Genomic DNA, 72,089 nt, shown 5'->3' with positions numbered 1-72,089 from the left:
GCGACTCTTTTATTCAGAGCTCATTATTTCTTCAGATATTAGATTTTGAAATCTTGTTAAGATTTTCTAGATTACATCGATATCGTGAAAATCTTTCTTTTAAGGCTGATTGCCTTCCGAACAAAGAGAGGTATAGTCGAGAACCGATTGTTATATTATGAGACTGAAAACTCAGTGCTAAGATGGTGCAATCGGAGCATCGTGATGAGTAAGTTATTTTAAAAAGGGAATACCATGTTTAGTTATTATCATAAGGATCTTTAAAATGGTTATAGAAGAACGATAATAGAGATACCAACGTGATTAGTGGGGTACGCTTCTATGAAACATTATCGGGATAGGTACTAATGAATTCAGGAAAGACCAAACATTTATAAATTTGAGGAATAGGATTTTCAAAAAGTGAAGGTAAGATTAGTAACAACCCCGTGTTAGCAATACTCGATGATAAAAACAGGATTTTATGTGAAGTGTAATGATACGTCTACGCAGTTTAAGGACCGGGACATAAGGCGTCCTAATAATGATCTAGAATAATCACGATAAGGTTCACACTATAAGGGGCAGAGGGTTTAACTTATGAGGAAAATTTGGATTTTTTTTACCTACACTGGACACAACGTAGAAGTTTTAGTCAAATTGATCAAGGACCATGATTGAGAAATCTATTATCATCAAGGAAAGGCCAATGTGGTGGCCGACACTTTAAGTAGGAAAAGATATATTGAGGATGACAAATTCTGGAACAACTGATGAGAAAGATCGCATGAATAAATTTTAAACTTGATACAATGTGAAGAGAACCCTTTATTACATAACAGGAAGACTTAAAGATGCTTAAAAATGTAAGAGGATATTAGTCAAGATCGAATATGAAAGGGATGTTATTGAGTAGGCCAGTAAGTACTTGACGTGGTTGAAAATGAAAACCAAATGCGAGGATTAAAATTTTGGCGATTGTGACTTGTAAATGACCCATATGGGAGTAAGAGTTTATTATAATAAATTATGGAGGAGGATTATCAAGAATAAAGTAAGACGTCGTGCTATTTTAGGATTTTAAGTAATAGGTTAAATAAGAACGCTTATTTTATTATGCAAATGATAAATCTACACTCTATAGAATTGTTATGAACATGGAAGAGATAATTGGTGAAAGAGAGACCCCATAATATTGTGCCATGCAGGGACCCAAGAATTAATTTCACAACTGGATTATTTCCCAAGATATTTTGCGAGAAAGGACGAACAGAGGCATGACTTAAAGTTCTTAAATCGACAAGTAGGATGGGAGGACTATCCAGACTATTGAAGATACGTCTATCGGCTTGCCTTTTATTTGGAACGGTTAGGAGAATCGCCTATCATTGACATAAAATACGTCTAATGCGCTAGCGAGAATAATGAATACTTCCCGGAAGGTATCGCAGTACTATAAATATTATATGAAGAATGATTAAAAAAATCTGACCGATAGCAGAAGCTGAGCGTTCCACGATTCTAAAGCGTATCAATCAATTATGTATGAAATGATGCTTCCTTCAAGATGGCAACATGACTCGACGTGCCTTACGTTACTACGGGAAGAAATGTTAAATCTGACGCTAAACGTGTAATAGGATACGAGCGAGAAAATGCAACGAGAACTTCTTACATAAAATAATAGACAGAGATGATGCGCCGAATTGAGCAAACGTGAAGGAACGGAACTCTAGCACTAGTAAGAGTGATGGAGGGAAAACAAATAAGTTGAAGGACCATTCCAAACACTTGAAGATGCGCTAATCGTCCATATTATAGATTTTTAAGGAAAATGAAGTGACCAGTTGACGTTAATCAAATTATCGATAATAACGAGATATCATGCGGGTATTGGAATGGCTACAAAGCATTATACTGAAGAAAGAATCATTTTCCCTTAGGTTGGGAAGAAATTGGTAAGCGGAGGATACCGGATCATAGTTGAGTCAATAGACCGAAGAAATTCTTAGAACTTATCAGAACCCGACTAGTGGCAGCCCAAGATGAGCAATAAAGATATGCGGACCAGAACTATAAAAATAGAAAGTACGAAGTAACAAACCAAGTATTGTTGAAAGTGCCTCCCGAGGAGGGAGTGATGAGATTCTAAAGGGAAAGAAATGTTGAACCCAAAGTTTATTGGACTAGTTAAAATCTTTAAATGACTAAGAAAGTTGGCTTATAAATTAGCGTTATCGTCTAACGGTCACCAAGTTTATAACGAGTACCACGAATCGAGGTTATGAAATTTAACCGTCAATGCCAAACATATGATTGAAAATGAGCTAATAAACTTGCAACCAGACTTAGCATATGTGGAGTAACGTGGAGAGGTCATAGGTCTACAAGAACGAGTACCCTGAAAATAATTGACGGACGAGTGGAAATTTTATGAAGAGATCAAATACTGTGAAGTCAACGTGAGAACTCGAGGTTGTCATGTGAGAAACATATCCCCCCTAATTCTAAACTGATTCCGGGACGGAATCCTTTTAAAGGGGGAAGACTGTAAGAACCCAAATTTTTGACATCGGTAAAAGACCTTTATGAATAGTAACCTTGCGGTTTAATAAAAACTTTTGCGACCACACCATATACGAGTTTTTAATTTAAGATTCCGAGTTGATATTGTGATTATACGTACCAAATGAGTGTATCTAAACGCTATTAGTATTCGAAGAAAACAAACTTTGAAAAACGACCGTATCTATGAACTATCAAGGATTACGAGAATTTTTACAATATAATTACAAATTTAAAATCCTACAAATTCAAATCCAAGTACGATACTTCAAAACATAAAGAACGTATAAGAAATGATTTACACCGTGAACCGTTTACGAGAATTTATTACGAAAATAAATAAGCGACCGAGCGAATGCGTAAACGAATAAATAAACGTATCAAACCAAGCTAACTATACAATCTAACTAGAGTAAGAAACTAACCATGGTCAAGTAACCAAATTGTAACCTAGCTAGATAGGAAATGATAACCTAAAGGCTAGTAATAGTAAACCTAAAGTCTAAACTAAGTAGAATACCTTGCAAACCTAGGATGCTAGCCAAGGTATTCATGGATTTAGTAGTACTAGGATATATACTAAATCATGTCCCACAAATCTTCCAAGAGAAGCATTTCCAAGAAGCAACAAAACTCTCTCTCTCTCTCTCTCTCTCTCTCTCTTCAAAACACAATGCTGATTTCAAGAACACCATAGAAAGAAAAATTCATATATCATGTTCTACTCATTCAAAAATCACCAAATTTTCATACCATGTAAAAGGTACGTTCAAAATTTCATGGCCAATGGATTAGTATAGCATATTCAAATCCTTGCTCAAAATTGGTGGTGAATAGTAACTCCGCAAATCTCTTTTTATTTTCTTGATTTTCATGGCATGATTTAGGATCCTTAAGCATAACCAATCCCTCCCAAGGTTCAACCATAAATAAGATAACCTCCCAAGCTACCAAGAAAGGTATAAACCTTCATCCAAACTTTATTTAAGTTTTAAGTTTCAAGACAAGTAAGGATCTTGGATATAAGTATGGTTTTGATGATTGATTTGATATTATCTTGATGTTTAGTTAGTTAGTATTAAGATTGATGATTGTTGCCTCAAGAACATGATGTTCTTGATATGAGTTATGTTGATATGATTATTTGATGATTGTTGATGGTAGTATAATGATTTAAGACGTAAACGAATCTCGGATCGTAATCATAACCTCGTTAAAACGATAAAATTCAACTTAAGTTTTTTGCAGAAATTCCCAAATGTATAAACTGTAGTTTCTTGAAAAGTAAGACTTGATTATGATATACAATGTTATGAGGATCGTTTAGGCGCTTGAATCGCTTGATTTCGATTTACGGATCAAAAGCGATTTGAAACGAACTTTGTAAATAGAAATGATCGACTTAAGAATATTTAAAAATCATGAAATTTCAAAAGAGAGTAATAAATACTCCCTCTGTCCCATTCATTTCTATACACTTTTCTTTTTTGGATGTCCCATTCAATTCTCAAACTTACCAAAAATAGTAAAAAATTTATAATATAAAAATCAACTATACCCACTACTTTCTCCCACTACACTCACTTTATTCATTAAATATTGAATGGTCCCACCACTTTAACCAACTTTATATATTTTTTTCATTAAATTACATTTTTTCTTTCTCTCTCATCCCACGATCTTAACAAAAGTAGCATTATTTTATTATGTTTTTTTGTCCTCCGTGCCCAAACCATTTGTATACAAATGGCTGGGGCGGAGGAAGTAGATTTTATTAACTGCCATAAAAATATTCAAGTAAAAATATTGATTTTTTAATTTTATAAAAATATCGGAGTCGAGGTCGCGTGAAGTACGAACATAAAAAATAACCCCCTGTTAGAAACTGCTTCTTCAGGATTTTAACCCTCTGCCCAGAAAACCATTTTCAAATAATATGTTCTAAATTTTGTCTAGATCGCGCACCCGAAAATGGTGCATCAATTGAGTTAACGGTTTGAGAGAAATCAACGTTTTAGTGAAAGCGGTATGAATAGTAAAACTCCGTAGTTGACCGAACTTTTGAAATGCTTTTCACCTAATTAAATTCATTTTATCAAAATGAAACTTTTATGATAAATATTAAAAGCACTCAAGAAGCTCCTCGAGATGGTTTCGTATTAAACTATTAATTTTACGATTTATTAAAAATGATAGAGTGCGAGTCGCGTAATAGTAACATTCGGTAAAGTCAACTCTAGAAGACCACTTTGACCGTCCATTTCGACCAAGGATTGATACTTATTTCGAGTCGGTCGAATATTGAAAAATATGAAGTATTGTACTTATTAGAAATATAAGTCGGTGATGGGATTAGGAGTACTGATTAAGATTATGATATTTGTTGATTAGAAAACCCGGAACGAGAGGAAGTCGGAAAACGTATCTTGGACTCCAGGCAAGTTTTCAAACCCTACCTTTTAAAACTGTTGTGTTGTGTTTGTTTTTAAATAAATGCTATATATACATGATGTTGTATTATGACATTTACTAATTGTGATATATAATATCATACGATATGTTAATGATTTTGGTATATGAATATTACCGAATTTCAATCGATAACGCTAGAGAGTAACGTTATATATATGATGAGTATATTTTAGACCGGGGATCGGTCAGTATAATTTGATGAAAACCCTGAAGTATTTCGGAGGTGTTTTATTTAATAATATTAACGCTATAGTAGAGCTCGATGTATAAGTTGTAAGACCGAGAGTCAGTCAGTTTTTATAAAGTATAAACCCGGGAATCACCCCGAAGATGTTTTTGACGATTAAAAGTCAGTACTTATTTTATTCCAAGGGACTCGATGTCCACTTTCGAGGTATTAAATACCTCAAATTTATTTAATACGATTTCCAAAGATCGTATTCCCTCAACTATATTTAATCACTCGAATAATGAATATTATTTTAGATATTCATTTTAAATATGAGAAGTATTCTTCAACAATTATTTATTTCAAACTCGATTATTTATTTCTATTAAAGATTACTTTAATTATTTAAAATAAATTAGTTGAGGAATATTATTTCAAATATTATTTTAAAATATAATTATTTGAGGTTTAATTATTTAATAAGTGTTATTTAACTATTAAATATTTATTAAATGATGTAATATGATTTAAAAATAGTAAGACTTGATTTTAAATATTTTTTAAGTTTCAGAAAATCATTCAACTTATTTCGGATCGTCGAAAATATTATCTCGACGTATTTTAAATATTTTGAATATAGTTTCTAAAGAAACTCCTCATTTATTTATCTGTTGACAACGGTCAACTCACATTATCTTAGTACTTCCTCCGAAAATTCTCGGAAGTACATATATCTACTAGCAACATGAGTTATGCCTATCAATAAGCTAAACGCTTGGGGAACTCGAGGAGTATGAGTTCTTGGGATATGATAGGATTTCTTAAAGGACAAGGGAGGGGTAGATTTCTAGTACTTCGTGTATTGGGGAGACTGCCAATACCGTGGGAGACAGTACTATGTGTACCTAAGGACATGCGAAGTGTGTGTATACCCAAAATGGGACAGATAGCCCGTATGCGGCCAGAGTGATAACAAGGAGTTTAGAAGTCATCCTCCTACTAGTAGAAAAGGTTACTAATTTCCGTCTTACGATTGATCATCGTAAGCGGTGGCTCCGGTGAATGTCTTATTCTTCCAATTGGAATTTAGATGTAATCTTGTAACCCAAGCCTATGTGTTGGGTTTAACATTAAGGTATATACATACTAATAAGTCAATCAAAGAATTGTTTTGAAAAGAGGTGTGTATCACCAAGAAAAACTACTTTGAATAAATACATATCCTTATACAGATTATTATAATTTCCTTAACAGTCTTTTCATACTGTTGATTATTATGGCTGAGCATTATTGCTCACTCTTGCTTTCTTTTAAATGTCACAACACAACAGATAACCAGTATGCCGGTGTGGGACTTAGTCGCTTGCAGTCATGGGGAAAATCCCTGGTAGCTTTGTCTCAGGTGGGCCAGAGTATTAGATAGGTATAAGCTATTAGTCGTAATTATTGTAACTTCATGTAGAGGTTAAGAATAATTATTTGAGATCCTATAAAGTACATTTGAGTTGTAATAACAGATGATACTAGTTGTATGTCATTTCTAAGGTTATAACTTGTGAGTGTGTGAGATTGGGGGTCTGTTATATGGAATTATTGGACTATTGAGTTAATGCAGGTTATACATGATTGAAGGATTGTGTGACGACCCAAATTCCTGACCCCGGATTTGGGGGCGTTACATTCCATCTCAGCCTTTATCCCAACATGCCTTATATCTCTTTCTCTCAACCTTTCAGACATCATAGCCTTCCACATCCTTGTGCTAGAATTCTTATCTTCCATCAAACTTAATACTCTCTTCAATTATGTGGTTGAAAATGTTTCCATTAATTCCCTATTCAGCACAATGAAGGAGCCATCCAAGTAGTGACTTCTCCCATAGAGACAACCCAAACTTTGACTATCTCCACGGCTAGTTGTTGGTGATAGTCATTATCTGTTATGCTCCCAGTTGTAGGTAGAAAATCAGCTTGATTGAAGCAGTTCCAGATAGTACCAACATTAACCTGAATTTTCTTTGGTTTTCTTTCAACAATTTTGAAGTGAGTCTTGATTGGAGGCTTGAATGAAGGTAGATTTAAGATTTTCTTTAAAGAGACATGGCTGGTTGTGATTGGTATTTTGAGTAAGGAATTTGCAGTTTGTTGGTAAAGGAATTTGGGCTTTGAGGTTGGAGTTTGTTGAGTATTTGATTGGCTAGGTTTGAGGGTTTGAGATATAGTTTGTGATATTTGGATTCCTCCGACATCTTATTGAGTTTCTACCCCTTATCCATCTTTTCTTCTCCTCTTACTATCATCCTGATAGGTCCATAATATTGTATATTATTAATACCTGTTTCATGTTCATTTTCATAATTTTATTAATAAATAAATTATTTTATTTTATTTTGTAGGAAATTGGATAAATCAGAATTTCAGTTGGAAAAGGTGCAAATAAGGAAGGAGGTGGACTATTATAGACGTCAAATGAATTGGAAGATAGATAGAATACCTATTGGAGAAGAAGAAGGAAATACTTTTAGAATCTTACTTGTATTCCAAGACCCAAACCCTCATATTTTCCCTATATATATGGTGTCATGGATAAAAACTTATGGTGTATTAACTGCTGTATTTATTACTAAGGTTCGGGAGCCCAAGGCCTTTAATGGCTGCTCTCGTGTTTCGTAGCTTAACTCTGCCTTTACGAGATGCCTACGTATCTCTGTGAATTAGAGAACCAAGTCAAAAAACGTAGTTCTGAGAGAAGGGGTGAGACCCCTTATATAGATGTTGGGAGTCCTTGAATTGGACTAGGGTTAGGAGACTTGCTGAATAAGTCTCAGACTTTGGATAGACTTTGAAGTCCTAGAATCAAGGAATCAGACTCCTTCTTGGTGTAGGTGCCCTCAAGGCTATCTTTAATTGAGTTATATCACTGAGTGGACTCATTTAATGAGCTGTTAATCTTCCCTATTTATTAGTTATAAAATTAGTAAATAATCAGGGTTTTGGGCCTCGTTAATTGGGCTTCGTTATTGGACCATATCAGGTCTAATTAATTCAATATTAATTATATTTCTAGGTTAATTTTAGGCCCATATCATTTACCCCCCAACTTTTGTGAAACCTTACAAAGATTTCGCAGAAGTTAAAGTTTATACTTTTTCTGGTTATTCTTTTTATCGTAAAGTATGGAGCGACCTACACGTTTACAACGATTTGCCTTACTCGAGGCTTCAAAATATATTTTTAGGATTTTTTTTTACAATTTTCCATATATGTTTTCGTACCTACTCCTATTTTTAGGAATTTTCTGGTATTTTCACTTATTTTTTCGGGACTTTTTCGTATCTTTAAATAATTTTTGCAAATTTTCCTAATAATTTAGGAATACTTATGTACTCACAAATACTTTTCCTAAATTTTTAGGAATTTTTCCCTACCTTGGGTATTTTTCTTGACTTTTCCTAATATGTTAGGAATTTTTTCGCACCTTCTGGTATTTTTCTAATTCTTCCTAATATTTTAGGATTTTTTTCCGTACTTCCGGGTATTTTCTGTAATTTTTTCTAATATTTTAGAAATTATTTTATACCAATGGGTATTTTTTTCCTAAATTTTTAGGAATTATTTTATACCAACATGTATTTTTTTCTAATATTTTAGAAATTATTTTTTACCAACGGGTATTTTTTCCTAAAATTTAGGAATTATTTTATACCAACGTGTATTTTCTCCTAAAATTTTAGAAATTATTTTTTTTACCAACAGGTATTTTTTCCTAAAATTTTAGGAATTATTTTATACCAACGGGTATTTTTTCCTATAATTTTAGAAATTATTTTTTACAAACGGGTATTTTTTCCTAATATTTTAGAAAATTTTCATACCAACGGGTATTTTTTCTAATATTATAGAAAATTTTCATACCAATAGGTATTTCTTTTTCTAATATTCATAAATTTTTTAATCATATTTTTATTTTTGCCAATTTTTTGATTAATAAAATAATTAAAAAATGGGCTCTGGGCACCACCATCCTAGGGCTGGGGTACCCCCGCCTAAGAGGTCCTTTTGTATCCACGTTTAGAAAGGTAGCATGGTTGGCCTTGTTGTTGTTTTGTATTTTTTTGTATTTTTTTTCTTCATCAATTTTTTTATCTTTTTCTTCATCAATTTTTTTTGTCTTTTTGTTTATCATTTTTTTATCCTTTTTTATCACCTCCTTTTTTCTTTTTCTTTTTTTATAAAATTATGAACTCTTGTCATAATTGTGTCACTGGACATACTTATTTGGTGCAACCGTGCATAATATAGCTAATTGGATAAAAAATAATATTAAAAATTATTTTCTATTATTTTCAATTAATTCTATTTTTAAATTCCTTAATTTTTAAGGAATTTATATATCAAATTACGAATTTACTCGTAACTTTTTGTTGTCATCAGACATTAATTTATGCATTTTTCTATTAAATAATATTCCTTTATTTTGAAAATTTTGTCTTCCTTTTTTTAATAATCTAATAATTATTTCCTCCCTTTTTCTTTTTCAATTTTCTGAATAAAATATTCATAAAATAATTTGATTGTGCAACTCCATCCTAGGCGTGGGTTACTCCCGCCTAGGAAACAACCTTTTTTTAAGCCTATGAATAATATCTCACTAGCGTAGTTGTAGCCCGATCCATCAATCCTAGACATGGATTACCCCCGCCTAGGATGCAAGGTGGCAAGCACGCCCAAAATTTTTGTTTCCCTGTCATTGAAAGAAGGTCTTCGTGGCTGAATCCTTCCTAGGCGTGGGTTACCCCCTCCTAGGAGGTATGTTGAAAAACACGTATAGAAACCTTGCTTCCTGAGCGTTACTCGAATGCTTTCTTGGCTAAAGCCTTCCTAGGCGTGGGTTACTGTTAGGGCGAAAACACGCGCTAATAACACACGCAAGTATACACGTTCACAAGTAATATAGAATACTTTCTAGTTCGTTCCCACAGAGACTCAGACTAATTATGTTCAATTAAACTCACTCACCAATGTATGATTATTTCTCAATGTTAAGACAATAACACTTAGATTTGATTAACTAATTATTAACTACAATTAACTACGAGAATTAAGCACTTAATTAACACTTGAATTAACAATATTAAAATACTCATGAGATCACAACTTCATTACTACTTCCTTCAATAGCTATTGTTATTACCCTTAGCATGCAACAATGATGATATTAATCGAATAACACGAAACTGATAAAAGCCAACGTTCATTGTACTAATACCATTCTACCAAGCATCCACAATTAAGATAGAAGTTGAATAGGCATCAATTATGTTGAGTCCCTATATGTCTACAGAAATTGACAACATAACGATTTAAGCACAAGTTATTCCTTTTGATTACACAGGGCAAGTAAAACGGTTAGAGTTACCCACTAATCATGTAAACTCTTACATGAACCTATGCTAGCATGGCAAGTTCTAAATCTCAAGATCCACCGTCGCTTCACAAGAGATTAACACCCTATCTTATATGTTCGCGACACACATAAGACGAATACGCACAACCAATACTAGATATCATACAATCATCACACACTAAGGTATTAAACAACTAACTAAAGAATTCCATAGTAAATCCGTTACGACCCCATGATCACGATTAGCCCATGATAGCACTCATCGTCATCATGGGTTCATATGAAAACATGATAATAACACACAAGAATAATAACTAAAACTACTTATATTAAACCAGAACACATCACAAGAGTAAATAGGTTCAAAGTAAAGAAAACTAGCATCCAACGTTACAACGAAATAAAGAATCACAAGAAAATATGCTTCCTCTTCCTTGCGGTGTGCTAAAACGGTCTTCTTCCTTATCTCCTCGCTCTTCGATTAATACTACGATCCAACCTTTGTGAAATGTCTCTGAAATCTACTTATATAGGAGTCCCATAAAGCCCAGCTAACTCAGAAGTTGGAAGTCAAACATAAATAGGAGTCTAAAATATTAATTCTGAAAATCCGACCCTGCGCGGCCGCTCAGCATTCCTGAGCGGGCGCTCAGCTTCCTGAGCGGTCGCTCAGCAGAGATGAGCGGGCGCTCTCCCATTTCTTCGCCACAATCTGCTCTTATCTTCCCACTTGCAATGCTAAACACATGTCAAGGCTTATTATTGATGAAATCTCTTCCGAAATGTAATTAATACCCTGAAATGCACAAACACTAGAAAAACGCATTAAATACACAAAATACTTGATTTCAAGACACCAATTCAAGCTATTATAAGACGTTCTAAGTGGTATAAAATGCCGCTTATCACATCCCCAAACTTAAATTGATGCTTGTCCTCGAGCGTCACAGACTCAAAAACAAAACAAAAACATGCATGAATGTAATCTATATGAAATGCAGCGATCCCCCTTACTACGATCAAACCAACCAACTTACGACATCTCAACAAATGCAATTAGGCGAATAAAGATCAATCAAATCATGCAAACTAACATACAGCCAGAAATGTGGTGTGTGCAGATGCTTAACAGATATGCTTCGAAACTAGATCAATTATCATAACTCAACTATCCTCAAGGCAATCGCATGATTATAAGAAGAATAAAAATTCTAGGCACAAAGTGACTTATAACACTGCAAGAATCCTGGAGCTTATTACGGAATCATGCTTTTTATTTATAACAACAAATGCTTATTTGACCGTGCAATGAGTGAGGTCCACAAAGACTTATGCAATGGCATCCATGTAGCGAGCGTTAGGTTAGCGGATCCCAGACTATAAAAGCCTTAGGTCACTAGGCACAAAGTCCCCTAAGAACTTAATAACTCGAATACCAAAGAGCCCACTCGTGATCAATTATGCATTAACTCTTTATTTTTTTTTCTTTTTTCTATTTTTTCTCTTTTTTTATATTTTTTCTCAAAATTTCTGAGCAAGTGCGTTTCGCTCCATCTTGCTCAACCCTATACGACTCGCATAAAAATACGAGCCGGCTACTAGCCATTTGACGCCTAGCCACAATTAGCAATGAATTCCATTTTTCACTCCATTTTTTTTCTTTTCATGCCTTTTATCACTAAGAACCTATTATAAAATTCTAAGCATTATCAATAGATTAACCTCGAAAACCATCAAATCATAACAACAATCTAGTCCTTAAGCATTCTCTAAGACTTAGTGAAATTACAAGTGTTTCTAGCATGCATATCAACTTACACGACTCAACATCACTTTAACGCTATCACTACACTCGCAACAACATCACAAATTAATTGGTAAATCGGCGCAAAAGGGATCATGGTATATGCATGAGCTACATGACATGATAAATAAAGCTATAAATAAAAAAAAATATATGACAAAAAATATGCAATTAAATGAACTAAACTATCATGAATATGCAACTATATGACACACACACAAAATATTCCTTAACTACTACCCCCAAACTTAAAATCTTCACTGTCCCCAGTGAAGGTAGTAGAAAGGAACACATGGTATACCTACTCGGAGAGATCATCATCATCATCACCCTCAGAGGGTGGTGTATCAGGAGGTGGATATGTAGAGTCCTCACCAAAAACTGGCCACTGGATGTCAGCTCCAAGGCCTCGAAAAGCAGTCCCAAGTGCAAGGGTGAGCTCCTGAGCAAACTTGCTCTATGTCTCATACATAGCGTCCATCCTCCTCGACAGCCTCCTATACTGGGCATCAGCCATCCCAGCACCCTCCTGATCTCTAGAAGAACCAGCCTCATCTCGCTTTGCCCTCACCATGGTAGCTCCTCGTGATGGACGCCCTCCTGGAAGACGATAACCCAGCCCATGCTCCATGGGCTCACCACCGGTCCACTCCTGCATCGTATGCAGAGTCCCGGAGTCAATAGGAGCGGCCGACAACTGCAATTGCTCATGAGACGACCACTGAACTCCCACTGTTCGGAAAAGCTTTATAACCGTGGATGCATAAGGGATGTTCATGTGCTTAGCTCCCCTCAAAAACTTCAAAATTCCTTGGTAGATGAACTCACCAAGGTCCACATAGTACTCCTCATTCAAAATTCCCCATAAAAACTGTGCTCTCTCAACTGTGACGTCATGTGCATGTGAAGTAGGCAGAATATTAGCGCAAATAAAAGCATTCCATGCACGGGCATACCTGTTCATCGCAATTGCCAAAAAATGGCGATACTCGTTAGTCCCAGTCTTGAAGGTCTAAATTGTGCCCGACCTACAGAGAGTAGCACAAATCAAATCCAAGTCAAAATCCTCAACAGTCTTCTCATTCCAGTTCTCCTCCGTGGGCTTCCTCTGTCGCTGCCCAATCACATGGCTGAAAGAGATATATCCTAAGTCCAATCACGTATAAGGATTTAGGAATAACTTTTATGTAATCTGTTTTGATTTCATTGATATTAATAAAAGACTTGTTTTGTTTTTATTACGGGCTCTATCTATTTAAGTGTTTAAATAAGATATACCATAGTTTATAGTAAAGCTTTTTATGGATTATGATGAGATCATAATAGTGAGACCTAAAAGATGATAACTCTAAACTTAAATAGTTCCTGGTCATAGGATTACTAACTGGTAATTAATAATCCGCAAAGATTGGTACATACTATGCTTGCTCCCTTCAGGAGGATGTCTGTTCTCATAGGCATTTGTGTGGTGACACTATAGCTAGTATGTAGGTGCTTATTAGGGAATAAGTTCACTGAACATGACTCGATAAGTTGAACAACTAATAGAGATTACTCACGTTTCAATAGTTATTCACTGAGTGATAGTTGTACAAGTGTCCTTAGACTTGAGATCGTTAAAGGTATCTTATATATAATGAACTGTGCTTTGGTTTAGTCCTTAGTCTCAAGGACATCCATTAGGTCTATTCTAGGCATAGGGATTTGTGTATAGAGATAGTTAACGTCAATAGAGGATCTACCCCTTCCAGTATAGGAAGAGAATATCCTATGTTATTCTTAGTATGCGAATTCTGGAATCTCTGGCCAGAGTGTATGAAATTAGAAAGGAGTTTCTAATTTGCATTAATATGAACTTTGCATTATGAATAAGAAATCATATGATTAAATTTGATAGGCTTGACACGAGATCCATGCCTTGTATTTATTCGGGATATTATAAGGGTAGAAGGAATTCATTGTACGGTAACTAGTCACTGACAGGTTCTTGATATTCTAAGCAGTGAATTCATATTATCCAGATAGTCGCGATATGTTGAGAAGCATCACTCACGATGTAGAATAAATATAATTAATCAGTTAATTATATTTAGTGAATTTTAGTATTCATGTAAATAATTAATAAAAGTTTATTATTATTTATTTCTACTACCGGCATAATATTGAACCTACAGGGTCACACCATAAAAGAATATTTTCTTTGATGAAATAATGAGAGAGAGAATTATTTTCTAAATAGTTAAGAAAAGAAATAATGATTAAAATAGTTTTAATAATTATTAAAGCATTTTATGAAGATAAAATGTGGGGGTTAATATATATAAAGATATATTATAAAACCCTAGGAGAGCCCTATAAATAGAAAGAGATGGCTCATTCTATTCACATAATTTTTGGTTTTGTGAAAACCCTAGCCTCCATCTTCTTCCTCTCTCTCTCTCTCTCCCAAAAACTCCATTTTATAAAAGCTCGGTTTTATAAAAGGTTCATCGAAGAGGATCGTTCTTGGTGGATACCGGTAGAGTGCTTCACACACTGAGGAGCAACTGCTAGCACTCCAATTTTATAAAGCTTCGATTCACGATGTATGATTTCGATTCCTCAGTTTTTTTCCCTTTTATACGTTTTTCTATATGTGCGGTATATGGTTTTTACGGTATAATTGTTATTTCACGCTTCCGCTCATCCGTAAATTCCATCATTGGCATCAGAGCTAGGTTCTGCATATAGAGATTCATATAAAAAATTTTAGATTTTTTTATGCATGTATGGATTTATTATGATTTTTGCAAGTTTATTTGGATTTAATTATGAATTAATTCGAAATAATTTTTGCATGAGATTTTGACTACTGATCTGGGTTCTACAAGTGTTGTAGATCATCTAGATATTTTTTTCATAATTTTGTGATGTGTAGATTATTTGTTATGAATTTTTTAAAATTGTTTTAATTAAAATTCATGAAATAATTATGCATGTGAATAATTATAATTAAAATTTGCACAAGGAACCATGGCTGATTTGATAATTTTCTGCTACTGCCTGATTTAAGAAATCATATTATTTTGATTTTTATTAATTTATTAATTAAATATTAATTAATTTATTAATAATAAAATTAAAATAATAAATTAATAAAGAGTTATTAATAAGGGAGTAAAGAAAAAAGGGGGTTACTTCTTTTTTTTTGTAACAGCAGTAAGTTAGCAAAACGGCAGGAACAGGGGCTGACAATCGCGAAAAGAAAAAAACAAGTGCAAAGGTCGGCTGCTGCAGGCGCGTGCGGTGCACGCGGGGTGGGGGGTGTGTTGCGCATTTCGTGAATGTGTTACACACTGTTACGCATTTACGGAATGCGTTACACACGTAAATGGCTCAACAGTGTTGTAACGCATTACGTAAATGCGTTATAGACCTTGTAACACATTACTGTAATGCATTACAGCCCATCTGTCTTTTTAAAATTTGATTTTTGGGAGTTTCGTAACTCCGTTTTGGGCGTGCAATATATCGTTGGATTTATTTTTCCGAGACGGATCTAATAGAGTGGTCAAATATTTTTTATATAAAAGTTTTGAACTGTTTATATTCCCGAAAGTATTTTAAAGCATGTTTTAATTGTTTTAATTACTTTTAAATGCTATAATAAATCCATACATCATTATGTCAATGTGTGACATGATATTACTTGCATGCTTACTTGTTTATTTATTTTTATATATGAGATATATGCCTGTGTTTACCATGCGATGATAGATTTAGGTGAACTTAAATCAATATAAGGCGTGCTCTAGAAAATCTAGAATATGAATCGTTTCTTGCCTTGACAATAATATTATGAATACAATCATGAGATTCTTGTGTTTATGAAACACGTTTAAATTTTGAATTTTCAATTTTGAGAGAAAGGATGATTCTGTCAATAACAGATTTCTATCTGTAAGAAAGGGTTATTAAGTGACGCCTCTTGACAATGCTCCACCCGATCTGGGAATCATCTGATTATCGATTATTGATTTGAAATATTTAATTTAAAAGGAAGAATCTCTTTATAATATGATTATGATTGTAACATAATATAATCCCTCTAAAATTAAATAATATCAAGTAGTAATTGGCCAATGACACAACAGGCTTGTGTCGGTCATAGCCTTCCAACATGATAGAAAGTGGTTCTTATTTTTAAATCATTGTCATTTCGTGCTACAGCTGAGGGCTTTGATTTCGAAATAAGAAATACTTGTCTATTACATAGAGATGTGTACATTGAATTAGAATCTAAAGGTCGTTACGTGCTACAGCCGTGGGCCGTTGAAGACTGATTCAATTGTACGAAATGTTGGGTTAGACTTGACTTAGAATATTGAGTTTGTCGTGCTACAGCCGTGACTCAATTATTCAAGAGGCTAAAATTATATTAGGGAATAACATAAGATGTAATTGACAAGAGTTGTCTGCCTATTGAACATCACATGACGTTTCGTGCTACAGCCGAGGTTGTGTAATGGAATGTAGGATCCCTATTCCCACTAGCATTATGAAAGCCTAATTTTCACTTAGGGGGTGTATAAATTAGATAAACTAGTGGGAGCCACTTATGAATAAAGACCCGATTCATATAGTGTTTAGAAATAAAATTGAATATTTGCTAAGTGTTGTTATATGTTCATCATTTACAGATTTACTATATATGTTATGTCTTATGCACTATCACTCCGGAGTATACTAGATGCTCACAAGTTGACTGGTCCTAATTTTGCTGACTGGCTTCGAAACTTGAGAATTGTTCTCAGGGTGGAGAAGCTAGAATATGTGCTTGACTCACCTAAGCCTACTGAACCTGCTAACGATGCACATAATGATGAACATGTTGTGTATCGTAAGTGGATAGATGATGCAAATATTGCTCAATGCATCATGCTAGCTTCCATGAACATTGAGCTACAGAAGCAGCATGAGCATATGGATGCTCACACTATCCTTATGCATCTACAAGAGTTGTATGATGTGGCAGGGAGGACAGCTTGATATGAGATATTGAAGGAGCTGTTCGGTTGTAGGATGTCTGAGGGATCATCTGTGAATGACCATGTACTTAAGATGATCAATTTGATTGAACGTCTTGGACAACTTGGTTTTTCCATGGATGGGGAGCTGAGCCAAGACTTGGTCTTGCAATCACTTCCGAGTTCGTTCTCACAGCTTGTTGTGAACTTTCACATGAATAAGTTGGATGTCAGCCTGCCTGAACTCCACAACATGTTGAAGACTGCGGAATCGAATTTTCCCCCTAAGAAGAGTTCTGTTCTTCTAATTGGTGAAGGTTCCAATCCTAAGAAAAGGAAGAGGAACCCTTCCAAGAAGAAGAAAGTAGGTGAAGAAAAGCCGGTTCCACCAAAAGCTGAAGACCCCAAGAGCAAAGTTGTTTGCTTTCACTGTAACAAGGTGGGGCACTGGAAGAGGAACTGCAAGGTTTACCTTGCAGAGTTAAAGAAGAAGAAGGGGAGTGAGACTACCGCTTCTGATTCAGGTATGTTCATGATAGAAATGAATATGTCATTAAGTCAAATTTCTACTTGGGTATTAGATACCGCCTATGGTTCTTACATCTGCAATTCGTTGCAGGGACTAAGGAGAAGTAGGACTCTTGAGGAAGAGGAGGTGATTCTACTGATGGGAAATGGAGCAAGAGTTGCTGCTGAAGATGTAGGATCATTTCATTTACATATGCCTACGGGGAAGACTATTGTTTGAAATAATTGTTATTTTGTTTCCTCGATTGTAAGGAATATTGTTTCTATTCCTATGTTGGATTTGGAGGGTTTTTCATTTTATTATTAAGAATAATGAATGTTCTATCCTTAGAGATAATATTCTTTATTGACGTGGTATTTTAAATAATGGTCTGTATGTATGTGACATAATTTACTTCAGATTGAACAAACTAATAAAAGAAAAGGGATGATGAAAATGTCACTTTCTTTTGGCACTGCAGACTTGGTCATATTAGTGAAAATAGACTGCGGACATTGCATAAGGAAGGGTTACTTGACCCCTTTTGATTTTGAATCATATCCTACATGCGAGTCTTGTCTATTGGGTAAAATGACCAAATCTCCATTTAGTGGACATGGAGAGATGGCTGCAGATTTGCTAGGATTGGTACACACAGATGTATGTGGACCAATGTCTACACAAGCCATGGGTGGGTTTTCATACTTCATTACTTTCATAGTTGATAGATCTAGATTCAGATATGTGTTTGATGAAACACAAGTCTGATGCCTTTGAAAAGTTCAAAGAGTATAAGTATGAAGTGGAGAAACAAACCAAAAATGGTATTATAACTCTTCGATCAGATCGAGGTGGTGACTACTTGAATGGAGAGTTTCTGGATTATCTCAAAGAAAAGGGTATAGTCTCCCAGTGGACTCCTCCAGATTGGTATCTGAAAGGAGAAATCGAACTTTGTTAGACATGGTTCGGTCCATGATGAGCTATGCGAATCTTCCAGTATTCTTATGGGGTTATGCATTGGAAACCTCAGCATATTTACTGAATAAGGTGCCTTCCAAATCTGTTCCTCAAACTCTATATGAGATATGGAAAAAAAGGAAACCGAGTCTTAAACACGTTCAGATTTGGGGATGTCCAGCTTATGTCAAGAAAGTTGACCCAAATAAGCTGGAATCTTGATCCGTAAAATGTAATTTTGTGGGATATCCTAAAGAGATATTGGGGTATTACTTTTACACCGATCATCGGATGTTTGTCTTCAGACATGCTACCTTCCTGGAAAAGAAGTTTATCCTTGAAGGAAACAGTGGGAGCAAAATTGAACTTGATGAAGTTCAAGAAGCACAAACTACTACGGATCAAGTGGAAACACCTGTTCAGACTGAACAACCTTCTGTGGAACAGCCCGTTTGTAGGTCAGAGAGAGTGTCTCGCCAACCTGAGAGGTATTATGGCCTTGTCATTGAGCATGACAATGAGTTGTCAATCATTGATGATGACAACCCTGTGACCTATAATGAGGCTATGAGTAGTGTTGACTCAGAGAAATGGCAAAGTGCCATGAAATCCGAAATGGAATCTATGTATACGGTATACAAAAGAAAGATTAGAGCAGATGGCCAGGTGGAGACCTTTAAAGCCAGGCTTGTGGCAAAAGGATTCAAACAAAGGCAATGGATTGACTTTGATGAAACCTTTTACCTGTAGCCCTTTAAAATCAGTTCGAATTTTGCTTGCGATTGCTGCTTACTACGACTATGAGATCTGGCAAATGGCCATATGGTTTTCTTTCCAAGGGAAATGAAAACCTAGTGTGTAAGCTGCTGCGAACCATATGTGGTTTAAAGCAAGCTTCTCGTAGATGGAACATCCATTTTGATGAGACAATCAAAGAGTTTGGTTTTATCAAAAACGTAGATGAACCATGTGTCTACAAAAGGGTTAGTGGGAGCGCGGTAACATTTCTTGTATTGTATTGAAAGAGAGTTGACACACATAACAACATAGCAGACCCACTCACAAAGCCACTTTCTGATAGTCACTTTGATCGTCATAAAGACAAGATGGGTATTAGATACCAGAGTGATTGGCTTTAGTACAAATGGGAGATTGAAAGAGATATGTCCTAAGTCCAATCACGTATGGGGATTTAGGAATAACTTTTATGTAATCTGTTTTGATTTCATTAATATTAATAAAAGACTTGTTTTTTTTATCGTAGGTAACCCGCAGCCGCTACCCTTCGGGTGCGCACTGGGTAAACCCTACGGGCTCACGCAATAGCCTGCAAACCACGTGAACCAAGGTAAACCGCATTTAAGCGACATGCTCTGACTCAGGAGGCATAATCATAAATTCTCCTCCCGTGGGATTCGAACCTGTGACCAAGAGGATAGTTTTCCTCTCTTTAACCAACTGAGCCAACCCTTGCGGGCGACTTATTTTGTTTTTATTACGGGCTCTATCTATTTAAGTGTTTAAATAAGATATACCATAGTTTAGAGTAAAGCTTTTTATGGATTATGATGAGATCATAATAGTGAGACCTAAAAGATGATAACTCTAAACTTAAATAGTTCCTGGTCATAGGATTACTAACTGGTAATTAATGATCCACAAAGATTGGTACATACTATGCTTGCTCCCTTCAGGAGGATGTCTGTTCTCATAGGCATTTGTGTGGTGACACTATAGCTAGTATGTAGGTGTTTATTAGGGAATAAGTTCACTGAACATGACTCGATAAGTTGAACAACTAATGGAGATTACTCACGTGTCAATAGTTATTCACTGAGTGATAGTTGTACAAGTGTCCTTAGACTTGAGATCGTTAAAGGTATCTTATATATAATGAACTGTGCTTTGGTTTAGTCCTTAGTCTTAAGGACATCCATTAGGTCTATTCTGGGCATAGGGATTTGTGTATAGAGATAGTTAACGTCAATAGAGGATCTACCCCTTCCAGTATAGGAAGAGAATATCCTATGTTATTCTTAGTATGCGAGTTCTGGAATCTCTGGCCAGAGTGTATGAAATTAGAAAGGAGTTTCTAATTTGCATTAATATGAACTTTGCATTATGAATAAGAAATCATATGATTAAATTTGATAGGCTTGACACGAGATCCATGCCTTGTATTTATTCGGGATATTATAAGGGTAGAAGGAATTCATTGTACGTTAACTAGTCACTGACAGGTTTTTGATATTCTAAGCAGTGAATTCATATTATCCGGATAGTCGCGATATATTGAGAAGCATCACTCACAATGTAGAATAAATATAATTAATCAGTTAATTATATTTAGTGAATTTTAGTATTCATGTAAATAATTAATAAAAGTTTATTATCATTTATTTCTACTACCGGCATAATATTGAACCTACAGGGTCACACCATAAAAGAATATTTTCTTTGATGAAATAATGAGAGAGAGAATTATTTTCTAAATAGTTAAGAAAAGAAATAATGATTAAAATAGTTTTAATTATTATTAAAGCATTTTATGAAGATAAAATGTGGGGGTTAATATATATAAAGATATATTATAAAACCCTAGGAGAGCCCTATAAATAGAATGAGATGGCTCATTCTATTCACATAATTTTTGGTTTTGTGAAAACCCTAGCTTCCATCTTCTTCCTCTCTCTCTCTCTCCCAAAAACTCCATTTTATAAAAGCTCGGTTTTATAAAAGGTTCATCGAAGAGGATCGTTCTTGGTGGATAGCGGTAGAGTGCTCCTCACACTGAGGAGCAACTGCTAGCACTCAAATTTTATAAAGCTTCGATTCACGAGGTATGATTTCGATTCCTCAGTTTTTTTCCCTTTTATACGTTTTTCTATATGTGCGATATATGGTTTTTACGGTATAATTGTTATTTCACGCTTCCGCTATCCGTAAATTCCATCAATGGCGAATCGCCGCAGGGTGATAATCCACCGTCATCTCCCGGACCACAGAATACCCATTCTTCTCAGCCTTCGCATTCGCATAGAACTCGCGAACCATGCTCATCAGAACTGCTTCAGGAGACTCGCAGAAAGCAATCCAACCCTTCTCAGCAATCATAGGCAACAACTCACCATCCCTCCCCGATGGTAAGAACCCCCTCTCCTTCAAAATCGGCTTACCCAGAAGCCTAGTATACTCCTCCTCAGCCCTATCATTCAAACGAGGCCTCGCAGCAGTACCCCTCGAAGAATCAGCAGTAGGGACAATGCTGCTTCTATCGATAGTCCTGGATCTCTTGGGTGCCATCGAAACTGAGTAAAATTGTTTAAGATTTGTGTTTTTGGATTTGGGAGAGAGTTTAAGGTTTGAAAGTGTATGGGGAGTATATGGAATAGGTGTATGTATATATAGGGTAGGGATTAGGGTAAAATTTGATTAGGAGTGGGTTTGAGGGTTAAAAACATGGGATAATGGGGAAATAGGTCGTGGGTAATGGGCTGTATTTTGTTTTTTTTTTCAAATTTTTTTGGATTTTTGTTGGACTTAAAAATTTTTTCTCCCAATCGACCCCTGAGCGGTCGCTCAGCAAAGCTGAGCGGGCGCTCAGTGGTCTTCTGGATTTTTTTTCCTTGCCCTGTTTTTTTGATTTTTTTATGGTTTTGGATAGGTTACTAACTTCTAAGGGTTCCTGTAATAACAAATCATGGGTTGCCTCCCAAGAAGCGCTTCTTTTTCGTCATTAGCTTGACATAGCGTACCTTACTCAAGTTGTAAATAAAACGGCACTAACCACTTCCCGGTTTGCCGTGTCCCCATAGTAGTGCTTCAAACGCTGACCATTAACCTTGAATGCTTGGTCCGAATCATCCTCAAAAATCTCCACCGCTCCATGTGGAAACATAGTTTTGACAATAAAAGATCCAGACCACCTTGATTTCAACTTCCCAGGAAAAAGTCGGAGATGAGAGTTGAATAAAAAAACTTGCTACCCCGGCACAAATAACTTAGGATGAAGCTTCCTGTCCTGCCACCTTTTCACTTTTTCCTTGTACATTTTGTTGTTCTCGTACGCTTGGAGTCGAAATTCATCAAGTTCATTAAGCTGAAGCATTCGCTTCTTTCCAGCTGTATCTAGATCCAGGTTCAACTTCTTCAACGCCCAATAGGCCTTATGCTCAAGCTCCGCAGGTAAATGACATCCCTTACCATACACAAGTTGAAACGGGGACATCCCAAGTGGAGTCTTATATGTTGTTCTGTAAGCCCAAACAGCTTCATCGAGCTTTAAAGACCAATCCTTCCTTGACGGATAAACAACCTTCTCTAAAATGCGCTTGATCTCTCTGTTAGACACTTCCGCTTGACCATTCGTTTGCGGATGATAGGCAGTAGCAACACGATGATTCACATTGTAGCGCTGCATCATAGAAGTATACTTACGGTTGCAAAAATGCGACCCTTCATCACTTATGATTACTCGTGGCATTCCAAACCTTGTGAAAACCTGCTTATGAAGAAAATTCAACACTGCCTTTGCATCATTCGTCGGTAGAGCTTTGACTTCTACCCATTTTGAGATATAATCGACTGCCAGCAAGATGTACTGATTATTGCAGGATGAGACAAAAGGCCCCATGAAATCGATTCTCCAAACATCAAAGACCTCGACTTCAAGCATCACATTTAACGGCATCTCATCCTTTCTCGTAAGATTTCCCACTCTTTGGCAATGATCACACCTTAAAACGAACTGGTGAGCATCCTTAAACAAAGTAGGCCAGAAAAAACCTGCTTGCAAAATACGAGCTGCCGTCTTCTCACCACCATAGTTTCCACCATAAACTGTGGAGTGGCAGTCTCATAATATCCCCTCCGTCTCACATAATGGGATACATCTCCTGATGATCTGGTCAGCTCCCTGTCTAAAAAAATATGGTTCATCCCACATATACCACTTCACCTCATGCAGAAACTTCTTCTTTTGAGTTGTGGTCAAATTAGGAGGCATTATATTGCTGACAAGATAATTCACAATATCTGTGAACCATGGCTCTTGCTCCTGAACTGCGAACAACTGCTCATCCGGAAAAGATTCGTTGATCAATGTCTTATCATGTGAAGTAGACTCGGGATTCTCCAATCTAGAGAGATGGTCAGCTACTTGATTTTTAGTGCCTTTCCGATCCTTGATCTCTAACTCAAATTCCTGTAGCAAGAGCACCCAACGAATGAGTCTCAGCTTCGAATCCTTCTTGGAAAGCAATTAGCGAATGGCCGCATGATCAGTGAACACTGTCACCTTTGTCCCAAGCAAATAAGATCGAAATTTTTCGAAACCAAAAACTATAGCCAAGAGCTCTTTGTAAGTAATGGTGTAGTTCATTTGGGCCCCATTTAAGGTCTTGCTAGCATAGTAGACCACATGAAAGAGATTATTCTTGCACCACCCAAGAACTGCGCCCACCACATAATCACTTGCATCACACATCATCTCAAAAGGCTCTGTCCAATCAGGTGCTGTAATAACTGGTGTAGTTATCAAACTCTTCTTAAGAGTCTCGAATGCCGTTAAGGAATCATCATCAAATTTAAAAGGCACATCCTTCTCAAGCAAGTTGCACAACGGCTTAGATATCTTCGAAAAGTCCTTGATGAAACACCGATAAAAACCCGCATGACCAAGAAAACTACGGATTCCTTTCATAGAATTAGGTGGTGGAAGATTTTCAATGACTCCCACCTTGGCTTTGTCCACCTCAAGACCCTTGCTAGAGACCTTATGCCCAAGAATAATGCCTTCACGCACCATAAAATGACATTTTTCCCAATTGAGCACCAAATTAGTTTCCACACACCTTTTGAGTACTGCACGAAGATTATTCAAACATTCATCATACGAATGTCCAAAGAAGGAAAAGTCATCCATGAACACCTCGACATTATTTCCAATCATGTTAGAGAATATAGCCATCATACATCTCTGAAAAGTGGCCGGTGCGCCACATAACCCAAACGAAACTCTGCGAAAAGCAAACGTGCCAAATGGACAAGTGAAGGTAGTCTTTTCTTAATCCTCTGGTGCAATACAAATCTGATTATACCCCGAATAACCATCCAGAAGATAATAATACTCATGACCGGCCAACTTTTCAACCATCTGATCAATAAACGGAAGAGGGAAGTGATCATTCCTCGTGGCCTTGTTCAACTTTCTGTAATCCAAGCATACTCTCCATCCTGTGACTGTTCTCGTGGGGATGAGCTCATTTTTCTCATTTGCTACCACAGTGATACCTCCTTTCTTAGGTACACATTACACGAGGCTCACCCAAGAACTGTCAGAAATAGGATAAATGATCTCTGCATCCAGCCACTTCAGAATTTCTTTCGTCACCACTTCTTTCATGATAGGATTAAGTCTACGCTGTTGCTCAACAGTCGGCTTACTACCCTCTTCTAGCAGAATCTTATGCATGCAGTATGAAGGGCTGCTCCCTTTGATGTCTGCTATAGTCCATCCGATAGCCGATTTGAATTCTCTCAAGATCCTTAAGAGCTTGTCAAACTCCCTACCTGAAAGGTCAGATGCAATAATAACAGGTAAAGTAGATGCATCACCTAAAAAAGCATACCTCAAGTGTTCAGATAATGGTTTAAGCTCCAAAGTAGGTGCTTCCTCAATAGATGGTTTGAGCTTTCCTTCAACATTTTTAAGGTCAGAAGTACCAAGAGATTCAAATGGCATGTCTAGCTTTCGCCTCCAGGGAGAAGCATTTAGATATTGTAGTTGCTCATTGCCATCCTCATCATCACTGTCAAAATCCCCCACTAAGGCCTTCTCTAATGCATCAGATATTAGTAGATGATCAAGTTCTGAAGTAACCGCATAATCAATCAAATCCACTTTTAAGCACTCCTCATCTTCTGTAGGGAATTTCATTGCTTTGAATACATTGAATGTCACATCCTGATCCTGCACCCGCATTGTAAGTTCACCTTTCTGCACATCTATCAAGGTACGGCCTGTAGCCAAGCAAGGTCTTCCCAAGATTATGGAAATCTTCTTATCTTCCTCAAAATCCAGAATAACAAAGTCTGCAGGAAAGAAGAGCTTATCCACCTTTACTAGCACATCCTCCACTATGCCTCATGGGTAAGTAATAGAACGATTAGCCAATTGTAGGGACATGTAGGTGGGCTTTGGATCAGGAAAATTCAACTTTTTAAAGATCGATAATGGCATCAGATTGATGCTTGCTCCCAAATCATAAAGGCACTTGTCAAAAGACAACTTGCTAATGGCGCAAGGAATGGTGAAGCTACCTGGATCTTTAAGTTTTGGAGATAACTTTTGTTACAGGACAACACTGCATTCTTCCGTTAGAGCAACGGTCTCAAGGTCATCCAGTTTCACCTTCCTTGAAAGAATACTCTTCATAAATTTCGCATAACTAGGCATTTGCTCCAGAGCCTCAACGAAAGGTATATTGATATGAAGTTTCTTGAACACCTCCAGAAACTTACCGAACTGCTTATCCAACTTTTGTTGTTGCAATCTCTTAGGGAAAGGTGGTGGAGAATAGAGCTGTTTCTCCCCTGTATTACCCTCAGGCAGAGTGTGTTCAACAGTAGTCTTCCTTGGTTCCGCCGCTTTCTCCTTTTGCTTAGCTTCTTCATCACCAGCTTCAGCTTCTCCTTCTTTTGCTTTTTCAGCATCAGCAACTTTTCCAGACCTTAAGGTAATAGCCTTGACTTGCTCCTTAGCTTCCTTCCTGCCTGGCACTTCAGTATCACTGGGAAGTGTGCCAGGTTGATGATTTAGCACTGCATTGGCTATTTGATCGATTTGATTTTCCAAGGTCTTGATAGAAACCTCCTGACTTTTGCACAACAGCTTAAGTTCCTCAAAATCAGCACTAGAGGGTGGAGCTGCACCTCCTTGTTGAGGATATGATTGCCTTTGAGTATAATGTTGTGGTTGCTGGAATCCAGGTGGATTGAACTGTTTACTTACGCCTTGCTGATATGGTTGCTGAATAGCATTCTGATTATTAATCCAGCTGAAATTTGGATGATTTCTGTTGTTAGGATGATAAGTAGCTGGTACAGGCTGCTGTTATCACTGATAATTGTTCACATACTGAACAGATTCATTAACAAGAGATGTTAGGTCACACACACTGTAGAGGGGGTGAATACAGTGTATAATACAATCAAATCGAACTTTAATATCTTGAGTAACAGAAAACAAACTTTATTGAAACAATAAACTCTGTTACAGTATGGAACTGTTACCTCTCAGTGATGAACAAATATCACGAGAGCTGCTAGGGTTACAATGAATAATCTTCTCGAATATGATAACACTTATAGTGTAAACCCTATGTCTGTGTTTATATACTACACAGTTACAAGATAATCGCTAATTGATATGGAATATAATTCTGCTTCCTAAAATATATCAATTAGATATCTTTTCTTCCAAGTATTCCATTTTTCACGGAACTCCTTCTTCATGCATATCTCTTCTTATGTTTATCTCGATCTTCTTTCCTTTAATCAACTACTTTCCTTATCTGATCATCCTTCAACACTTAAGTTCTGATATCCAACTTCTGATGATTATCTCCTGATAATATAAGTACTGATATCCTTAAGTCCTGACTTCCAGTATAAGTACTGATTCCCAGTTAAGTACTAATTTGTCCTGTTAAGTAAGATCTGAAAACTTAACATAAATCATATTAGCCATGACATTATCAAATATATCTAACAATCTCCCCCAACTTGTAAATTAGCATAATATACAAGTTTAACAGATATTTGATGATGTCAAAAACATTAAGTACAAATGCATGAGAATTAGACTAGATAACTACAACTTACAGTCCTTAAAGCTTTACCAATATTTAACTTCTGATAACAACTTCAGTCTGTACAAATATCAGAATTTAAGCAGTTGTAGATCTTTGACTTGGATTCATCTTCTGATCTCTCTGATGTCAGAAGTTGTTCTGAGATAGTTCTTCAACAAACATCTCTCAGCATATCTAAGTTCATCAATCATTCTCCTTTTGGCATCTTTAAGCTCTGCAGTATCTTCACCAATTTGAAAGATTACAGCCCTGAGATCATTAATCTTTGCTTTTCTTATATCCTGATCCAGTCTGATCAAATAAGCTTATCAGACTCAAGATTGAATTCCACAGCCCTGTACCCTAGAAAGGTAGTTATAATTTGAGCAGAATTGGGCTTCATTCCAACTATATCACCCTTGTGATCTCTGTACTTTGGAACATATGTGCTGTCAGACTTAACAGAATAAAGCCTTTTCTGTCTCTGAATCTGATCCTTCAAATAGTTTGCAGCAGTTCCTGTCAATCTGTCATCCACTTGAAGTAAGAATAGTACATGCTCCAATTCTTCAAAATACTTCAATATAATGGCATTTTGCCTTATATGATAAGCCCTACCATCTGTCATGAAATACAACAAGATGTATTCTTTCAAGTAGGTATGGTAAACCATTTGTACAGATTCCAGTTGATTCAATCTCTCAGGAGTTGCTCTAATACCTGGTTCACTCAAGGAAGTTGGATCATTGGTAGTGTTATGTATTCTTCTTTCATCAGCACTTCCCAATCCAGTTTTATCTCTTGCTTCCTTTCCAGTAACTACTCTAGCTTCAAAACCACTTGCAGTAGTCTTCAAAGGTTGAGTCTGTTTTGATTTAGTGAATCCTGGTAGGAGTGTCTTTGGTCTATCTTCTGATATCAAGTTAACTTGAGCTATGTCAGAGGTTACTTGCTTCTTTTGAATATCAGAACTTACAGTTTCTTGACTCTGAACAACTTGAGCCATGTCAGAGGTTGTTTTAAGAACTTTTCTTGAAGTCAGAGCAAGATCATCCTTTTCATCAGTAATTTCTTCATCCTCAGGAGGCACATAAACCTTGATAGGTTCACCAACCTTTTCTTTACCCTTGGATCTTGGATCTGTCTGCGGTTGTGATTTAGCCAATGTTGCTTCAGTATGTGTCCTTTCTTTGATCACAATGCCTTTGAGTTTTGGAAGTGGCTTTTTACCAGAAGCTTCAGCTTTAGATGTGACTTTCTCTGATTTAAGTCTGGCTTCTTCTTCCATTAAACTCTCCAAGTCCATTCCTGGATTTTCCTGAAGAAATAATTGTCTTGACATTTCCTCATCAAGATCTAAAAGTTCATCAGAACTTATCCTTTTACCAGTAGCAGAACTTATTCTTTTCCCAGTATCAGAACTTGTCCTGTGACTTGTGATTTCAGCTTTTCTTGATGTGAATCCTCTACCTTGACTATGACCTCTACCCGTTCCAGAGTTTCCTTGATCATCCTTTTCATCATCCTTCCCTTTCAGTGTCTTGTCAGTCTTGCATTTGGACTTAATTACTTTCTCCCCCTTTTTGGCATCAGCAGGTAGTAGAAGAGAGACAAACAATTTCACTGAGGCTTGGATTTCATTAAGTTGTGATTGCTAAGAAGCTTGATTTTTCAGAATCTCATCAATCTGAGCTTGTTGATTATCTTGAGTCTTCTCAATATAAGCAATCCTGTCAAAGGTAGTTTGAAAGAACTTTTTTTTATCAGTCTTGTGAACTTGTTCTTGCTTCATTAGTTCTTCCCTTAAGAGATGTAACTTTGCATGAGTATTTGAATGAAGACCTTGTAAATGTTTAGTACTCAATGCAGTGACTCTAAGCTGTGTTTTGAAATCATCAGTATTTAACATCTCATCAGCTTTTGTCAATTGCTCAGCCAGATTCTATGCAGTTGGAACACAGGTGGCTGAGTTCCATTCCTTAGTCCACTCCTGTCCTGCAGGAGTTTCACTCCAAGGCACTGGTGCTTCTCTGGTAACAAACTTCTTAACAAGTTCAGACTTAAGAATAGTCTGTTGAGGAACATGTCCTGAAAGACCTGCTTCATCAGCATCTGCAATTGGAGCAACATCACCAGTATCTCCAGCATTTGCAGCATCAGAACTTACAGAATCAGTACCCTCTGATAAAACAACAGTGTGAATAGAAATGGAGGCTTCAGCATCCTCTAATTGCTGATCTGGTTCTAAGTTCTGATCAACAGCCATATCCTGATGCTCACCTAAAGTCTGATCATCAGCATCTAGATGCAGAGAAGGTGTAGCAGATAACTCTGGAGTTTGAGCAGCATCAGTAACAGGTGTTGTTGAAGGATTAGTTGCTGTTGGAGCTTCTAAGAGAATTACTTCAGGCACAACCAAGTTTTGAACATCAATATCAGCACTTATGCCTGGATTAACAGGAGATACAGATGGTGTGATGACCTTTTTAGAAACAGCTTCCTTAGATGGAGTTGATGGAGAAGAAGGAACTTTAGCAAATTCCTTTTCTTGTGAGATCAGAGATTCCTGATCCCCTTCCTTAGCTGCTTCCTCTTCATCATCTGAAACTGGCCTATTTGCCCTCTGTTTCTTGTATCTCTTTGTAGATTTGGATTCCTTGGGAGTTTCAGGAACAGTCATTCTTCTAAGCCTCTTGAGAAGCCTAGATCCCCCAATTCCAGAATCCTTCTGAGAAGTCACTTTCTAAGCTTCTTTAATAACAGGTTCTGAAGAAGGAACCTGTTCCTCAGTATCAGATTTATCTCTCAAAGTAATCTTCCTTTTCTTCTGAAGTGTTTTAGGAACAGTCTTTGTCCTCTTTGGTTTGGAAGATGAAGGCTTCACAGTAGGTGCTGATGATGAGGGTTGAACTGTCTGTGAAGTGGAGAGATAGGATTTGATATATTGTCTGAGGTTTGGTTGAGTAGAATAAGTGGTAGGTGCTGATGGTTGTTGTGATTTTTGGGAGGTTGTTGTTGGTTGGACATCAGAATAAACAGATCTATAAGTATCAGGATCAACATTTACTAAGATCTGTTTTACAGACTGAGAAATCTGTAAAGGTCTAACCACTGATTTCTTAGTGTCAGCATTTACCAGGTCATTAAAGTAGCATTTTGTAACCTTAAAAGGTGGAGTTGAGGAACTGACTAATTGAGGTTCATCAGTACAAAAAGTATATATAAGTTGACAGAATCTAGCAAAGTAAACAACATTCCTATCCTCTGTCATCCTATCCCCAATAAAACCAATTATAGCAGTTGCAAAATCAAAATGAGTTTGGTTTATAACAGCATACCCGATGTGCTGACTCATAATTGGGATAGCATCAAAATTCGAACACTTGTTTCCAAAAGCTTTAGTGATGCAATCGAAGAAGAAGCTCCATTCTCTTCTGATATGAGCCCGTTTCAACTGCCCAAGTTTTGCCAAACTCTGTTCATACCCCAAATTGGCCATTAACTCCTGAAGAGCGGATTCCTCTGGAATTGAAAAAGTACATCCTTCTGGGAGATGTAGAGCCCTGCGTATTGTACCAGGAGTAACTGCATATGAAGAATCACCCACTTCGAAAACAATACTAGGAGTGCCATGTGTACCACCATTATCAAAGTGCCCAGTCCTCCAGAATGTCAGAACTTGTTGGCTCGAAAAGACTGAAGGCTGGGTCAATGCATACCCAATCTCATTGTGTGCAAGAAGATCTTGCACAAAATGCAATTCAGATGGAGCTTCAGCATGATCAAGAATTGCAGCATAGTTGTTTGGAACAAACTTAGCTCCATCAATGATTAAATCCTTAGGTGCCATGTGAAAAATTGAGATTTAAGCGTGCCTGTTAGGTGTTTGATAAAATGTCTGTATGAAAAACCAACGTGAGAAGAAGAAAGAGAGTAAAGCAAGTAGAGAAAAAGTATGAAAGGAAATAAAAGATTAAAAAAAATCTTCTCTCTGTCTTACTTATACCCTGAAAGAAAATGTTACCGTTGGACACCTGTCAGACATGCAGTAATAACGGAAAGTTACTGGGCTCGAGAAAACAGTAATCATTACTTACCCACTTGCCTTTTTTCAAGGAAAAACCGTTCCACTTACCCAGATATTCCATTAATCAAGGTGAAACAGTTTTAATTCAAAATTGAAACCGTTCCCACTTGTTTAATTATTTTCCACTGCAACATTAATATTCTGAAAATAAATCAAGTGAAAATGACCAAGATAAATCAGATAAGTAAGTATTGATAAAGGAAAATCAGAACTTAAATTAAAATAGAATTTATATGGTCATCAGAATATGAAAATTTATTAGGATTTAACAATGCATTAAAATATCTCAGAGACAAAATCTTGAAACAAAAACAAATTTCATTAATATATCAAGAGAATACATTTATAAAATTGAAATTACATCAGTACTTGTACAAGATTTCCCTAAGCTGCTAAACCTAACATCAACAGCCTTAGTCCTAGCTCAAGAAGCAGGGCAAGGCTAATGATGAAGAAAAACAGGAAGAAGAAAATAAATCATTTCTTCTTCCTACTCTCGACAAACAGAATGGCGAGTCGAATGATTCGCTCTTGCTGGCGGAGAGCTTCCAGCCTTTCCTCCTCCAATCGCTCCAGATGGCGATGGTAATCCATATAGAAGAACAGGAGGTGGGTGAGTACCTCCTGTGGGACAGAGTCCCATATCTCATCAGGAATGGCAGTGACATGCCATTCCTGTTACCAATCGGCACATCTTAGCTCCATATTGAATGTTTCGTAGTTCAAAAACATGTTGTATCTGACCATGGTGTTTTTGAAAGAAAAAGGATGAAGGTAAGATGAGTTTGTGAGAAAGGATTTGATGGGAAGGATGATGTGAAGTGGTTGCTTATATAGGCAAGAGAATGCTAGGAGACGCAAAGAAATTTAATGCTGACAGGTAGAATTAATTCTACCTCGTCTCCCCAGACTTGGAAAAAGAAAAACATTCATTGGAAAGAGAAAACATGGTTTAATGCGCACAAGAAGCAAGTAAAAGTTGACTGTTCAAGTACGAATACCATTAACCCTAACCATAGTGACTATTAATCTTCCACTTCAACATATTCTAGTTTGAACCGAGACTGTTATCAAATTTTATCCACAGATAAATCAAGTAAAGAATTAGACTGTAATATCAGAACTTAGACTTATATCAAAACTTAGCAGTCATCAGAACATAATTTCTTAACTCGAAAAAGGAATGCCTATCTTAGTAAGTCCTCATACAAGTTTTGAGTTATATTCTTCAGAACTTAATCATCAGAACATGCAACCAGAACTTGTCCTCAGAATTCGTGCAAAGTGACACAATGACTGTTTATCTAAAACAACATAGATCACCACAGTAATTTTCATCATTCATATGGAGTGACTAGTGTGTGCATTAAGCTAAATGTCAGACAAAGAGTAAAGTCTGATTCACTTCAGTACATCTTAGACATAAGGCATAACTAAAACTTTGCTAAAGAGCTGTCATTATTCTGTAACCTACTGTTGAATGAGTTCATGCTTGAGTCCACCTCAACTATTTTGTGCTAATTTTGTGCATCTTTTTAAATTCCATTTCACAGTGGCTTCTCAGTGTAAGTGAGTCACGACTGCTTATCAGAATTTATGCTATTATCAGAGTATTTCTCCAGTAATCATAGAGTGTGAAAAGTCACCAAGAAAATATTTTGCTTTTCTAATGCATATTTACTTAATACCAGCAATGCACTTGGGTCGTCCCTTCCACATTTTTACTCTAGATCTCAAAGGAGTACCTGATTTTATTCTTTGATCCTTTTGCTTTTTCTTTTGATAAGTGAGGTTTATCAGCACTTAGTGCATTCATCAGATTTACTAGTATCAAAACTTAACAGATGAGTAGCATTATTCTAATTTGTGACTTAGTAATAAGATAAACAAAGTAAACTCAACTAAGCTCAATTATCAGAATTTGCTTGTGTCAATAGATTTCCACAGAAATAATTACTTCTTACATGGGATCATTTGTTTATTGAAGACTACTAGGTCAGCATCTAGCACAGTTATCCTCATAGGATTGAATAGTTACTTAAACAGACATATCACTTATCAGAGTTTAGAAACATATATCAGACAACAGTCAATACTTAAACACATTTGTCAATTAAGCACAGAATACACAAATAGATTAAATTCTATAAATACTGATCATAAGGTCTGATATAACAGAACAAGACTAAGCAGATTTAGAGAAGGAACCTGAAACCATTCCAAGTTCATTTACCAATCTTGTAAAAGTGGCTTCACACAATGGTTTTGTAAAGATATCTGCTAGTTGTTGATCTGTTGGAACAAAGTGCAATTCCACTGTACCTTCATCCACATGTTCTCTTATGAAGTGGTACCTGATGCTGATGTGCTTTGTCATAGAGTGTTGAACTGGATTACCTGTCATAGCAATAGCACTTTGATTATCACAGTAAATAGGGATTTTGAAATATGTTAACCCATAATCCAGTAACTGATTCTTCATCCAAAGAATCTGTGCACAACAGCTTCCTGCATCAATATACTCTGCTTCTGCAGTTGATGTGGAAATTGACTTTTGTTTCTTGCTGAACCAAGAAACCAATCTGCCTCCAAGAAATTGGCAGCTTCCACTTGTGCTTTTCCTGTCAATTTTGCAACCTGCAAAATCTGCATCTGAGTAACCTATTAGTTTAAAATCTGATTCTCTAGGATACCACAATCCTAGATCAACTGTTCCTTTAAGATACTTAAAAATTCTTTTCACAGCTGTTAAGTGAGGTTCTCTTGGATCTACTTGAAATCTTGCACAAAGATAGGTAACATACATGATATCAGGTCTACTAGCAGTTAGATAGAGTAGAGAGCCAATCATACCTCTGTAATCAGTAATATCTACTGATTTACCAGTATCCTTATCCAGTTTTGTTGCAGTGGCCATGGGAGTGGATGCACTTGAACAATCTTGCATTCCAAATTTTTTCAGCAAATTTCTGGTATACTTAGTTTGACAAATAAAAGTGCCTTCTTCATTCTGCTTGACTTAAAGGCCCAGAAAATAGTTAAGTTCCCCCATCATACTCATCTGATACCTTGACTGCATTAGTTTGGCAAACTTCTTGCAAAGTCTGTCATTTGTAGACCCAAAAATGATATCATCAACATTAATCTGGACCAAAAGTAAGTCCTTTCCATGGTTGAGGTAGAACAGTATTTTGTCTATTGTTCCTCTGTTGAATCCACTTTCCAGAAGAAACTGAGCTAAAGTCTCATACCATGCTCTAGGAGCTTGCTTAAGTCCATAAAGTGCTTTATCAAGCCTGTAGACATAATCTGGATGTTTGGAGTCTACAAAGCCTGGAGGTTGTTCAACATATACTTCCTCCTCCAATTCTCCATTAAGAAAAGCACTTTTCACATCCATTTGAAAGACAGTAAACTTTTTGTGAGCAGCATAAGCCAAAAATATCCTTATGGCTTCTAACCTAGCAACTGGTGCAAATGTTTCATCATAATCAATTCCCTCCTGTTGAGAATATCTTTTTGCAACCAGCCTTGCCTTATTCCTTGTAATTATGCCATCACTGTCAGTTTTGTTTCTGAATACCCACTTTGTACCAACAACAGATCTATTCTTTGGTCTTGGCACTAGGGTTTAGACTTTGTTTCTTTCAAATTCATTTAACTCTTCCTGCATTGCTTGCACCCAATCAGCATCTTGAAGAGCTTCTTCCACTTTCTTTGGCTCAGTCTGAGAGATAAAAGAATTGTAAAGACATTCGTTTGAAGTACCTGTTCTAGTTCTGACACCTGCATCAGGATTTCCAATTATCAAATCAGGTGTATGTGATTTTGTCCACTTCCTTGCAGATGGAAGGTTTTCTCTAGAACTGGATGCTCCCCCATGATCCATGCTGTCTTTATTTTCATTTTCTGATGCTCCCCCTGAAACTATGCTCTCTGAGTTGGATTCTTCAGAATTTAGATTTTCAGCACTTTCAGAACTTGGCTTATCAGAACTTGACGAATCAGAACTTGAAGATCCAGACGTATGTTCTGATGTTTCTTGAGATGTGGTAAGATCTTGAGTATGCTCCCCCTGCACAGGTGCATCTTCCTTTGGCGTAGTCACCACAGTTTCAATAACATCAGAGTTTAATCCATCAGAATTTACAGTATCAGGACTTAGACTGTCAGGATTTTCAGTATCAGAATTTGAGTCTTCATTTTCAAATCTCAGCTGATCATGGTCAATAAAATCTTCAAGACCAGTAATCTTCTTGTCATCAAAGGAGACATTGATAGATTCCATGATCACTTTTGTTCTCAAATTATAGACTCTGAAGGCTTTTGTGGAAAGTGGATATCCAACAAAGATTCCTTCATCAGCTTTTAGCTCAAACTTGGATAGCTGTTCAGGATGAGTCTTGAGAACAAAACACTTGCATCCAAATACATGAAAGTACTTCAGATTTGGCTTCTTTTTCTTCACCATCTCATATGGTGTTTTTCCTTGCTTGTTAATGAGTGTTGCATTTTGAGTAAAACAAGTAGTCTGCACAGCTTCAGCCCAGAAATAGGTTGGAAGCTTTGCTTTTCAAGCATTGTACGTGCAGCTTCAATGAGAGTTCTATTCTTCCTTTCAACAACTCCATTTTGCTGTGGAGTTCCAGGAGCAGAAAATTCCTGCTTTATTCCATGGTTTTTGCAGAACTCTTCCATTATCAAATTCTTGAACTCAGTGCCATTATTACTCCTTAAGGTTTTCACAGAATATTTGACCAATTTATCCAGATGTTTGACATGATCAATCAAGATAGATGCAGTTTCACTTTTTGTGTGCAAGAAATACACCCATGTGTATCTAGTGAACTCATCCACTATGACCAATGCATATTTCTTCTTTGCAATAGACATGACATTTACTGGACCAAATAGATCAACATGTAGTAGATGATTAGGCTCAAGAATTGATGATTCAGTCTTGCTCTTGAATGAAGATTTTCTTTGTTTGGCTTTCTGACAAGAGTCACAAAGGCCATCAGGAGCAAATACTGACTTTGTCAGTCTTCTTACAAGATCTTTCTTGACCAGTTCATTTATATTGTTGAAATTTAAATGAGAGAGTTTCTTGTGCCAATTCCAGCTTTCTTCAATTGATGCTCTACTCATCAGACAGATTGCAGAACCATCAGTACTTGTTGAAAGCTTAGCTTCATAAATGTTACCACGCCTGTATCCTTTCAGAACAACTTTGCCTTTTGATTTACTCACAACTTCACAGTGTTCTTCAAAGAAATCAACATGATAACCTCTGTCACAGATTTGACTTATACTCAACAGATTGTGTTTAAGTCCTGAGACCAGAGCTACTTCTTTAATGATGACATTCCCAAGATTAATATTGCCATATCCCAATGTTTTTCCAATGTTGCCATCTCCAAAAGAAACACTTGGGCCAACTTTCTCCACAAAGTCTGATAGTAGGGCCTTATTTCCAGTCATATGTCCTGAACATCCACTGTCCATAACTAGAATATTTTTCCTGTTGCCCTGCAATCACAATGACCACTAATTATTAGTTTTAAGGACCCAGACTTGCTTGGATCCTTTGGCCTTATTAAGTTTGTTAACATGTGCAGCGGATTTAGCATCAGAGTTTATGTTAACATTTTTCTTATCAGAACTTACACTATCAGACTTTGAATTAGAATTTACACTAGAAGGAACAATGGAAACTTTCTTCAAAGAAGGTTTTAATTGATAATAATCATAGTACAAACTGATATTTCTTAGAAGTATAAATGGAATGCCATAAACTACCACAGTGAAAACAAGGATTTTGTGGTTTATATCTAACAGACTGACTCTTAACACCTGATTTTAAAGGTAAGAAGTTAATGTTCTTATTCTTCCTGCAAAAAGAATCCAGATGGTTAGAACTTCCACAGTTATGACATGTTTTCCTAGGAGCATCAGGAACAGGTTTATAATCATTGCTTTTATTCACACCTTCCTTTCCATTCCTATTTTTCCTAGGTGATTTTACCTTGTTTGCATTCTTAACATCTTTTAGCTTATGCTTAAGCTGCTTCTTAGTCATTAAGCCTATGTTTACTTCAACTATCTTTTCCTGTTTTAGTTTGTCAGAAGTTAATCCCTCTCTAACTTCTGATTTATCATTATCAGACTTTTCAGTTACAAACTTAACAGGTTTTAACTTTGGCTTTTTCTTAACAACAGGCTTAATTTCTACAGTTCCTTTATCATTCTTATCCTCTCCATAACCTAAGCCCTCTTTCCAATTTTCACTACTTAGCAAATTTTGAGTTGTTCTGCCAGAGTTAGTCCAAGTCCTAATTATCTCTCTTTCCTTTTCTAACTCAGTTTTTAGAGATTCATTCATTTTTAGCACTTCATACCTAACATAAAGAGCATCATCTCTATCCTTCTGAGTTTGATGGAACATAACTAACTCTTTTTCTAAGAAATCATTTCTTTTCTTAAAAGCAAGATTTTCAGAAGTTAATCTTTCACATGTTAAAGTTTGATCTCTATAACTAACAAACATGGTTTTAAGATATCTTCTCAACTCATTAATATCATCAGTATGAAAATCATAAGTAGTCTGAGGTACCTTTGTTTCAGCAGCTTCAGAACTGCTCTCAGCACTTTCTTTATCAGCATTTGCCATCAATGCGTAGTTCTCCTCACTTTCAGAGTCTGAGGTGTCTGTCCAGCTTTTCTGCTTTGTGATAAGAGCCTTGCCTTTGTCACCCTTTACCTTCTTGCAATCAGGTGATATGTGGCCTTTCTCACCACAGTTATAGCATTTGACATTGGTATAATCTCCTCTATCAGACTTTCCTCCTCTGCCTTCAGATCTTCTGAAATTCTTCTTATCAGAACTTATGCCTTTCCTGGAAAACTTCTTTCCCTTCCTGAACTTCCTGTATGCAATCTTTGTGATCCCTTTCACCATAAGAGCACACAGCTTCATCATCTCCTCATCAGCATCAGTCTCAGGCAAGCTTTCAGAATCTGAGTCATTATCACTTTCATAACTTGATGACTCAGTATCAGACTTTGTGAAAAGAGCTTTACCCTTGTCTTTCCTTGAGGTAGCTGCCTTGGGGGATTCTTCTTCAGCCTTAAGAGCAACTGTTCTTGACTTTCCTCCTTTTCTCTTGCTTCTTTGTTCCATCTCAAGTTCATGAGTCTTGAGCATTCCATAAATTTCATCAAGAGTTGTTTCATCAAGATTGTAATTGTCTTTTATTGTTGTTGCCTTCAAATCCCAACATTCAGGAAGAGCTAACAGGAATTTAAGGTTTGAATCTTCAAGATCATACTCCTTATTAACCAGTGACAGATCATTCAAGAGTTTGACAAATCTATCATATAAATCAGTCAATGATTCATTAGCCTTTGAATCAAAGTGTTCATACTCTTGAGTGAGTATTGTCTTCCTGTTCTTTTTAATCGTATCAGTTCCCTGACATCTTGTTTCTAGAGCATCCCATATCTCTTTAGCAGTCTTGCAGTTAATTACCCTGTTTGACATTACATTATCAATGGCACTATGCAGTAAGTGTCGTACCTTAGCATCCTTAGCAATTGATGCGATATCTTCAGCAGTATAATCACTCTTTTCCTTTGGTACGGTTTTTGCTGCTTCACCTGCAACTGCAACATCGAGCTTGGTTGGTTTGTGAGGCCCTTCCTTGATTCTATCAAGATATTCTGGATCTGTAGCTTCCAGAAACATGGTCATCCTCACCTTCCATATGGCATATTCAGATGGTCTCAGTATGGGAACTCTAATGGTTTCATACCGACTTTGAATTTGTGTCTTTGGAGGTTCTTCAGTTTTGGTAGGCTTAGTTGGAGTTTCTGTGTCAGACATGATTGTGTTTGGATCTTTAACTGTATGTGTGTTAACAGATAGGCTCTGATACCACTTGTTAGGTCACACACTATAGAGGGGGTGAATACAGTGTATAATACAATCAAATCGAACTTTAATATCTTGAGTAACAGAAAACAAACTTTATTGAAATAATAAACTCTGTTACAGTATGGAACTGTTACCTCTCAGTGATGAACAAATATCACGAGAGCTGCTAGGGTTACAATGAATAATCTTCTCGAATATGATAACACTTATAGTGTAAACCCTATGTCTGTGTTTATATACTACACAGTTACAAGATAATCGCTAATTGATATGGAATATAATTCTGCTTCCTAAAATATATCAATTAGATATCTTTTCTTCCAAGTATTCCATTCTTCACGAAACTCCTTCTTCATGCATATCTCTTCTTATGTTTATCTCGATCTTCTTTCCTTTAATCAGCTACTTTCCTTATCTGATCGTCCTTCAGCACTTAAGTTCTGATATCCAACTTCTGATGATTATCTCCTGATAATATAAGTACTGATATCCTTAAGTCCTGACTTCCAGTATAAGTACTGATTCCCAGTTAAGTACTGATTTGTCCTGTTAAGTAAGATCTGAAAACTAAACATAAATCATATTAGCCATGACATTATCAAATATATCTAACCAGAGAATACTGATCCGTAGCATGAGAACCTGCACAAAGCTCACAGACCATAGCTATCTGATTTACCCCATAGGTGGCTAGAGAGTCGACCTTCATAGACAGCGCTTGGAGCTGTGCTACAATAGCTGTAGCTGCATCGACTTTCAGAATACCTGCTACCTTCCCAGGCATCATCCTTTGAGTTGGGTTTTGATGCTCATTTGCAACCATAGTCTCAATAAGATTATAAGCCTCAGTATAGCTTTTGGCCTACAAGGCGCCTCTAGCTGCTGCATCGAGCATGGGACGAGATTGGGCCCCCAAACCATTATAGAAACCAGTGATCACCATCCAATCAGGCATTCCATGATGTGGACACTTTCTCAACATCTCCTTATAGCGCTCCCAAGCTTCGCACATAGATTCTGTAGGTTGCTGTGCAAACAGAGTAAGAGCACTCCTCATAGCAACAGTCTTCGCCATTGGATAAAACTTCACCAGAAACGTTTGCGCAAGATCTTGCCAAGTAGTGATATACCCAGCTGGTTCAGAATGTAAGCAGTCCTTAGCTTTATCCCTTAGTGAGAATGGGAAAAGCCTCAGCTTGATAGCCTCATCAGTCACACCATTATATTTGAAAGTACTGCAGATCTCGACAAAATTCCTTATGTGCATGTTGGGGTCTTCAGTCGCAGCACCTCCGAAAGAAACAGAATTCTGCACCATCTGAATAGTGCCCGGCTTGATTTCGAAGGTGTTAGCCTGAATGACCGGGTGAAGAATGCTGGACTGAATGTCATCAATTTTGGGCCGAAAAAAGTCCATAAGAGTTGGATCTGCCGGAACTAAATGATCACCCATGCTTACTGGCTCTTTCTGCTCACTTCCTGAATCCGAATCTTTAAAATCTATCTTCTCCGGAATATCAAGAACTTCGTCTGTCTCCTCAGCCGTATCTAAAGTCCTCTTGCGAGCACGAGAATGAGTTTGCATAAATGCTCGCTAAAGTACCTGAAACACAACCGGAAACAATAAGTAACACGTCTTAATCACTGAGTCCTAATGACCAATGATGGTAAGTACATAAACTAAACAAATACGTTGAGTCCCCGGCAGCGGCGCCAAAAACTTGTTAGGGCAAAAACACGCGCTAATAACACACGTAAGTATACGCGTTCACAAGTAATATAGAATACTTTCTAGTTCGTTCCCACAGAGACTCAGACTAATTATGTTCAATTAAACTCACTCACCAATGTATGATTACTTCTCAATATTAAGACAATAACACTTAGATTTGATTAACTAATTATTAACTACAATTAACTATGAGAATTAAGCACTTAATTAACACTTGAATTAACAATATTAAAACACTCATGAGATCACAACTTCATTACTACTTCCTTTAATAGCTATTGTTATTACCCTTAGCATGCAACAATGATGATATTAATCGAATAACACGAAACTGATAAAAGCCAACATTCATTGTACTAATACCATTCTACCAAGCATCCACAATTAAGATAGAAGTTGAATATGCATCAATTATGTTGAGTCCCTATATGTCTACAGAAACTGACAACATAACAATTTAAGCACAAGTTATTCCTTTTGATTACACAGGGCAAGTAAAATGGTTAGAGTTACCCACTAATCATCCATACTCTTACATGAACCTATGCTAGCATGACAAGTTCTAAATCTCAAGATCCACCTTCTCTTCACAAGAGATTAACACCCTATCTTATATGTTCGTGACGCACATAAGACGAATACCAATACTAGATATCATACAATCATCACACACTAAGGTATTAAACAACTAACTAAAGAATTCCATAGTAAATCCGTTACGACCCCATGATCACGATTAGCCCATGATAGCATTCATCGTCATCAAGGGTTCATATGAAAACATGATAATAACACACGAGAATAATAACTAAAACTACTTATATTAAACCAGAGTACGTCACAAGAGTAAATAGGTTCAAAGTAAAGAAAACTAGCATCCAACGTTACAACGAAATAAAGAATCACAAGAAAATATGCTTCCTCTTCATTGTGGTGTGCTAAAACAGTCTTCTTCCTTATCTCCTCGCTCTTTGATTAATACTACGATTCAACCTTTGTGAAATATCTCTGAAATCTACTTATATAGGAGTCCTATAAAGCCCAGCTAACTCAGAAGTTGGAAGTCAAATAGAAATAGGAGTCTAAAATATTAATTCTGAAAATCTGACTCTGCGCGGCCGCTCAGCATTCCTGAGCGGGCGCTCAGCTTCCTGAGCGGTCGCTCAACAGAGCTGAGTGGGCGCTCAGCTTCCTGAGCGGTCGCTCAACAGAGCTGAGTGGGCGCTCAGCCCCCTACTGGAAACTGATCAGTTTTTCTCCCGTTTCTTCGCTGCAATCTGCTCCTATCTTCCCACTTGCAATGCTAAACACATGCCAAGGCTTATTATTGATGAAATCTCCTCCGAAATGTAATTAATACCCTGAAATGCACAAATACTAGAAAAACGCATCAAATACACAAAATACTTGATTTCAAGACACCAATTCAAGCTATTATAAGACATTCTAAGTGGTATAAAATGCCACTTATCAGTTACCCCCGCCTAGGAGGCATATTATTGAACACGGGGAGAAATTCCACCTCTTGGGTATTGGTTGAGCTTTAACTTACTTCATTTTATTTCTGTTTTTTCTTTTAATAAGAAAAGAGTACCTTCATTCGATCATAAATCGTAAGCGTGGGTTACCCCCGCCTAGGAGATGGTATTGTAACGACGGTTAGGAATGACGCTACCTGGGCGTTGTTGTAGGGATGGCAAATTAATCCGATCCGACAGATATCCGATCTGAAACCTGAAGTTTTGGATATACTGAACCCGAAGTTTTGGATTTGGATTTGGATTTCAACTATACCGAACCGATACCCGATCTGAAATTCAAAATCCAATCCAAACCCGATCCAAACCCGAAACCCGATTAAAACCCGACATATTTATTATAGATTATATGTAATATTTTATATGTAGTACATATAATATACATATTTTTCTTGTATTATTTGAGTATAGTAGATTTTATCAAGATTGTCAACACTTATTTAGTGAATTATAACTTTTTATTTCAAAATCAGCTTTTATTATGTAAGATGTACTTTATATATATTTATAAAAAAATAATTTATGATAAAATACTAAATATTATGTTATTAACTTATTTTAGATATTACTCACAGTGTTAACCCGTGCAATATATTGTGTTTAACTACTTATTAGTTAATGTATTTTAATTTTAATTATCATATAAATGTGATTAATAGTGTTTTATGTATAAATAATATTAAATTTGGCTACATTGTTGAACTGTGTTCCATTATCGGTGACCAGGAACGAGGGATTCTATATCTGCATATAATGTTTTCCCACAGGAATTATGAAACTTGCTTGGTTGTGATCTTGGCTAAAGGTCTAGCTTCAATTCACTTAGTAAAATAATCTATAGCTACAATCAGGAACTTCCTTTGTGCAGTGGCCATGGGAAAAGTCCCGAGTATATCCACTCCCCACATGGCAGAGGGAATGGGTGAATTGATGGAAGTCAGGATCTCAGGGGGCTTTCAAATAATCAGTGCATGTTTCTGACAACAATCACACTTCTTCACATATTCTTTGGCATCGGCCATAATCTCAGACCAATAAAAGCCTAAACGAGTTATCTTGTGTGCCAAGGCATTTCCCCCCAAGTGTTGCCCACAGATACCTTCGTGTACTTCTTCGAGAGGCAAATGTGCCTCATCAGGTCTGAGTCATCTTAAGTAAGGAACCACGTAAGATCTTTTGTACAGAATCCCATCGATCAAGGAATATCTCAGTGCTCGAACAACCAATTTTCTTGCTTCAGTCACATCATTTGGCAGCCAACCAGTTTGAATATGGGCCTTAATGGGATCTATCCACAATGTCCCCAGCCCTATAGGGGCTACAAGCTTAACATCAATACTTCGTGTTTTTAAAACGCGGAAGTATACACTTCCTGAACGCTTCTCTATCTCCGATAAAGCGAACTTAGATAATGCATCTGCCTTAGCATTTTCCTCTCTTGGAATGTGCTCAACATGGCATTCATCGAATTGAGTCATCACAGCCCTTACTAGGCGGATATATTTAGCCATTATTTCATCTCTTGCCTCGAACTCTCCCTTGACCTGAGATATGACAAGCTTCGAATCTCCATAGACTTTCAAGTTCTTGACCCTCAATGTCCTGCTAGGCCTAGGCCAGCTATCGGAGCTTTATACTCAGCTTCATTATTTGTGATTGGGAAGTCTAACTTCATAGCATATTCAATCAAGAACCCATTTAGGCTTTGTAAAACAAGCCATGCTCCACTCGAATTTGTTTCTGATGCTCCATCAAACTAGAGAACCCAGTATTCCTTCTCTTTAACACCCTCTTCTTGGTCTCCTTTATTACCTTCCGCGTCTTGGGGTATAGTATCTTCCTGCCCCCCGACTTCTTGGTTGGGTATGGTACACTCCACCAAGAAGTCAGCTAATGCTTGGGCTTTTATTGCCGTTCGTGGCTTGTACTTGATGTCAAATTCTCCCAGCTCTATTGACCATTTAATCAGTCTCCCACTAGCTTTGGGGCTGTGAATGATATTTCTCAATGGCTGATTGGTTAGCACTTCAATTTTGTGAGCTTGGAAGTAGGGACACAATTTCCTTGAAGCCATCACCAGGGCTAAAGTAAACTTTTCAATAGTTGAATAATTCAATTCAACTCCATACAGAATCTTATTGACATAATATACGGCTTTCTGAACTTTAAGTTCCTCCTTAACCAGTATGTCGCTCAAGGCGTTTTCTGAAACGGCCAAATATAAGTACAAAGTTTCATTTAGAGCTGGTTTATCCAGCAACGGGGCTTGAACCATGTACTTCTTTAATCCTTCAAACGTTTCCTGGCTTTCCTCAACCCATACAAAATCTTTAACCTTTTTCAAGGATTCAAAGAATGACAAACACTTGTCTTCGACTTTGGAGATGAATCGTCCTAGAGCTGTAACTCTTCTAGTGAGTTTCTGAACGTCCTTTATGGAACGTGGTGGTTCCATATCCAGGATAACCTTTATTTTATCAGGATTGGCCTCGATTCCTCTCTTGGAGACCATCAATCCCAAAAACTTTCCAGACCCTACTCCGAAAGCACACTTTGCAGGATTTAACATCATTTTGTGATATCTCAGGACCTCAAAAGCTTCCCTCAAATGGGTTATGTGATCAGTCTTCACTAGACTCTTCACTAACATGTCATCGACATAAACTTCCATGGTCTTGCCAATAAGATCCTTGAAAATATTATTTACCAACCTTTGATAAGTGGCTCCTGCATTCTCGAGACCAAATGCCATAACAAGATAACAAAAAACACCAAAGTCAGTAATGAATGATACCTTTGGGATGTCATCCTTATGCATCTTGATTTGATTGTATCCACTGAATCCATCCATGAAGCTCAGCATCTCATGACCAGCAGTAGCATCTATCAATGTGTCTATCCCTGGCAACGGGAAACAGTCCTTTGGGCATACGTCATTCAGACCGGTGAAACCCACGCACATTCTCCATTTTCCGTTAGCCTTCTTTACCATCACAGGGTTTGCTAACCATTCTGGAAACTGTATCTCCTCAATAAAATCGGCCTCTAAGAGCTTCCCTACTTCTTGCTTAATAGCTTCCTGCCTCTCTGGAGCAAAACTTCTTTTCTTTTGTTTAACAGTCTTCCTATTTGGATTTAAGTTCAGCTTGTGAGTGATCAGTTCTGGATCTATGCCAAACATATTAGCTGCTAACCATGCAAATACATCACTATTCTCTTGTAAAAACTTCATCAACTTCCCTCTAAGGGGCTCCTCTAGTGATGCTCCAATGAAAGTTACTTTCTCAGGATCCTCGGGAGCCAAAGGAATCGGAACCAAATCTTCTGCTGGCTTCCCTCTTTTCTCATCATTTTCATGAATATCTAGATCTTCGATAGGAAGAACCTGCCCCCACCTCCATCTGCCCTAAGAGAGGCCACATAACAATTCCTTTCCATCTTTTGATCTCCTCTCTCTTCTCCAATCCCATTTCGGGTGGGAAACTTCATCACTGAATGGTAAGAAGAAGGGACTGCCTTGAAAGCATGTATTCCCGTTCTTCCCATGATTGCATTGTAAGTTGATCCAGCCTTTACCACTACGAAGTCTAACATCTGTGTTGCTTATCTTGGTTCCTGACCTATGGTCATAGGTACCTTAATTATCCTTTCCACGGGGAATTCCACTCCAGCAAATCAATAAATCAGCATATCAGTTGGGGTTAATTGAGAATCATTATAACCCATCCTTATGAAGGTATCATGAAGCAAAATATCCACCGAGGCACCATTGTCTACAAGGACCCTCTTCACTGGGTTGTTCCCTATTATTGGTGTTATTACCAGAGGATCGTCATGTGGAAATTTAACACCTTCCAAATCAGAATCATCAAACGTCATTGTGACTCATGTCCTATCCCTCTTTGGGGCTTCCCTGACAATATGCATAACTTCTCCAGTATAGGCTTTTCTCGAGTTTCTGGATGAGCCCGCAACAGTTGGTCCTCCAAAAATTGTATTTATCACTGGCCCTCAGGGACGTGGCCCTCCAAAGATTGTGTTAGGTATGAATACAACACAGGGGGGTGAATGTGTTTTGGCTTAAATGATTGATTTTCGATCGACTTAGGCTTTAGCAGTTGGTTGTTGTTAATGATTTAGTAGAATGGATGTTAAACATAAATAGCTGTGCAAATATGTAAAACAAAGATCTTCAAAACTCACTTAATTTTATATTAAAAATTAAGCAGTGTTTTGCTACAAAATCTCTAAGTTCTTGTTTTAGAACTTAGCTTCTTTCTTGAGAGAGAACACACAACTTTTCTAATCTGATTGTTCTTCTTAACTTAACTAGAGGACCAGTGTTAAATTTATTACTCAGTTAACTGCTGGTTTATACAGTGGATAATAAACATGCTATTAGCTTTTCTAAACTGTCACTTGTCATTTCTATTTATAGAAAAGCAAATCTTCCATTTCTGGCTTAGCATATCTTTAGCATCCCGTGATTACTTTAATCTTCTCTGTCAGTTAATCTTTGTCGTTGATCTTGCACATCTCTCAAGCTGCTTTTTGTAGACTTGTCAATCCAGCTGTGTGAATTGTTTGTTGATTTGCAACTTTGATATTGAACTGTTCTGCAATTCTGTACTTAGAGAAATTTCTTCACTTCGAGATCTCCAGTTAAGCTGTAGAGAACTCGATATCTCGATAGGCATGTTGGCTTGTCGATATCTCTGAAACTTCATTGTTGCCTAGACTTATCGACAACTCTGAGTTCTCTAGTGAATTTTGGTTCATCGATAACTCAGAGTTCTCTAATGGACTTTGGCTTATCGATAACTCAGAGTTCTCTAATGAATGTATACTTGTCGATATCTCTAAGTTCTCGACAGATAATTCATGAGTTCTCTACACCCGGTGGATGTTGCTTATCCGTCGAGTAGTGATGGTTTATCCGTCGAGTAGACATTCCTCATCCGTCGAGTAGATATTGCTCATCCGTCGGGTAGATGTTACTCATCCGTCGGTACTCTGTGGAGTTTAAATGACTTCTCGATAAGTCATTCTGGAGTTCTCGAATGATTTCTCTATAACACTAATTCTGTGACTTGTAGAGATCTTGACTTAGAATGTTTTACACCAAAAATATTTATTCAACTCCAAGCTTCTTTATAATTCTTCTGAGGCATGATCTTCTTGATCTTCTTCCAGATAGAATTCTTAGGCTTGACACTGTTTAGAGAAAAATGCTCCAGTCTGCTCCATTTACATTTTACAGACATTAAGTGTTAGAAGTATGAATTACAAATTAAGGTTACAATACAACTAATCTTTGGGTTGTCAGTATGACTTAGTCTTGTTATGATACAGGCATGTCTTGCACAACAATCTCCCCCAATTTGTGAGAAGATTGCTTATCACAAATTCATGCCTGTTAACAAGACTAACCCCAAGTTAAAGAATGAAAATAAAATGATAAAAAAGCTGATACAACACTTGTACATTGGGCAGTTTACAATAACTAAGTAAAGACTGAGCTGTCTGATTCTTTCTCAATTATGTTCTTAATTTGCACAAGTATTTCCAATTCTTCTAGGATGGGGGTGTCAGCTAAAGCCTTTATCAGTTTCAGCAAATATGGCTTAGGATATCTAGCTAACATCCCTATCCTTTAACTTGACAAAGAATCGACTTTTATATTCAGAAATCTTCCATCCTTTAATATTCTGCTCTTGCCTGATGTTGATGATATTATTACCTCCAGTAATCTTTGACATTCTTATGAGGCATAATTCTTTGACATCATCTGTTATATATTACAATCTCCCCCAACTTGTTCATTATGAAATTATGCACAAGTTCTGATTAATGATGTCAAAACTTTAACTAAATGCAGAAACCCATCAGGTCTTCTTTTGTTGAGTTGCATTTAGAATTATTCAACATCCATTTAGATTTATTCAACATCCATTAGTTGTTTTGGTATTTAGATATATTCTCCCCCTTTTTGACATTATCTCCAGGAAGTAAAATCCAGCTAAATGCACATTGTTCAAGCTGTTGTTATTGTCCATTTGGAACACTATCTGCAGCTTCAAGCTTCATTAAGATTCATGGTGATAAGTTTTAAACAATAGAAGTTTCACTTATATCTGCAGGAAAATCTGTTACTGATAAAAGTCCTAAGCTCTCTGTTCTTTTGAATAAGTGGTCTCACCAAATCTCACTACACTAGACTCATGACTTTTGAGAGTCAGAGTTCCCTCACAAGGATTACTAAATCCATACATTCATCTACCTCTCCTTTTGCTAGGAAGGATCCTGCCTCTCTTATTCTTTGTTTTTCATTCAATCTTTTCTCTTATTCTCACATGAAAGGCTCAAATGTTGTTTGACCTACAGAAATAAGAGGTGGCTGAGAGGAGGTAATCTGTGATCATATGATTAGAGGAAAACCATATAGGGCTAATCATACTCATTTCACCAGAAGAATGAGTGCATAAGCATCTATGACCGGGGTCACAGCTTGACTCACAGATTGCTCTGTGGTTGTGACAGTGTGTTGTCCTCCACTTGTAGTGAAAACCTCCATTGGAATTGGAGAGGATTTGACTGGGTTACTGTCATGTACACCAGCCTCAAACCTATGTGCACCTTGCAGAGCACTGTCACATAAATGTGATAAGATTGCCCTTTTTATGACATTGTCATAGGCAATTGTTCTTCTAGCTTTGACTGCTGACACAACTTCTGCTAGAGTTATGAGGGGAGTTGTTCCTTCTTAAGGAACCTCCAATTGAATTGGAGAGGATTTAGATAGCCCCCCCTCATGAGTACTACCCTCAAACCTATCAGTCTGTTAAGACTGTTTTGCACATGAAGGTGCATGAGAAACATTCATGAAATATTCTGTAAACTGATAAACTTTCATGTTTGGTGGATTCTTTTCTCAAACAACTGAATCAATCTGAAAGTCATCAAGACATTGCTGTCCTTTTATAAAACAGGTGGCTTTTGAGAGTCACCTGAGTGGGATTTTGTTTGAGTTTGTGTTTGTGTTGCTGTTGCTATTCCATATTTAATGAAAGTTCTGATTCTTGTCTGAAAGTTCTAGTTTTTGTTTGTGTTGCTGTGTCTGGGGAAACCGCAGTTTGGTTTTGAAATGTTTTAGCTGCAGTTTAACACAAATACCTGTTGATTGAAACTTGAATCTCCTGTTATTGTCTGAGTGGATTGTGTTGAACCTGTAATGCATTGAACATATTTATCTGTATTGATTAGGCATAACCATTGAGACATGCAGTTGCAAGCATTATGACAGGAAAACTGATAATCAATTAATTTGTAAACACAAGGCAATCATGACATAAACAATCAAGCAACAAAAACAAATTGATAAAGAAGAAGATAATTTCATTGATATTAAACATAGAGTACATTAAGATACAGATTACATAAAGTAAATCCTAATCCTAACTACTCTAATTTAGACTTCTTTTTCTCATCCTCCAACCTCCTTGCCCTGCGCTGGTAAGCCCTGGACATGGAGTGTGCAAGAGAGATGATCCTCTCCTGCAACTCCAAAGCAGCAAGGCATTGCTGCTCAGCCTCCCTTGCACGCCTCTCCTGCTCGAATGAGGCTTCCATCTCAAAGAAAAGAATGTCAATTTGATTATCCCACGAGAGTCCGTAAAAGACCTCAAGTGGAACATCAAAGGGGCTGTAAACTACCCCCTTGATGCGGACACGAAGTCCGAAAGGATCAAAATACACCAAATCATCATCCAAATAATGAACCGGTAGATAAGCTCCATTAACAAGTCTGTAGAAGACTGGGGCATCCATTTGAATGAGAGAAAGAGAGATGAACAGAAGGTGAGTTTGAAATTTGATGTTTTTGTTGAGAGTAGGAGAGTGATGAGTGATAAAGAGTGAAGTGTTTTAATTTATAGAGGGAGTAAAGATAGAAACTAAAAGACTCTTGAGTTGCCCGGATAATAGGAGTAATAATCACATAAGCCTACTAGACATCTAGAAATGACTAGTGACTCTTTCCCATGCAAGTACTCAAGAATATTAGTTTATTTTAAAAATAACTATTCCCCATGCAAATAAGCGTGTACTTCCTATAGAAAAAGTAACTATCCCTATCAGCAAGTAATCAGATATGATTATCACTATTAGCATACGCAAAATAACACAAATAATGTACTAGTCTGCTAACATTAGACTAACATATTTCCACATAAGCAAGAAATCATATAAGCATGTAAATGTGTCAATAAGTCAGAGAAAATTAGAGACTAAGTATGTCAAAAGTATTTTTATGAACATAATTTATGAATTAAATTTGTTCAGTTTTTCATACTTTTTGCTTCTTTTGATCTGTTATTTATTAAGTTCACATACTGAAGATATGATGTAATAAATATTCAGTTTACTTAGAGTTTTGAGAAATTCCAAGTTAAATGGAGAAATCTGGGTATTTAAAATACTTATCGAGAAGTAAAAGAGGACTTATCGAGAACTATGATAAATACCCAGTTTGTCCGAAAATGGACTAAAGTAATTCTAATTTATTTGAATTAAATCAAATTGAAATAAGAATAAATTTTTCAAAAGTATTTGTCTAAAATAATTCATCGAATTAAATTATTTTAGTTCTGAGTTATTGATAAGTCTCAAAATATTCTTGTCGAGAACTCTGTAAGTTAACACTATTAGAGAACTCTACATGGTCTTATCGATAAGTCATAATAGAGCTTATCGAGAAGTCATTCGAGAAGTCTGTAAATAGACTTATCGAGGACTCACTCGAGAACTCTAAAATGACTTGTCGATAAGTCATTTTGACTTATCGAGAACTCAGTTCTCTATACTTTTGAGTGCTGTTTTTCTGCCTTGTGCTAATTTTACACATTAAAGATGTAAATTAACACCTAAGCAGTTTACTTAGAATTTGAAATATTCTAAGTTAATTTTTTTTGAGTTTTTAAAGAAAAATAAATATACAGAGATTCTGAAATATTTATAATTCATATTTCAGTTAATTTCCAATTAAATCAAACTAGGTTGATTTATTAGAGATTAATCTACTGCAAAACATTAGCTGAGTTCTTGCCTTAGGATGAAGAATTGAGCATTCCAATTTCACTCACAAGTCTAGTGAAGGTTGCTTCATCCAAAGGTTTAGTAAAAATGTCAGCTAATTATTTTTCTGTTGGCTTAAATGATTGATTTTCGATCGACTTAGGCTTTAGCAGTTGGTTGTTGTTAATGATTTAGTAGAATGGATGTTAAACATAAATAGATGTGCAAATATGTAAAACAAAGATCTTCAAAACTCACTTAATTTTATATTAAAAATCAAGCAGTGTTTTTCTACAAAATTTCTAAGTTCTTGTTTTAGAACTTAGCTTCTTTCTTGAGAAAGAACACACAACTTTTCTAATCTGATTGTTCTTCTTAACTTAACTAGAGGACCAGTGTTAACTTTATAACTCAGTTAACTGCTGGTTTACACAGTGGATAATAAACATGCTATTAGCTTTTCTAAACTGTCACTTGTCATTTCTATTTATAGAAAAGCAAATCTTCCATTTCTGGCTTAGCATATCTTTAGCATCCCGTGATTACTTTAATCTTCTCTGTCAGTTAATCTTTGTCATTGATCTTGCACATCTCTCAAGCTACTTTTTGTAGACTTGTCAATCTAGCGGTGTGAATTGTTTGTTAATTTGCAACTTTGATATTGAACTGTTCTGCAATTCTGTACTTAGAGAAATTTCTTCACTTCGAGATCTCCAGTTAAGCTGTAGATAACTCGACATCTCGATAGGAATGTTGGCTTGTCGATATCTCTGAAACTTCATTGTTGCCTATAATTATCGACAACTCTGAGTTCTCTAGTGAATTTTGGTTTATCGATAACTCAGAGTTCTCTAATGGACTTTGGCTTATCGATAACTCAGAGTTCTCTAATGAATGTATACTTGTCGATATCTCTGAGTTCTCGACAGACAATTCTTGAGTTCTCTACACCCGGTGGATGTTGCTTATCCGTCAAGTAGTGATGGTTTATCCGTCGAGTAGATATTGCTCATCCGTCGGGTATATATTAATCATCCATCGGTACTTTCTAGAGTTTAAATGACTTCTCGATAAGTCATTCTGGAGTTCTCAAATGATTTCTCTATAACACTAATTCTGTGACTTGTAGAGATCTTGACTTAGAATGTTTTACACCAAACAGATTTATTCAACTCCAAGCTTCTTCATAATTCTTCTGAGGCATGATCTTCTTGATCTTCTTCCAGATAGAATTCTTAGGCTTGACACTGTTTAGAGAAAAATGCTCCGGTCTGCTCCATTTACATTTTATAGACATTAAGTGTTACAAGTATGAATTACAGATTAAGGTTACAATACAACTAATCTTTGGGTTGTCAGTATGACTTAGTCTTGTTATGATACAGGTATGTCTTGCACAATATATTGCATTTATCACTGGTCCCCTGAGCTGGGGATTTCTCCCCTGATTATCTTGATCCCTCCTATGATCATCAAAATTCTTTCTTCCATTATTATTCTTATCTCCTCCATCTCCAGTATACTTGCTCAACCTTCCTTTTCGAATAAGGAACTCTATTTCATCCTTCAATTGTCTACACTCATCAGTGTCATGACTAGCATTCTTGTGAAATCTACAATATTTGCTCTTATCTAGCTTGGTAGGATCAGCCTTCAGAGGCTTAGGCCAACGAACATCTCTATCCTTCTCAATTTCCATCAAGATCTGACTTCTAGGCGCGTTCAACTTAGCATATTCAGTGAACTTCTGTCCAGGTCCTCCCTTCTTTGGGGTTGAATCATTGCTTTGCTCAGTTCTACGATACTTGTCCTTAGAAATATATTCAAGATCAGTTTTTCACTTCTTGCCACCAGCGGGCTCGTTATTTACTATCGTCTTCCTCATGCTCTCCTCCACTTTGATGCACTTCCCAGCCCTATCTTGGAGCTGCAACATGCTTTCATGGGGGAGCTTAGCTAATGACATCTTGAAGAACTCGTCCCTAATTTCCTGTTGTAGTGCTATCATAGATACCTTGTCATCAAGGTCTGGGACCTTCAACGCTTCCTTGGTGAAACGATTCAGATAGTCCCTCAAGGACTCTTTTGCTCCCTGCACAATGCTCATGAGGGATACTGAACTTTTCTCATGCACTCTCCCACTGATGAATTGCTTAATAAAATCTTGACTTAGCCCTCTGAAGGACCCAATAGAATTCGGAGGCAAACGGCTATACCATCTTTGACCCATTTCCGACAGGGTTTGGGGAAAGGCCCGACACTTAATAGCGTCGTTCACGGGCTGCAACAACAATACATTAGAGAATGTCCTGATGTGGTTAACGGGATCTCTAGTGCCATCATAAGCTTTGATGGTGGGCATCTTAAACTTCCTTGAGATTTGGGAATTCATTATCTCTTCAGTAAATGGTGGTGTGGGATCATCAGGATCTCTTTGGGGCAGAAGATCACTTGGATCAGCCCTTGGGACAACAGTCCTTCTTTGCAGCGAACCATCCAGGTCTATGATTAGAGGAGGATTTCTCCTCCTCGGAGGTAGTGGGGGTCTTGGGGCCAGGTGCGCCTCTAGGTCGCACTTCAGCCTTTGGATCTCAGCCTTGTGAGCCCTGATTCTTTTCTGCACTTCTTGGGGATTCGTCCCTCGGGTGTTCCTAGGACGCTGATTCCCCGCAGGCATCGGCTCTTTACCAGCGCCTCCTCCTTGGAGCCACATCATCATCCGAAGATTCGGAGTCTCTCTCAGTATAAGGTCCAGAAAATTCTTGATCCTCCGGAATAGGAGCCAAACCACGTATATATGGGGTCGTCTGCCCTTGTGCTTCGCTCCAATTTGCATGTCCACTTCCTCCAACCTCAGGGTATAGGGGCATCCCATAAGAGGGGTTAATGGTCACAATAGTGGAATATTCATACCCAACGGGTCGAGGATTCATAGGAGCATTTAGCTGCTGAAATTGGGAATTCATCCCTTGAGAAACTGGGGGATTCATCCCTTGTAGAGCCGGGGGATTCGTCCCTTGTGGCTGAGGCTCGGTTGCCTCTATCGGGGTTCCTCCTTGGGTAGAGGCATAGGACAAGTGTGGGGGTATCTCCACTGTTGACGAAATCATTTGAGTTGTTCCGGCTGGTGTTCCTTCACGGGCGCTGTTTCCACTCCGTGTTCTCGCCATGGTTGTTGTTATGCTTTCCCACAAACGGTGCCAAATGTTATGGATAAAAACTTAGGGTGTATTAACTGCTGTATTTATTACTAAGGTTTGGGAGCTCAAGGCCTTTAATGGCTGCTCTCGTATTTCATAGCTTAACTCTGCCTTTACGAGATGCCTACGTATCTCCGTGAATTAGAGAATCAAGCCAAAAAATGTAGTTCTGAGAGGAGGGGTCAGACCCCTTACATAGATGTTGGGAGTCCTTGAATTGGACTAGGGTTAGAAGACTTGTTGAACAAGTCTCAGACTTTGGATACGCATTGAAGTCCTAGAATCAAGGAATTAGACTCCTTCTTGGTGTAGGTGCCCTCAAGGCTATCTTTCATGGAGTTATATCACTGATTGGACTCATTTAATGAGCTGTTAATCTTCCCTATTTATTAATTATGAAATTAATAAATAATCAGGGCTTCAGGCCTCGTTAATTAGACTTCATTATTGGACTATATCAGGTCTAATTAATTCAACACTAAATATATTTCTAGGCTAATTTTAGGCCCATATCATATGGGTTTGCCCTTTTGTATTTTACACACCCTAACACACCCCAAGACACCCAAGACCCCAAGAAACCTAATTAGTTATTTGTTTTGTTCATCTTTTTATCATGTGTAGCTAAATGTGTTCCCTATGATGAAGATGAAGTTAATTTAATTACTTTGATATCTTCTCGTTCCTATTATTTGATTCTCATAATTTTTCTTGGTGCTTAATTGTTCAATTGACAAATTGATTTTGATATATTATTGTTATCGAATTTATTTTTCATAGCCTATGATTGCTCTATGAAGTTTTGATGGGTAATTGTTAGATAACAAGTTTCATAGTATATGCTTGTCTCATTAATTGATATAAGTTATTTTTGTGAAGAAAAGAGAATTGATTTTAGGGCGAGTTGATATTAATTGTGACTGATTAATGGATTCAGATTCCTAGGTTTTCCATACTATTTATTATTTGATAATTTGGTAAAATAAATCTCATCTCAAATCTATATGTCTAGTTCGCCCGATTTAAATTGTTAGGGTGTCGAAAATTCATAGTCTATGTGGATCGACCTGTAATTGCTACAATTAGGGCTGAGCAAAATCGAACCGAAACCGAAAAACCGAATTATAAAATTTTGGTTCAGTTTGTGTTGAGTGGCATTTATGACACTTTATTATGCTCTAATAAGCTTTGAATTAATGCATTTGTACTCAAGTTGTTAAGTGTCTTAATGTATTTTCAAGTGTTTTTGCATTCCAGACATTATATAGGTAATCAGGTGAATTAGCATTGTTTTGCTGCTAATTTGGTGTCAACGTGGTGTGGAATAAAAGCTCGTTGAAGCCGGCTCGGGCTCCCCAGATCAGCGCGGGCGCGCCGAAGTACCAAAAGCCAGCACGCCCGCGCTGATCAAGCGCGCGGCCACGCCTTGTCGGGATGACAGATTCCTGTTTCTACTTGGTTTTTGAGAGAAAGAATTCTACACTACATGGGGCTGCTATATAAACATCTTTAGGTCATTTTTAATGATAGATCAATATATATCTAGCCAGAGACATATCAAGGAGAGCCGTGAGAAGACCGTACTAGCACAATTCAACGAAGAGGAAGAAGATCTTGTTTTTACTTGTGAATCTTTGTTTTAAGTTGTATTTGGATTCTAGTTTTCTTACTTGTGAACCTTACTCTTGTTTTCGTACTTGGTTTTATTTATTCGTTATAAAGACTACGTTTGTTATATCATGTTTTCATCGGAACCCACGTTGATGATGAGTCCGATTATGGGCTAATCGTTATCGTGGGGTTCTAGCGGATTTATTTATGGATTTCTTTAGTTAAATTATTTGATGTCTTAGTATGTGGTGATTGTATGATATCCTAGTATTGGTTGTGCGTATTCGTCTTTTGAGCATCGCGAACTTATAAGATAGTGTGTTAATTCTTAATGAAGCGAAAGTGAATTTAAGGATTTAGAACTTGCCATGCTAGCATAGGTTCATGTATTTGTTATGCATGATTCATAGGTTATTTTAACCATCTTACTTGCCCTGTATAATCAAGATAGATAACTTGTGCTTAAACCGTTATGTTGTCAAATTCTATAAACATATAGGGTCTCAATATAATTGGTGTCTATTCAGCTTCTATCTCTTTTGTGGATGTCTAGTAGTATGGTACTCGTGCAACGAAAGTTGGCGTTTATCAGTTTCGTGTTATCTGATTAGTGTCATCACCATTGCATGCTAAGGTTAAGGACAATAAGGCTATTGAATGAAGTATTTAATGAAGTTAGAATCCCATGTATGTCATATATATTAATTCAGTCAATATTAATCTCGTAGTTATAATTATTAGTTTAATTCTTAGTTATAAACAACCTCAATTTGTTATCGTCTTAGCATTGAATAATAACCATACATTGTTGCTTAAGTGCGTGAATTAATTAGTTAACCAATACAGTCTCTATGGGAATGAATTAGAAAAGATTCTATACTACTTGCGAACTCGTATACTTGCGTGTATTATTAGCGCGTGTTAGCGACTAACAAGTTTTTGGCGCCGCTGCCGAGGACTGCAGTGTTAATTTATAGTTTATGTGCTTTCCATCAGTGGTCGTTAAAGTTCATTGACTCGGACATTGTTACTTATCTGTTTCCTTGTCTTATTTCAGGTATTCTAGCAAGGGTGTACGCATACGTGTTCGCGTACTCGTAAGAGAACACTGGATAAAGCCGAGGAAGAAGTTGTGGTTGTTCGAAGGGAAGTTATTAAGGAAGAAAAGAAGGTAGAAGAAGAAGAAAAATTTGAAGAGCCAGCTTTAGTAGTGATGGGAGATCAAGCGGAAAATCCGAAGGCTATGATGGACTATTCTCAGCCTAAGATTAATGACATTCAGTCAAGCATCATCGGATCAGCCATCCGGGCTAACACTTTTGAGATCAAGTCAAGCACGATTCAGATGATACAGAATTCAGTTCAGTTTGGGGGTTCTCCTACTGAAGACCCCAACATGCACATCAGGGATTTCACCGAGATCTGCGACACTTTCAAATTCAGTGATGTGACTGAAGATGCTATCAAGCTACGTCTCTTCCCATTCTCTCTGAGGGACAAGGCTAAGTGTTGGTTACACTCTCTGCCAGCAGGATCTATCACCACTTGGGAGGATCTTGCGCAAACATTTCTTACTAAATTTTTCCCCATGGCAAAGACTGCTACAATCAGGAATGCTCTTACCTAGTTTGCTCAGCAAACAGGAGAATCTCTATGTGAGGCTTGGGATCGATATAAGGAGATGCTAAGGAAGTGCCCACACCATGACATGCCTGATTGGATGATTATCAACTGCTTCTACAACAGATTGGGTGCTACTTCTAGACCCATGCTTGATGCAGCATCAGGAGGAGCCTTGTGGGATAGAAGCTACGATGAAGCTTATGAACTTTTTGAACTGATGGCTGCTAATGAGTACCAGAATCCTTCCCAGAGACTGACCCAGGGAAAAGTCACAGGAATTCTGGAGTTGGACGCAGCAACTGCTATCGCTTCCCAACTTAAGGCTTTGACGATGAAGGTGGACACTTTGACTAATTATGGAGTTAATCAAATCCCTAGTGTCTGCGAGCTTTGTGCTGGTGCCCATGAGACTGATCAGTGCGCAATTTCTAGTGAATCAACTCAGTTTTTGAGCAACTTCCAGCGATCGCAGCAACCAGTGCCAACCACCTATCATCCCAACAACCGCAATCATCCTAATTTCAGCTGGAGCAACACTCAGAATGCGGTTCAACAGCCTTATCAGCAATATCCAGCTAAGCAGTACAACCCCCTGGATTTCAGCAACCACAGTATGCACCTAGATAGCAACTCCAGCTGCAACAAGCCAATGAAAAATCTGAATTAGAGGAGTTGAAGCTTATGTGCAAAAGTCAAGTTGTTTCTATCAAGACCTTGGAAAATCAGATTGGGCAAATTGCCAATGCCTTGCTAAATCGTCAGCCTGGTACACTACCTAGTGACACCGAAGTTCCAGGAAAGAGGGAAGCTAAGGAGCAGGTAAAGGCAATCACTTTAAGGTCTAAAAAGGTGGTGAATCCCGAACAAACTCAAGAGTTGAATGAAGAAGCTGGGGCGGAGAAAGAAGTAGAGCAGCATGATGAAGAAGTGGAACCAAGGAAGAATATTGTTGAGCACACTCCGCCTGAGGGTAATACAGGGGAGAAACAGATCTATCCTCCACCGCCTTTTCCTAAGCGGCTATAAAATAAAAAGCTGGAAAAATAATTTGAGAAGTTTCTTGAGGTGTTCAAGAAACTTCATATCAACATACCTTTCATCGAGGCTCTTGAGAAGATGCCTAGTTATGCAAAGTTTATGAAAGGTATTCTCTCTCGAAAAGTGAAGCTAGATGATTTAGAGACAGTCGCTCTTACGGAGGAATGCAGTGTTGTGCTGCAACAGAAGTTGCCTCCGAAGCTTAAGGATCCAGGCAACTTCACTATTCTGTGTACTATTGGAAAAGTGTCTTTTGACAGATGTTTATGCGACTTGGGAGCTAGAATCAATCTGATGCCTTTTTCAATCTTCAAGTAGTTAGACTTGCCTGATCTAAAACTGACTTATATGACCTTGCAGTTGGCCGACCATTCTGTTACATATCCGCGAGGTATTGTGGAGGATGTATTGGTCAAGGTTGATAAACTCATCTTCCCTGCTGATTTCTTAATTCTTGATTTCGAGGAAGATAAGAAGATTCCCATAATCTTGGGAAGACCTTTCTTGGCGACTGGTCGAACCTTGATAGATGTGTAGAAAGGTGAGCTCACAATAGGAATTCTGGATCAGGATGGTACTTTTAATGTGTTCAATGCTATGAAATTTCCTACGGATAATGAGGAATGCTTAAAAGTAGAGTTGGTCGATTTGGTGGTCACATTAGAAATTGATCAATTGCTAAGGTCCGATGCCTTAGAGAAAGCCTTATTGGGAATTTCAGATAGTGAAGATGACGAAGGTGAAGAATAATTGTAGTATTTGAATGCTTATCCCTGGAAGAGGAAGATAGATATGCCTTTTGAATCTCTTGGAATGGAGGAATTAAATAAAGCTCCTAAATGCCTCAAGCCATTTATTGAGGAAGCTCCCACTCTTGAGCTTAAGCCTTTACCTAAGCATTTGAGGTATGCGTTTTTAGGTGATGCATCTACTTTGCCAGTTATTATTGCATCTGACCTTTCAGGTAGTGATGAGGAAAAACTTCTGAGGATTCTGAGAGAGTTCAAACTGGCAATTGGTTGGACTATAGTAGATATAAAGGGAATCAGCCCTTCTTACTGCATGCATAAAATTCTGCTAGAGGAAGGTAGCAAGCCTACGGTTGAGCAGCAAAGAAGACTTAATCCAATCATGAAGGAAGTAGTGAAGAAGGAAATTCTTAAGTGGCTAGATGCAGGGATCATCTACCCTATATCTGACAGTTCATGGGTAAGCCCGGTTCAATGTGTGCCAAAGAAAGGTGGTATTACTGTGATAGCAAATGTGAAGAATGAGCTTATTCCTACTAGAACATTCACGGGGTGGAGAGTTTGTATGGACTACAGGAAGCTGAACAAAGCCACCCGAAAGGATCACTTCCCTTTGCCCTTCATTGATCAGATGCTTGACAGGTTGGCCGGTCATGATTACTATTGTCTTCTGGATGGCTATTCGGGTTACAATCAGATTTGTATCGCTCCAGAAGATCAGGAGAAAACTACCTACACAATTAGTTAATTTATATATTCTAAGATGACTCAAATCAAACATTACCTCTACTATTATCATTAAGCCATATTAATGAGAAACACATTTCTGAGTTACATATAGATGGATACTTGGATAAGTTTGATTTTGAATCATACGGAAGATGCGAACTTTGTCTCATTGGCAAAATGACTAAAGCTTCTTTTACCTGATCAGGTGAAAGGGCCACCGAACGATTATGACTTATACATACTGATGTATGTGGTCGAATGCGTATGATGGCAAGGGTGCTTATACTACTTTATAACATTTATTGATGATTTCAGTAGATATGGATATGTGGTTCTTATAAAGAACAAATCCGATTCTTTTGAAATGTTCAAAGAATATAAGGCCGAAGTAGAAAAGAAAATAAGGGAAAAGTATAAAAGTTTTACGATCAGATCGTGGAGGAGAATACTTAAACCTCAATTTCAAGAGTTTCTTGAAGGAGTGTGATAGTGTATCATAACTTACTCCTTCTGGAACACCTCAATGGAATAGAGATTCTGAGAGGAGAAATCGTACCTTGTTGGTCATAGTGCTATCGATGATGAGTCAAGCGGATCTTCCATTCAGTTTCTAGGGTTATGCTCTAGAAACGGCTGCATATACACTTAACCAAGTTCCGACTAAAGTGGTTCAAAATACTCCGTATGAGATATAGAGTGATGAATGTCATAGCATGTCATTTATGAAAATTTGGGGACGTGAATCGTTACGTTTAGCCTCTAACAAGCTTGGACCAAAATTAGATATATGCTATTTTGTGGGATATCCAAGTGTGACTAGGGTATAGTTTTTATAATCCTTCCGGGAACAAAGTGTTTGTTGCTCGGGCCACTGTATTTTTTGAGGGAGAACAACTTTCTAAGAAAATCAGTGGGAGGACAATACATCTCGATGAAGATCGAGAACCACATGATAATATTGAACCAGAGTTGGAATAAGATTAGGATGTACATCAAAATGTTAAAAGTAATCCCTTCCAAGAAACACAGGTTATTCGTAGATCTAGTAGGATTCACCATGAGCCCGGGAGAAATTATGAATTTCTTTTAACTCAAGATGGTGATATGATGCTTACGGATAATGATAAGCCTCTCACCTACCAAGATGCTAGGAACAGTTCAGACTCCGAGAGATGGCTGGAGGCCAAGAAATCCATGATGGAATCCATGTATCAAAATAAAGTATTGACTTTAGTAGATCCACTCGAAGGGGTAAAACCTATAGGGTGCAAGTGGGTTTTCAAGAAGAAAACTGACATGGATGGTAAAGTACATACCTATAAGGTGTGACTAGTGGCAAAAGGTTTCAAACAAATTCATGGTATAGATTATGATGAGACTTTTTCACTAGTTACTATGGTCAAGTCCATCAGGATTTTGTTAGCAATAGTTGCTTACTTTGACTATGAGATTTGGCAAATGGATTTCAAAACTGCTTTCTTATATGAGAGCCTTGAACATGATGTATATATGATACAACCTGAGGGTTTTGTCGATCCAAAGTTTGTTAAGATAGTTTGTAAGTTGCTTCTATCTATTTATAGATTGAAGCAAGCCTCAAGGAGAATGAATATTCATTTTGATGAAATGGTCAAAGATTTTGCTTTATTCAAAATGAAGATGAACCATGTGTTTACAAGAAGGTTAGTGGGAGCCCTGTGACATTCCTAGTATTATATGTAGATGACATATAACAGATATGGAATGACATACCTTCTCCACATGCTGTTAAGACTTTGTTGAGAAATAGTTTCTCGGTGAAAGACAGGCGATGCTACCTATATATTAGGGATCAAGATATATAGAGATAGATTGAAAAGATTAATCGACCTAGTTAGAGTACATACATTGATAAAGTATTATATCATTTTATGATTCAAGAAATAAAGAAAGGATATGTTCCGATGTCTCATGGGATAGCGATCTCAAAAGATAATTGCCCCCTAAATCATTAGATGATAAGAGTTGTTTGAGAAAGTTCCATATGCGTCAGTAATTGGATCTATAATATGTACAATGATATGTATTTATCCTGATGTTTCATATGCTTTGAGCATGACGATCAGATACCATTTTAATTCAGGTGATGGTCACTTAATAGTTTTCAAGAATATTTTTAAGTACTTAAAGAGGACTAAAGATTTATTTTTGGTGTATGGAGAAGATAGGGAACTGGTTGTAAAGAGTTACACTGATACTAGTTTCTGGACCTAATTTTTGGACAGACAATGATGATTACGAGTTTATGTCTGTTTTGTGTTTTGTCTAAATATAAGTTGATGTTTGCTTGAATAGTTCACAACAAGAATATTGATGATTCTATGGAAGCCAAATATATTGATATTTTTTTTGAAACAGCCATGGAGACTATTTAGGCATGTCCTTAGGCAATATCGCCTTATTAATGAGATTAATGATTAAGGAGATATAAATATAAAGTGCAAATAATGATAGTGTTGCAGACCCACTGACTAAGGCTTTGTCGCAGCAGAAGTACGATGGTCATACTAGTTCCATGAGTATTAGATACATGGGTGATTGGCTCAAGTGCAAGCGGGAGATTGTTAGTGTTTGTGCCCTAGAGACAACACTATGATGTTTTAGTTTAAGACATTAGGATTATTAATATTTATGTTCTATCGATAATTCTTAATTTACTGATATAAATGTTAGATTAATAAATGTCCTTGGAATATGATATGCAATTATGTATCTCTAAGTACATTACTTAGAAATGAGATTATGAGAATAGTATCAATATTCCTAAAGGTCCCTAGTCGAGAATTATTATTAAGGGACAATAATAATGCATTAAGACTGATGTGTTTGTTGAATGATGATCACATCTCATTGATCATACGTACAGTGATACTAAAGTCAAAAACACAGGTAGATATATATGTACATGGTGCTGGACAGACCTGATGTGAGATTCTACATGTCTGTTGTGTCATAAGTAATTCTCACAGTGATAATGATGTAATGGTCCTTAGACCTGAAGTCATTATATTTCTATTCAAGAATTAATATACATTGATTCCATTAAAAGTTATCCTTGACTGGGTAATGATAAAAGTGGACATTGGGTATATTATGAATCGTATGAGAAATATGAATGATCTAGAAGGGATTTAACCCTCCTATTTTAGGAGTGATATTATTGGCCTCTTGTGTGAGCTAGACTACGAAATGCGTGGCCACACTCAAATGTTGATTTGATATGATAGTCTACTCATTGATCAAGGAAACCTAGATTAAAAATTGATGAGGATGACACATTACATGCCTCTACTTTAATCTATAATATGTGGCTAAAGGGATTATATTATATTGTACATTATTCACGAAAGGTTTAATCGATCACCGATTCAATTATTATTACTTGGGTAGCAATGATGTATTACTAGAAGCCGCTCATTATTTATGATTTTAAATTAGATTTAAAATTCTTTGCCAATGTAATAATAACCTATAGGGTCACACACAAAGAATGCTTCAAGGATTATTTAATTTAAATTAGATTTAAATTAAATTAAAGTAATTTAAATTATTTATAATATTAATTAAGTTTGACTTAATTAATTAGATAAATAATGATATTCAAATTTACTAATATTAATTATGAAATTTATTTGTTAAATAATTAAGTGAGACTTAATTATAATACAAATAGGAATTTTGAATTAATAATAACTTCTAATTAGTTAAGAGTTATAATTCATTTTTCTACTCTCTATATAATATCTCTTGTGTGGCTGGTTTTTTGGTGTGCAAGACTTTTACTAAAACCCTAGCCACCAAGAGAGAAGATGGAGAGAGCAAGAAGAAACGGGTTTGTGCTAGTACACATCCAATCCTTGAGTTCAAGCATTCGTGTGGATACCGATGGAGCGTAGATCGCGAGAGCGGGATGCATGGTGATTGAACAAGCTTTGGATCTCCATTAATCAACCAATTGGTAAAGCTTAGTAAGGTAAACAATCTGATTTACGAATTAAATATATACTTTTCACATGGATCCTGCGGCGGGTTTCGAAAATTCTGATTTTTACGTTTTTAATTACTGTTTCCGTTGCGTTTATGTGCTCGAAGCCCAACAATGGCATCAGAGCTACTTGCGAAAAGTGTTTAATTCGTTTATGTGTTTACTGGTTTTATGATGATAACATGTATATAATATTCCATGACTGTTATGTTTGCGATTTTGTATGTTTTGCATGTTGTTATGCTTATATATACGTATGTATATATATATTTTGAATATATGATATTCATGAGAGTTGTATAATCATATGATGATTGTATAATCTGTATATATACTGATATATACATGTTTTGTGTTTGTTCTTATTATAAGAATCGTATTTGATACGATTCTGAATCGGATGCAGCGGATTTGTTGAAATCCGTGTCTGGAGTCCGATTTTGGCGAACGAATATGCAATTTCATATGGAATCGAGCATCTGAACGTAACTTATAGCTAAATCTATCATCAACTGATCTTTAAGGTTTTTTACGTCGTTTAGGCTCTATAATATGCGATTTAATGTTATCAGATTTAATATAGTTTATTTTGATTTTTTCAATATTTGGTTTTTATGATTAGATCATGATGGGTATAATATTTTAAGATCAGATTTTGTGTTTTACTATGTTATTTTGTGTTAATTGAGCATGGTGGATGGTTATGGCTTATGACCTTAGGTTAATGGTTTTGGTTTTTCAAATACGGCTTGCATGTCGTTTAATCTTGTAATTATTAAATCTCGAATGTAACTCGAGTTCTTCTTGTAAGTTCATTAGATTAGTTTTCATATTTCATTCTTGTAATGTACACGAAGACATGAAGATTTGAAGATCAAGGGTAATCCTACACGGAGGCCATCCAAGAAAGCAATATAAGAAAGAAGACATGTAATAGTTAGCCTGTATTTATTTTTCACCTTAGATTGACCTAGATCTTTGTCATTAGCTTGATGAAGATCACATAGGATAAAGCCATAACCAACCATATTTATTTATTGCACTTTACATATATATGTGCATATGATGAATGTATGTGTAGAGTAGTTTATAAAGATGCATGCTTAATTAGATTAAGGATGTATGTATTAGATACGACACCCATGCCATGCTCGCTAAACAAGATTAAATCTGTAACGATTCAAGATTTTAAAATGAACAAACGATTATGAGATTCTCGTGTTTATGAAACACATAATAAAATACAATATTTCTTTATTTTTGACATGGGGCAATTTTGTCAAAAGCGAGTTCTTTGAACTAGTAAAATTGTGGGTTTTAAGCGAGACCGTTGTGACTCCCTCACTACCTGGAAATTAAACCATTGACGAATATTGATTTGAAGTATTTTATTCAAGGAAAAATTGGGAATCTCTTTATGATGGGATCATGATCGTTTTAAAATTAAAAAAACCCTAAAGTTAATAGTAAGTTGATCGGATGCCTTCCAATAAGTCTAATGCATTAACCTAGATCGATAAGGAGTGGGTTCGCCAAAGCGAAGTACTCTCATCTATCGTGGGAGATGTGTTGAAGTATATTGATACTTTTTGACTATTGGGTTTGACTTAACTAAGTTACCACAATAGGATTGTGAACTTAGAGGCATAGAGTTTGGCGAGGTTTATTAGATAAATGTGAACAAATGTTGTTCCACCAAGCTATCCAAGAGTTATATATTTGATATAATTGACAAATGTTGTCTACCTAAATAATCATGTTTTAGGAGAAAATCCAAAGCTGACCTAACGCATGGTGAAATATGGATCTTGGCTCACTAGAAAGGATATAAAAGATATTCTTTTTGAATTAATAGTTAGGGATATTGATTTGATAAAAATAGTGGGAGATATATATTGTGAATATATATATATGAATAATCACTTGAACTTAATTTAATGATCATCTGTAGACTAAGTCATTTTATGCACTTTAATATTATAGATATCAAATGACAAATAACACAAATAACTTCTCTATGTAATAGTCCTAGAGAAGGACAAGCTGATATGAAATAATTTCCTCAATTAACATGGGAACTTGAGGATTGTCCTCAGGTTCAAGGATGTCACTCAAACCCCTCCCTTATTTCTTCTAGCCGAGAATGAAATATATGTTGAACAAAATGCTTACCAGAAGCAAATTGATTATGCAACTGATGTTTCATGTCTCATGCTTGTAATTATGAGTGCTGGGCTTTAGAAGCAACAAGAGCATAATGATTCTTATGATATGATTGAGCACCTTCAAAGGATGTTTGAAGGATAGGCTCGTCTGAAAGATTTGACAACAATAAGGAACCATATTTTTGCATTAATGAGAGAGTGATATCCGGCTGGACCACATATTCTAAAGATGATAGGTATATGTATCTTGATATTTTGGGTTTCAAGAATAGTCTAGAGACTCATCTTGATTTGATCAAACAATCTTTGAACAACTTTTATTCTTAGTCTGTTAAGAACAAAAGAATGAGATAAACAGAACATTCATTGAGGTGTTAAGCATGTTTAGAACTGCTGAAAATAACATGGTAAAGGCATAAATTACATCCATATTAATGATGTACACCTGGAATGCAAATGGGAAAGGAAAATGGACAGGCAAGGTGAAGATTTGATCTTATTCAGTGCCAAACCAAAGTCCAATCCCAAAGGGCTTTTGAAGCCTAATAGTGGTGTTGCTAAATGAGATGATTGTCATTTCTGTGAAAATAACTGGATGAATGGAAGTTAAATTATCGAGCTTATTTGGAAGATCTAAAGAAGAAGACTAGAAATGGTCAAGCTTCGGGTATTGGGTTAGAATTGGAGCAAAAGTTGTTGCTCTAGTTGAAGGAACTCGATACCTAATTTTGCCCATATAGGCGAGATTGAGAACTTGATAAATTTTTATTACGTGCCTGCCTTTAGGGGATAGATTAAATCAATTTCTTGTCAAGACAAGAAAGGTTTTTATTTTAATTAAATAAACAATAGTTGTTTATTCTATTTTTATGATAAGGCCTATAATGTTGCACAATTAGTTAACAATTTATATTTTCTAAGATGACTCAAATCAAACATTACCTTTGCCATTATCGTTAAGCCAAATTAATGAGAAACGCATTTCTGAGTTACATATAGATGGATACTTGGATAAGTTTGATTTTAAATCATACGGAAGATGCGAACTTTGTCTCATTGGCAAAATGACTAAAGCTTCTTTTACCTGATCAGGTGAAAGGGCCACTGAACGATTATGATTTATACATAATGATGTATGTGGTCGAACGCGTATGATGGCAAGGGGGGCTTATACTACTTCATAACATTTACTGATGATTTCAGTAGATATGGATATGTGGTTCTTATCAAGAACAAATCCGATTCTTTTGAAATGTTCAAACAATATAAGGCCGAAGTAGAAAAGAAAACAAGGGAAAAGTATAAAAGTTTTACGATTAGATCGTGGAGGAGAATACTTAAACCTTAATTTCAAGAGTTTCTTGAAGGAGTGTGATAGTGTATCATAACTTACTCCTTCTGGAACACCTCAATGGAATAGAGATTCTGAGAGGAGAAATCGTACCTTGTTGGACATAGTGCGATCGATGATGAGTCAGGCGGATCTTCCATTAAGTTTCTAGGGTTATGCTCTAGAAACGGCTGCATATACACTTACCCAAGTTCCGATAAAGCGGTTCAAAATACTCCGTATGAGATATAGAGTGATGGATGTCATAGCATGTCATTTATGAAAATTTGGGGATTTGAAGCATTTGTAAAACGTTTAGCCTCTGACAAGCTTGGACGAAATGTGACGCCCTCCAAACCTGGGGTCTAGATTTGGGGGTCACTAGCCAATAAACTATAATAAAATAATCACAGCAGAATAATATAATAAATATGACCCCTTGCATGCAACTGGATCGATCACAGGTTATAGTATGGAACATGCACTAATACAAACCAAATGTTATTACAAACTATAAGTCTAATTAGTTTTACAACTTATTCAAATTTTATTACAACCCTTTATACTATTCAAGCGTCCCAAACTATCTACCTGGAAAACATACCAAACTATTTACAAGCTCTTGACCTCTAATCAAACCTGGAACTCAAGCCTGCTCCGGTTTATCTGAAAGATTAAATTAATAAACAAGTATGAGCGAAGAGATGCTCAGCAAGTAATATAAAGTTTGTAAGTGAACAACAATAACAATATCTGAGTAAAAGTCTAAGCTGATATAAACTTTAAAGTTTAAGCGACAATTTAATCAAACACAATTATGCACTATGTTGTTCCTGATGATCAGTCACGAAATAACACCGGTATCCCGAAACCATACCGTAAATATAGGTATCGATATCCCGCAGCCATACCATACCTATTGGATATCCGTGAAGAAGGCATATATTCGCCTAGCAAGATATTACACTTTCGTATAATAACTCACACTGGAACGGTGCCTCGGCCTCTTACACTAACCAATAATCAATTCACAAAATAATTTTGATTAAAGGAGTCGGATCAATGACATCCCTTTCTATTCAACTCCCCATATCACATGGTCCGGAGTTATCTCAACAACTGATGGCGAAATAACTAGAACAATTAGTTATTCGCTAATCTCAATTCAATGTTTCACTGTATAGAGTATATCTGGATAGTATAGTTATTCACTATCTATCGAATCAAAAGATTGGTTCTAGCAGAATGATTGCTAGAATACGAGAATGTCAATAATTATAGGAGTATTGATATTCAATGTGCTATCAGAGTATTTATAAATAGTTCTTATATTTGAATATGTAAAATAATAAGCAATTCTAAATTTAGAATAGGGGAGAATACTTGCCTAGTATGCTCACTAACTTTTCACTAAAACTTTGGCTAATAACTGCTGGCTACTATCTCTGTCTAACACTTGACCGTACTCCTTGCTACTCGATTCTATAAACAAAAGAACGATCTTAATTGACAGAACCAAACTCAATCGACGTAACTATACGTCTTGACATCTACTCGATCGTTTATAACTAGCATGGCACTTTAAAACTGTAAAAAAATAGCATGTATATCATGTAACACATAATCATGGCATTCGTATAACACGTAATCACATAATTCATGTAATACATAAGTCAGATCATTAAAAGATACGTCCTAGGGCGTTCAGAATTAAAATCAGGTCAATATTAGCATTTACCGATCAAATACCGACTCAAACTAATACACAAATTAAATGACATTGCAATACAAAAGAAATTAGGACTCAAAAGTATTTTTATTAGAAGCGCAATATTTTTCTGAGTCTGTACGCGTTCGTTTCGTATTAAACGGACGAACGGTTTAATTATTATGAATAAAATATGAAATAAATAGATTTAAATCAATTAATAATAATATTAATTGATTTTTGAATACCAAAATATAATTTTTAAAACCTTAAAATAATTTTTAGAAATTATTTGAATTAATTATAAATAATTTACATTTATTTAACTATTTATAAATAAAATTAATTGATTAATTAATTTTTAATCAATTAATTGAATTCATAAATAATTAACTAAAATGAATTATAAATAATTAAATCAAATTGTATTTTTGAAAGTAATAAAAGAAAATAATTTTAGGAATTTAAAATAATTAAGAAAATAATTTTTAGAATTAAAAATAATAAGTAAATGATTTTTAAATATAAATTAAATGATTTTTGGAATTTAGAAAAATGATTATAAAAATAAATTATAAAAAGTAAATGCAGAAACAGAATACAATTTGGGGTTTTGGGTTTCTAATAATCAAACCCGGGTTCCTGGACGGGTCATAGCCGGGTCGGCAAGAACCCTAACGGGTTCACATGAATATGGCCGGAAAATTCCCGCTGGTTTCTGGAATTTCCTGATTCCGGTCGCCGGGAAATTTTCCGGCGTGGCTCCATGCTGGGTAAAAACAGTCCAAAACGACTCGTTCTTGATGCTAGTCAATTCTATATCGATTCAATAGTCCAGAAATCACAATAAAATTATACAACTGATCTCAGGGACCATTCGACGACAACCGAGCCCAACTCCGGCGAGGTCGTCGGAAAAATCCGATCTCGACTAATCCTTAACCAAACTCAGCGATTCTGGTCTCAAATCAAAGCTGGAATCATTTGTAACCTAACTACATCATCAAATACTAACACGGATTCAAGAACAATCAGAAAAATCGAATAAAAAAACCCAAAACTCAAGAACACGGTTTCAATAATCTGGGACTAAAACGAAGCAACTAAATACATAAATCGATCCTAAACATCATTCTAAAGCTACTGGTAACATCAAAATCAACCCAGAATCATCTAAAAACAAAAAACGATTTTCAAGAATAAAAAATATAAAATCGACTTTTCAATTTACTGTACCTCAGATCAAGATGTTGATATCAACAGAAAGCTCTCGTCCAGAGGATGATTTTGACTATTAGAACGTCTGATTTGGTTCCCTAAATCGATCAAAAACCACGATTGAAGTTGCTGCCCAGAATTTTACCCCCAAGAATGTTCTTGATTTTTATGAATTTTCTGAATTTTTTATAATATAAAAATAAATATATAACAGCAGTCAGCTATTTATATTTTCACAAAAATTATACCCCAAAATAAATTAAGGGTGTTTTTATCCCCTAATTACAATAATTAAGCCCCAAAATAATAATTACGGGGAATAATTTTAAAAACGATAAAATACAAAATTAATATCAAAATTTCCCAAAAATTGCGAATAATTCAAAAATACAAAAATAAAGGATATTTGAAATACGAATAATTTTATAAAAATAAAAATACAGATTTTGTGGGGTTTGTTGTCCCGATGGGGTCCCGGTCCGATGATTTTTGAAAAACAGGAACGATCCCTAAATTACCAGAAAAACCCGATAACACATAAAATGCATTCAAGCGCGTATAAATTGAAATAAAACAAGTATCTTAATAAAGACGCTAATAAATACGCGTCC

The 72,089-nt window shown here is 36.5% G+C and overlaps 2 non-coding genes across 2 annotated transcripts; one reads left to right on the top strand and one right to left on the bottom strand.

The window, feature by feature from the left end:
* Window positions 1-40,694: 40,694 nt before the first annotated feature.
* Window positions 40,695-40,801, top strand: LOC141715471 (small nucleolar RNA R71). The gene has a single exon (XR_012572233.1). It is a non-coding gene; the product is annotated as a small nucleolar RNA R71 (small nucleolar RNA).
* Window positions 40,802-58,497: 17,696 nt separating this feature from the next.
* On the bottom strand, window positions 58,498-58,604 carry LOC141716306 (small nucleolar RNA R71). The gene has a single exon (XR_012573019.1). It is a non-coding gene; the product is annotated as a small nucleolar RNA R71 (small nucleolar RNA).
* Between the last annotated feature and the right edge of the window lie 13,485 nt (window positions 58,605-72,089).

Source organism: Apium graveolens, chromosome 3 (genome assembly GCF_009905375.1).
Source record: "Apium graveolens cultivar Ventura chromosome 3, ASM990537v1, whole genome shotgun sequence".
NCBI classification, from domain to species: Eukaryota; Viridiplantae; Streptophyta; class Magnoliopsida; order Apiales; family Apiaceae; genus Apium; species Apium graveolens.
This window is presented reverse-complemented; position numbering and strand designations above follow the sequence as displayed.